This window comes from Paroedura picta, chromosome 5 (genome assembly GCF_049243985.1).
Source record: "Paroedura picta isolate Pp20150507F chromosome 5, Ppicta_v3.0, whole genome shotgun sequence".
Taxonomy (NCBI): domain Eukaryota; kingdom Metazoa; phylum Chordata; class Lepidosauria; order Squamata; family Gekkonidae; genus Paroedura; species Paroedura picta.
Genome location: NC_135373.1, coordinates 66975409 through 67047497, shown reverse-complemented (window position 1 = coordinate 67047497; position 72089 = coordinate 66975409). Strand labels below are relative to the sequence as shown.

Here is a 72089-nt window from a genome sequence, read left to right as displayed (position 1 = left end):
AACTTTGCTGCCTCCAATGGAAAACAGTAGTTCAATTTCACAAGAGGCACACATTAATATATCAAATTCTGAACCTGGCCTCCATGATAGTTCCAGGGAAGGGGACAGGTTCAGATAGTAGTTTTTCTTCTAGAAACTTAGGAGACCGTAGAATCATAGAGTTGGAAGGAACCTGCAGGGTCATCTAGTCCAATCCCCTGTAGAATGCAGGAAATTCACAACTACCTGACCACCCACAGTGACCCCAGTTCCATACCCAGATGATTCTATGCCCTCCCTAACCCCAGAATGCACAGCCAGTCTGACCTGGAGGAAATTCACCTCCCAACCAAAGTGGTGATCAACATTTCCCTGGGCCAAGAGCCAAGCATGGACACAATCCCTTTTGCCCAGTCACTTACAAACTGCCTAAATTAACAGAATCAGCATTTCTGTGCGGTGGCTATCTAGCCTCTGCTTAACAACCTCCAAAGGAGGAAAATCTGTCATCTCCAAAGGAAGCCAGTTTTGCAGAAAATGAGAAACCCCAAATTTGGGAGGGGGGCAGTGCCTATTTACTACAGTTTCTTCCAATGACAGAGATGGCAACACTACAGCTGGATAGCGGATGGACAGTGACAGTCAGACAGAAAGGAGAAGAGCCATTCAACCCCCCCTTCCATGCATGAGCTCGAAAGAGGGGAGCCCCCATGTTCCCCAATGTCTGAGACGGATGGGAATGAGAAGAGTTACCCCTGTCTCTGACTGGCAGGCAAATAGTTGGCCTGTTGAGTGCAGAGGATAGGTGGGTAGGAAGGATGGGGAGGCAGAGTGACTGGTAGCTTTGCATGCAACACAGGAAGAGACCAGCTTCGTTGATAGGGGGGAGAAGATGGGATTAACTCCTCTGAGTCTTGCAGGTTCGCTCTTGTATCTTTTAAAACTTTCCTATATCATCCCAATAGCACCATTCCATTTAACAGAAAGCAAATGAGCAAAGAGTGTGCCAGATCTTTTTCTTCTTTTTTTTTTAAAGCAAACAAACAATCAGAATTGTCAATCAGCAGTTCATGGAGTTAAACTAAATTTTCTACCAATTCATCCTTCTTGCTGCAGACCATTGATTCTCGCCCTCATGTCCTCTCTGGGTAACTCCTGTCTCCCAAGAATAGCATTTTGGGGAGATCAATGAGCAGCATCAGAAGCAGGGGAGGCAAGAACATTGTGTTCCACTGATGGAAATGTTTTCTGTTACTCGAAAGTAACAGACCACCTACAAACATCTCTTGCTTGCCTACCAGACAATCCTAGGATCTCCTGGCTACACAATTTATTTACACAGTACAATAACCTCTCCTTGTGGATATCATTATGAGAATATTTTTGGATGGTCCTTGGACAGCCTCTGCAACAGTATGCTGACCTCAGCTCAAAGCAAGTTCCTAAGAATTTTTTTCCCAAAGGACCAGCGTTTGCTTGGCACTTGCTTCACTTCCTAGGCACACAATTTCACAAGCAGCAGTACTGCAAATACTGTATCCACTAGTCATCAAAATCAATAGGGCTTATGAATAAATATGATGGAATGGTTGCATTTTGATTTTGTCCTCCCTTCAAGGACCTCAGGGCAGTGTACGTGGTTCATCTCTCCTCTACATTATTCTCAGAAGAGCCTTCTGAGCTAAGGTCATCCAGTGAGCTCCTCAAGTAAGTGTGGATTTGAACCCAGATGTCCGCTTGTCCTAGCCCAATTCTGAAAACTCACAGTGCCAGTCACACTCTCACTGTGTTTGGAATCAAAAGGAAATGATCCTAAATTACACAGAAATGTTATTGGATGGGCTTAACCATCAACCAATATTTCCAAGTTGCCAAGCTATTGGAAAAGGCGTTTTCTCAGATATGCTCTTTATTCATCATAATTAATAATTAACTAACTAGTTTGGTCATTGTATACGCTTGATAGAAGGGAACACGATTGCTTATGTAGCAGGGTAATTTCCATCTCATTTGTTCTTGCAGCTCAATGCATAACAATTTGGAGGAGGTGTCATCTGTGTTTGTATTATCTGCTTATTTAATGACATTTTATTGTTGCATTTTAAAATGGCCTAGAATCTTAACCCAGTCATTAAAAGAGCAATAAAGATTATAACTATTTCAGACCAGGGCTCAGGTTCATATGGATTGAAACAGATCAGAAGGCAAAACTAGCTGGAAAAATTGGGACTGTTTTGCTTTTAAATCACCAAGCTGTTCTCCCATACACACTGATGGAAGATGCTATCTACCCTCCAGACCTGGATGCCAGGGGTAGCTAGACCAGTTTTCTTCCTGTCCTTCCTAATGGAGTGTGATTTAATGCTTCCTGGATACAACCTACAAAGCTTCATGTTTATATGAGGCAGCAGATAAAGAAGCAAAGCAGTCACTGGAAACAGGAGATTCTAAATGATCATCAAACTCTAACCTGACCGCCATTCTCTACTCCGCTTTAGGACTGGATTATAGGAGCGGAATTTGAATCACTAGGTCATTTGGCTATCCCCCACACTGCAATCTAGATCTGTTTGATTGTATATGATCCTTACTTGCACTCTGGAACAGTCTGTGTTGAAGTCCATTGGTCCATGAGGCAACTGCCAGATGTAGGCCACTGTTGAATGGGAAAACATCAAAGTGGTTAGTCCTTTGAGAGTCAGCTTTACTGATTATTCTTCATTTTCATCACTCAGCACTGGTGAGAGGGGCCAGGACTGGGCCTAAAAAATTAAGCCTTTGGCTTTTCACTTGGCATGACTTATCCAATAAATCCTTGTAGGGTGCCTTGATACCAAACTGAAACAATAACAGAAAGAGATGGACACAGCAGGAGGATGGGGAATGAATGAGGCAGGGTGGGAGAGTACTAATTCAGGATAGTACTAATAAAGCAATCTTGTGTGAAAACTATGGGCTTAGACTGGAGTAACAGTACATAGGTTGGCATAGGTTGGGTGTCATTGGTAATATTTCTTGTTTTATAATTGATCCACCCATTATCCATGGCTGAATGTCAAATGAGTTTTCTATTTATTTGTTATCATATTTCAGTAGGGAGACTGGTTTGGATCCAGCTATTTCCAACCAGCATAAGAATATGGTATAGAACGGAGGAGGTTTTGTAGCATATTTAAACCCATCATTATTGACTGATATAAAACACTTAAGAGGGTATCAATGCAACATTTAAGACAAGTCAGCCTTTTCATTCAATCCTACTCGTTCCTGTTATACTACAGCTTCCTTCCCACATGGCTTTTGACCATGCATGAGCCATGAATCCCAGGAAAGCCATTTTTGGGTGGCTGGATCCCTGCAGCATTTTTTTTTTACCACAGGAAAAGCTGGTTGAATACAAACCATGGAACATAACACTAAGGTGTTTAATAATAATAGTAATAACAACAACAACAATAATAGTATTTGTTGGCTGCTGCTCTCAGTCCAGCTGGCTCATGGCAGTTTATATCAGTTTATATCAGATTAAAATACAGCAGCTGCAGAATACCCATCATCCCCTAAATCCTTAACCCCCCCCCCCCCCCGTCAGACTCAATGGACCCCTTCGGCCCAATGAAACAGGGGGGTGTTCAGAGGAAGGATCCAATAAATATTCCTTGTCCAACCTTAAACAAGTGCCTAGCAGAAGGGCATTTCTAAATTAAAATATTTCTAAATCCACCTTTTCTCCTAGTAACGGGGGCATAGGATGGATAACAACAAAATGCAAACTTAGAAGAATAAATAATCAATATACTACCTAGGCATAACGAATTGTAGAAAGTACAAGCAGTACCCTTTCAGAGTCAGAGTGTTCAAAACCACTTTATGAGCCAAAATCCTTCTAAAAAGTCCAGGTTTGCACCTCTTTCAGAATCACAGCAGGTCTTCCGGTGTCTTTCAGAAGACTGTTCCATGACACAGGAACACCTCTCCCCCAAAGTAGTGACCAAACTGGCAGTTATTATTTGTACTTCCAGAGGGGTTGAAATCACTAGAACAATACACCTAATTGAAAGATTGGGTTAATGAAAAACTTTCTAAGAGTTGGCAGAAAAGTGTTGATGAAGTCTTCTTAAGAAATTGGTTCTAGAATTAAAACTGAGAAGTCTTTGCAGTGCTCCTCATCTCGGTAACCACTTGAAGTTAAGGGTTGGTTCCCCCCACCTTGTTGGTGGCAGGTAGCTCTCTTATAGCAGAAATTGGTTTCTTGTGGGGTGTCCACAGGTAGAATGTCAGTCAGTCTGGGGAGGGGCTGAGCTCCACCTTCAAAATTAAACTATTCATGCCCCTCCCCTTTTCTGTTCTTAAGTTTGCTCCCCCCTTCCCCTTTACCAATGTAGCCATTTTTAATTAAAGACATCTGTATCTTTAGCATGTCGTTCTGGGAAAGACTGCAGTATTTATGCTGGAGAGATGGGGTTGACAAGATATGTGAAACAGTTCCAGAATAAATTTATAGCTGTCTTCATTTTCGAGCAGACAATTCAAAAGAAACGCCATAATTTAGTTCGATCTGCCTCAGGGTATGCATATATAAGGGTACCCACACATTTAAATTCCTAGGCACTGGTTCCAGGGCAGTCTTTTAGCTCTTGTACATACAGATATGGCCTTCTAAGGGCAGAAAAGTGAGATAAGTGTTGTTGACAACAACAGCATACCAAGGCTTAATGTAGCACCAGGAAAGAAACAAGAGGAAGACAAATACTTCAGAAAAGTGTAACTTTATTGTGTTGAATACAGTAGTGAGGAAGACAAAGTAAGTTGTCTTTTAAATCAAGACTACGTCTAGGCAGTAAAATGCGAATGACAGCTCAAAGCTGAGTAGCAATAGCAATTTATGTAGAGCACTCAGAACATCTAATAAATAAAATTCATTTGCAAATTCCTTAAGTCTAATTTGAATTAGAGTTTACCCGAAACAAATACATTCCTATTACATGGCTAATCTAGAAAAATCCACCCCGGGTTTGAAGAAGGTATGTCCATAAAGGGTTACAGAAAACTTTTTTTGGGGGGGTGGGAAGTAAGAGGAAGGTTAGAAATAGGGAAGGAGTGAGGCAAGCTGTCAGGTGCTAGGGGAACAGGAATGTCAGAAAGGCAATTGTAGAGAGTTTTTGGAAAAGGGAGTAGAATGAAAAAAATTAGATCTTACTTTGCCTGTCCAGAAGAGGGATTGTTGTCTTGTGTCAAGGGTGGAAGAAGGTCCTTGGATGAAAACCAACTCAAAAAGGTAGAGCTAGTAAAGCCACCTTTATATCTATTCCCTGACTATTGTCAGGAGGTTGCAGTGGGGAGGTGTCAGGATCTTTTGTGAAGTGACTTGGGAGACTGATGTCATAGAAAGTGGGAGGTACAAAGGACCCTCGTGGGATGGCCCGTCTGACTAATGCTCTCTCTGAGGGCATGCTAATATGTCAGAAGGTGAGGCCGTCTTGGCTGCCTAATTAGTTGGTTAGGTTTCCTGGTATGTCTGCATTGTGAAGGATAGCTGTGAGTGGCATGAAATGTTGTGTTATTGTCTTGCAAACATCATGTAGGGTTGCCAACTCTGGGTTGAAAAGTCCCTGGAAATGTTGTCAGTTGAGTCTGGGGAGGGCATGGAGGGGAGGGACCTCAGCATGTATAATCTGCAAAGCAGCCACTTTATCTAAGAAAACTGATTGATGTTGCCTGAGGGAACAGTTGTAATTCCAGGATACCCCTCGGCCCTACCTGGAGGTTGGCAACCATCATAGCCTGAATATGGAGGGGCCCTAAGAGAGTCATAGAAAGGGATAACTGAGGCGTGGCAGCATCCCCATGGAAAACAGGCTACTTCCTCCTGCAATTGCATTTTATTGCACAGAGCCTGCTTATTCCTCTCTGAAATGAAATCTACTTACACCTCTGGCTGCACATGGCTCCTGAAACTAGGAGATCTTCATAGCATGATATCTGACAAAGAGGAGGGTATTGGAGTAACATGTGCGGTACAAATTACACCCATCTTCTCAAAGTGAGAAATTACAAACCTGACTTGCTTTACATCTACTGCCACTGTGGTCAGTTCAGAAACTTCAGGTCATTTGTAAGCTTGCCAGCTCTGGGTTAGGAAATACTGGAGACTCTGGGCATGAGGGGGAAGAGCCTCTTGTGGCGCAGAGTGGTAAGGCAGCCGTCTGAAAGCTTTGCCCATAAGGCTGTGAGTTCAATCCCAGCAGCCGGCTCAAGGTTGACTCAGCCTTCCATCCTTCCGAGGTCGGTAAAATGAGTACCCAGCTTGCTGGGGGGTAAACGGTCATGACTGGGGAAAGCACTGGCAAACCACCCCGTATTGAGTCTGCCATGAAAACGCTAGAGGGCGTCACCCCAAGGGTCAGACATGACTCGGTGCTTGCACAGGGGATACCTTTACCTTTACCTTTACCTGGGCATGAGGCTGTGAGTGGGCAAGATTTGGGTTGGAGAGGAACTCAATGGGGTATAAGGCTATGGAGGCCACTCTCCAAAGCAGCTGTTTTTTCCATGGGAACTGATCTCGTTAGTCTGGATAATTACAGGGGATCCCCAAGTCCCACTTGGGGCCTAGCATCCTTAAGTGATTTGTTAGCTCATTTGTTATTTGGGGGTAAGCCATTATACACATATTATGCCTGATTTACAATGACCACACTGTCTGTCTGTTTGTTTGCAATTTCATTTTGAGGTGTTGCTACTTACCCTGTCATGGTCTAAGACACTCCTGCCTGCAGGACTGCCATTGGGGAGAGAGGTAAAGTAAATATTTAAAAAACAAAACCTCAGCATGTGCCCCTGTAGTAACTTTGCTTTTGGATCAGGATCTACTAGAAATTTCTGTTACCCTGTACATTTGGACCATCACAAACCATTCTTTGGGATTCTTTGAGGTAGTCCCCACTGGATGGAATGGTGTCCTGGAGAGCATTACAGGACAATGATGATGATGTCATCCATTCGGTCATGTCCGACCCTCGGCGATTCCACAGGAAAGCTTCCACTATGCGTCTCTGTCAATGACCGCTTCTTTTAGTTGGTTCATGGTCATCCCTGTGTCGGCTTTGTTTGTGTCGAGCCAGCAGATCCTTTGGCAACCACGTTTCCTTTTGCTGCTGACCATGGTTATAAATGTTATAAATAAATGGTTTTGCACTATGGACATTCCACAGTCAAGTCAGAGACAGCCTTTAACACAGTGTTGTGAAACCCAGTGTCATGTCCTGTCCGTATCCTCTGGGAAAGCCCCTCATGCTCTGGTTCTGCTCATGGTGGCTCACAGCAATAAAGCAGAACTAGGCTGACAGACCAAGAATCTGTCAAGACAGACCAAGAATCTGTCATGACAGACCAATAAAAACATATCGGTAAAACAATCCAAGGCCAATAACATCAGTAAATATAATCAACTACTTCCCAAGAAAGTTTTAGCTCTGTTCCAGAGGGTGGTGACAGTCAGTAAATATATTTAAATTCTCCAAAACTAGCTTCGAAGCCCGTTCCTAAGAATGGGCCTTGAAAGGGTCCCCTCCCCTGGCCTTCGGCCAGGCAGCTTAAGGTGGCTTTGGGCCGCAGCTTGCAGCCAGATCAAGTGGGGCGGGCAGGGGCTGCCCAGCTTGTTAGCAGGCCCAGGACAGAGCTCCTTAGCAGGCAGTCAGCAGGCTGGGAGGCCATCATTAGCAGGCCCTCCACCACAACCTTACCTGCTGCTGGCTCTCCCCTTACCTGCTTCTGGCTCCAGGCACTGGGGCGTGTCTGAAAGCAAATGGGCTGGAGTACAGGGACAGAGGGTGGGAGCTGCAGGGGCAGGGCCAATCAGGGTGCAGCCAGCTTTGCTGGCTGCATCCTGATTGGCCCTATTCCAACTTGGACAGCCAGACATGTTCCACCCCCTAGGCTATTTCACAAATATATAGAGGAACCATGGATATGCACATTAATAATGACCTTTATTTTGATTATGGGGTTGCAATGGGTCGGACACGACTTCGCACCTAACAACAACAAATTTTGATTGGCCATGGCTGGCAAATATATTTTTAAAAAGCTAACAAATTAACTCCCAATTTTGTTTAAGTTATATTATTTAGGTATTCCAAAATGTTTGCTTAACTAATGTATTCTAAGTTCCTGCATAACGATGGAGTGGTTTTAATGAGAACATGATGTCATCTTAGCATGCGAGCTGTCTAATATTGCAATGTGGTATGAGGGCTGAGTTTAGGTGTTGTGTCACTGCTAAATTTTCCTCCTAGGATTTTCTGTTCTTTGGCAGATAATAGTAAATAAAAATAGAATGTGTATGCCATTTGGAAGTAACCCAGGGTTGATTAGGATTAAATTTCATTTCCATGGGGGGAGGGGGAATCAGCATTTCTGTAATACACGACAAAGTTATGGTAAGAATTAATTCAGTGTGTCTTGTACATGATTCAATATGGGAGTAGTTCTTGGTGACTGAGTCCTTTCCAGCCAATTCTCCTAATTTCAGTCTTCTTCTCATATGATCCCAGGGTAGGTTTGTCTGCTGGCCTCTTTTTTCCAAGCAACAAAGACCAGCTGGTTCCACAAAGAGACCCTCTCAGAATTATAGCAGTTGTGCTGGGATTCTTCACTATAGTTTAGAGCTTGCAGCCAATTTAATACTTTGAACAAAAATATTCTGAAGAATTCTTATGAATACTGCATGTACCGGAACTGTTGTATTCAGTTTCAAATTAGAGGAGCAACACTACTGATGAAATCGTGTGCATTGAAAACGAGTGTAACAGTGCACTTTGTTGTAGCTGGGAATAAAGAATCTGAGACGATTATTTCAGAGACTCTGGCATTGCAGAATTTTATTACACAGCTATGTACTGGCCTCTTTTTTTCAAGCAGGAGCAAAATGGGAGATAGGCTGACAATATGTGATGACACTTCTGGTTGTACCTAGTGTCACAACACTCTAGGAATTACCAGTTCTATGTGCTCAAAAAGGTAAAGATTTGGGGAATTCCTAGAATGTTGTGACATTCTGAGTACAACTAGAAGAGATCTTGTGGCATTGTTTGAAATTGCTTTCTCCCTACATCTGCTCCAAATGGAGTAAAGAGACGGAGTGAGGGCTGATATACATTTAGAGCTGATGAGGGGAATATTAGGAAATCCATAACAACCTTCATCTGCTGCTCTGTCCTGCTATTTTGACTACTGCCACACAAGAACGTATTCATTTATCTTTGGCATTAATTTGTCCTGGCTGAGTACCATTGTCTAGTTATAGCCAGCTCTAATGTCTCTGTGGAGAAAGTAGCCTTTTTAAAAAAGGGAAGGATATTTGGAAACATTTTAATTGCAACTAGTTTCTAGCTGTAATTGCCAGGATTGAATCTTAACTAAGACAGAAATGCCATACAAGAAACCTGATTGTGTCAGCATTTTCAGATTACTCTTTTGTGAAAAGTGTTGACAGGAAATCACATGAGAATGGGTTTGGGGGGAAGTTTCCTTTTGGGCAAGGAATGCCTCAACAGTAGTCTTGATTTTTTTGTGTTTGTTTTTTTTAAGCACCAGGAAAGACTTAACTCCTCACCAACTTGGATGGTGTATTATAAATCAACAGGACTTGCAAGTAGGTTTGCCAATTCTAGTTTGGGAAATTACTACAGCTTGGGGGGGGGCTATGTTTGGAGAGGATCAGCAGCAATGTGGTGGCCTTCTAGGACTTTTGTTCAGGGGAACTGAGTTTTGTGATCTGGAGGTAGTTATCATTCTGGGAGATCTCCAGGCCCTAACAGGGTTGCCCGTTTTGCAAATATCACAAGAGAACCTGATCCAGGTATAGTTGAAGGTCTAAGCTCTGGTGCTTGAGGGACCACATGGCTTCACTGAGGTATGTACTCAGATCATCCAAATTCTGTATCAAGTGAGTGTCTTACAATGCAAATCTATGGAGAGTTATATCCCTGTAACCCAACTGACTTCAATATACTTTAAAGGTTGGGTTTAGGGTTGTACTACTAATGATTTTATCTTCTTTTTTGTTATTTATAGTAGGAATGCCAATTTCCAGGTGGGATCACTAGAATTCCTAGAATTACAGTTTATCTCCAAAGTACAGAGATTACTTCCCTTGGAGAACATTGCTGCTTTGGAGGCTAGAGTCTATGACATTGTACCCCACTGAGTTTCCTGTCCAAATATACAGGAGTTTCCCAATCTGGCTCTGGCAATCCTACCCCCATCTTCCATCAGTGGCTAGAAGTGACCTGGCTCTCCTAATTTAGAGGGAGAAACATCAAGCTATGTAAACCCAGTCAAGACCAGTTGAAATTCTAAAGCTGGTTTCTCAATTTTTATCAAAAATGACTGTTTTGAAGCCTCAGCTACAAGTTAGTAGAACATCCCTCTATTGTGGGTCATCCAGGACTTGGCAATGTTGAGAACTCCTCAACGGCCAGCATGGCCAGACCACAGGCAGCAGAAACCGACAAACAAGAGGAAGAGGTGCAAACATGCCAAGACTTATTGCGGAGAGTTTGTACAGAGTCACCTCTACTCCCCACCTGATCCAGCAGATGAAATCCAGCTGCCTGTTTCCAGCCCTCCAGGATCATCTGTACCATTAGAGAGGTGAAGGCTGAGGCTTAGAGTAGAGCGTCAGGCTAAAAGGAGAAGCAGCTACTGGCTGAGAGTGATGATGAGTTGTTGCAGAGTCTGAACAACTGGTGTTTAAAACCTCTTGAAGGACTTTTTGGGGTGTGGATGAAATGTAAGCTATATGCTGACAACTCCTTGCTTGAATCTTGAAAGCCTTGACTTCTTAGACTGGACTATTGTGCTTGCCTGACCTGTGGAATCCTGAACCTCAACCTGAAAAGACTTTGTATCTCATCTCTTCCCTTGGCTTTGGTGATTTGAAAGAAATGTGAAGCTCACTGCAATCTGATACCACCACCTGGCCGGAGTATTGTACCCCTTCTTTTTAAAAAAATGTCAAATTATTCAGTTCTTCAACAACAAAAATCTTTCTGTATTTTTATTGCATTTGTGTATAATTATGTCATACACAAATTCCTTGATTTCTTGGATCACATTTCTTTTGTATCCATTTCATGTAATTTGAAGAAAATTCTTATACTGTTATAAGATAGAGAACAGCATACTTTGAAATACACACACATGCACACTCACACACACGTACCTGCACACAAAACCTGTTCACAAATAATAAACCATAATGACTGTGAAAAAGAGCTGACACTATTATTTCAGGCTTTGCTTTAAAATGAAAACCATGACACAAGTGTCTAAGGAGCTCCTCTGTAATGGAGAAATGTTACAGAGGGTTGGCTTGCATCTATGAGGGAATTTTGAAGAGAGAAGCAGTGAGGGGAGAGGCTTAATCCTTTCTTTGCCAGCTATCTGTCTTTTTTCACTTGCCTCCCTTTCATGAGATATCAAATGTGTTTCCTAAACATATGATTGGAACACCATGGGGAAAGTAGAGGGGGAACAGAAGTGGCATTTAGGGAAAATGTTAAGCATTCCTGCCAGTTTTCTGCTCTAAATTCCTTCCTTCCCTCCTTCCTTCTCCTTCCTTCCTTCCTTCCTCCCTCCCTCCCTCATGGTCGTGCATGTTGTGTGCAATATGCAGCTAGCCCTTTAATATTCTCTTGAGAAGAGAAGTAAATACTTTATTGCTGAGTCATTTTTACCAGTTAGTGATAATAATTGTCACTATCTGCATTCCATTTTTACAGCTACTTAAAATGTATGTATCAGAACTTAGAAGAATTTGATAATGTCTTGGAACCCTGGGGACTACAAAATCACTTATTTAATCAGTTCACTGCACACATGACCACAACTCAGTGCACTGAGTTTACCTATTGAAATCAGTAGATTTAAGTGTGCTCAGCTTGCACTGGATTGTGGCTCATGTAGTTTTCAAAGATGTTCTTTATTCATTGATCCTATTCATACCATAATGGGCAAGTCCCCATGGCACAGATCTATAGCATGATAATAATTTATTTTTATTGCTAATCACCTGTTTAGAGGGAGAGGGAAGATCAAGTCTAGATGGAGTTGAAGGAAGATTTGAAGGGCTCGGGGCTCGGCCCGGTACTTTTTAACATATTTATTAATGATCTAGATGAGGGGGTGGAGGGACTACTCATCAAGTTTGCAGATGACACCAAATTGGGAGGACTGGCAAATACTCAGGAAGATAGAGACAGAGTTCAACGAGATCTGAACACAATGGAAAAATGGGCAAATGAGAACAAGATGCAATTTAATAAAGGTAAGTGTAAAGTTCTGCATCTGGGTCAGAAAAATCAAAAGCATGCCTACTGGATGGGGGATACGCTTCTAGGTAACACTGTGTGTGAATGAGACCTTGGGGTACTTGTGGATTGTAAACTAAACATGAGCAGGCAGTGTGATGCAGCGGTAAAAAAGGCAAATGCCATTTTGGGCTGTATCAACAGGGGCATCACATCAAAATCACAAGATGTCATAGTCCCATTGTATACGGCACTGGTCAGACCACACCTGGAGTACTGTGTGCAGTTCTGGAGGCCTCACTTCAAGAAGGACATAGATAAAATTGAAAGGGTACAGAGGAGAGCAACGAAGATGATCTGGGGCCAAGGGACCAAGCCCTATGAAGATAGGTTGAGGGACTTGGGAATGTTCAGCCTGGAGAAAAGGAGGTTGAGAGGGGACATGATAGCCCTCTAAGTATTTGAAAGGTTGTCCCTTGGAGGAGGGCAGGATGCTGTTTCCGTTGGCTGCAGAGGAAAGGACATGCAGTAATGGGTTTAAACTTCAAGTACAACGATATAGGCTGGATATCAGGAAAAAAATTTTCATAGTCAGAGTAGTTCAGCAGTGGAATAGGCTGCCTAAGGAGGTGGTGAGCTCCCCCTCACTGGCAGTCTTCAAGCAAAGTTTGGATAAACACGTTTCTTGGATGCTTTAGGATGCTTAGGGCTGATATTGCGTAGAGCAGGGGGTTGGACTAGATGGCCTGAATGGCCCCTTCCAACTCTATGATTCTATGATTCTGTGATTTTAAGATATTAAGCAAGCAAACTTTCTTTTAAAAAGTATATAGCATGTGTTAATGATCAAGGTATTCTGAACATTTACTGCTCTTGAACATAGCAAACCAACCAGAAGTGCATCAGGGCCCAGTGTTGATTTAGCAATGAAAAAGCCGCCAATACCAACCAGCTGATGTCCCTGGCCCCAAAGAAGTCCGCCTGGCCTTGACCAGGGCCAGAGCCTTCTCTGTCTTGTCCCCACCTGGTGGAATAGGCTCCCAGATGAGATCTGGGCCCTGAAGGAGCTAAAGCAGTTCTGCAGGGCCTGTAAAAGGGTGCTCTTCCACCAGGCATTTGGCTGAGGCCAGGCACAATCAATCAATAACACCAGCAGGGCCCCTGCCTCCCTCTCCCTCTCCTCCCCCTCAGAAATCCCCCAAGACCCCTGGACCTGTTGTATTATTATTGTTTAATGTTATACAGTTACTTTGTTATTATCAGTTAACTAGGAGAAAAGCCCATTTATAAAAATGGGCGTAAAAACGGGCATAGGGCAAGTGTGTCCTACCTTGTAGCTTGGCCGGAAGCTGCTGGGGGCAGGCGGGTAAGCGGCGCGGCTTGGAGGGGGGGTGGGGCGGGTGTTGGGGAAGGGAAGGACGCATGCTCGGGAGTCCGGGCATGCATGCTGGAGCGGGGGGGGGGGCGGGGTGTTGGGGGGGTCCGTGCATGCCTGGTTCATTTGGCTGGTGTGCCGGGCTGCGCGCAGGGTGCGCAGGCCAGCAGCATCTGTGCGAGGCCAAAGGGAAGAGAGGGACAGGGAGCAGGAGGGCCGGCGGAAGGTGAGCGTGGTGTCTGGGAGCGGGGCTCGGGCGGGGGAAGGGTGAGTTGGTGTGTGGGTGGGAAGCGTGGGGACAGGGGATGAGGGAGAGGTGGCGAGTGGTCGGCAGGGCGTTGTGCTGGGTCGCAAAAGGGTCTTGGGAGGGGGGGTTAGCAGGCGGCGGGTGGCTGGTGGAACGTGTGGCTGGGTGGGTTTCTGTGTCACGGGGACTGGCGGCGGGTCGGGAAGGGGTCTGGGGAGGGTTGGGGGTATGAGCGGGCGGCAGGTGGGTGCTGGAGTGTGTGTGTGTGGGGTGTTTGTGTCGGAGGCAGGCGGCGCGGGGTGGGAAGGGGGCTGGGATGGCGGGGGGTAGTCGGATGTAGCCAGCAGCGTGTTGTTTGGGGGTGGCGGGAAAGGAGCAGGGACGCCGTGTCTTCGACGTGGCGTCCCTGCTCCTTTCCCTAGGGCGATGGTAAGGAGTTCTATGCCGGGCAAGGCCGGGGCAAGTGGGCAATGGGGAGGTACGCTTCGCAGCTCCTGATTCGCCCCTTCGAGTTTTTATCACGGACAGAGTCCACCCTAACTCCTCCCCAATAGCCCTTAGGGCTTTATTTAATCCGCTCCACAGGAGCAGTTAAAGATAATATTAATGTTATAATTAGTTATATGTAATCTTTCATGTATAGTTTCTTCAGTTCCTTGTAAACTGCCCTGAGCCTTTGGGGAGGGTGGTATATAAATGGTAAAAATAAATAAATAAGGTTGCCAACTTCCAGGTGGGGCCTGGAGATTTCCCAGGATTACTGTTAATCTCCAGACTACAGAGATCAGTTTCTCTGGAGTGTGGGTTCTATTTATTTATTTATTTATTTGTTTGTTTGTTTGTTTATTTATATTTCTATGCCACCCATTTCTTTGCAGCTCTGGGCAGTTTACATTGAACATTATATAATACAAATTACATGGAACGATATATAGTAACAACAATATGTAACATCAACTTTCAAATATGGCAGTCTACCTGGCTGAGGTGCTCTCTCCCCCAAACCTGGCCATCCCCTGCTCCACCTCAAATTTCCAGAACTTTTACAATCAGAGTTAGCAAGCCAAACCTCTGTTGACAATTCAAACAACTGCTATTTTCTTGTGGTTAAAGTTCATAACAAATCAAGAAGCAGTACTGAACTCATGCCAGTTTTGTTTCATTGAGATTTATTTTAGAGTTGGGCCAGTCCTGTTTTCTAGTCAATGGCCAGAAAGACATAGTAAGCACTGCAATCACTAGGTGTCATTGGGTGCCAGACAAGGGTGCACTAGGAATGCAAAAGTCTTGAGAGTCTAGTCATCTTGGGGCCCCACACAAGTCCTGTAATTTGTTTCCATTAGGTTGAATTTGAGTGGTGGTGGTGGGGACCAGGGAATCTTTTGTCTGAGGTTCATGGTGGGTCTCAGCAAGGCAGAAAATCCCCCCTCCCAGTGTTGTTAGAAAACTGTTTTCCAAGTGCACACATAGGCTTTGTCCAGGAAGACTGGGATCACTTTGGCAGTTCTCAAATGGAAGAGGCTTAGTGCCTTCTCCCGGTGTTCTGCTGCTGCAGAGACTAATACAGGGTGCTTGGACAGACAACCCCCAAACATAGGGTGATGCATATATTTTCCCACTTTAGTATGCACATTTAGAAAGCTAGATTTCTTCAGGGTGCATATTTGCATGCACCAAAGCTGGAAAATGCATTGCCTTACCCAAACAAAATGGTGACCACACATATTGTGAGGATGACTGGTAGCCCTCCCTCTTGTTATGTGAAGCTGGATCACTAAAAAATTTAACAACTGAAGAGGCCTCAATCTGAAGTATATCATGAAGGAGGGTGAAAAAGAAAAAAGACAGGATGTTTTTATTGTCAGCCACCAGATGGTGCCACTTTCACAGTTTTCTCTTTGTAGAAGGAACTTGAATTTGTTTTTTTCAGTTTAAGTGTCCCCTCTGGAGGTAAATCCTAACTGCTTCAGTACCATGTAAACTTCCAAAAACGGAACAGCAATAGGTGATTTCATTTATGCCATTAAATGCAATCTATATCTAGGCAATTTCACCAGTGATACTGCACTGGAATAAATGTTTTATATTTACTGACACATTTAATTATCTTCTTATGTGCAAAACAGGCAGTATTCTCCATATACAAGCTTTGTCATTTTTATATAATAAATGTAAATATATCTGATTGGTTCCTCTTGAGAAACTTTGTTAGGCTTTTGTCAACATATATGAAAGTGATTTGGGGCTACTTTAAATAACCCAGGACTGCTTTAGAAGGCAGACATCTGGGGCTGATGCTGCATATTTTATACTAGAATTAAGGCATTGTGGAAAGTGGTGTTGTATATGGATCCTGAACACCTGAGTTTAAATTCCCACTCATTCAGTCTGTCAGTCACACCTTATTACAGTCATTCAAACCACATTATATATAGACAGAAGCATAAGAGACCAAAACAATATGGACATTAAATGTAATACAATTTAAAATAGATCATAAAATAAAACTTAAAACTCTATTACTTTGGAGCATAACGGCAGTGGCGCAAAACTTAGCCAGCAGAATTGTCATGGGGGGGGGGCAGGGGATCTCATCACTTAGTAGCCTCTTTGATCGATCTAGGTCCTAGGTTTCAGTTCTGCTATTACAAACTAAACTAAGGTGTAAACTGCACGGAGTTTTTATTCCAACCCCAGATCGATTCAGTCCCTGCCCTCTACACAGAATGCAATTTCCGTTTGGATTTTGGGCGATTTAAATTTTCCTTCTGCAGCAAGAAGGATTGATCCGGAGTGACCCTACCTTTATTGTGCAATATCTTGGAGTGCTTTTAATACTCAATATATTTTAAAATCTGGATTGGGAAACCAAGCTCCGTGGTAGAGAATCTCTGATAGGCCATACCTGGTCTTGTGACATGCTTGCCTTAAAGGAGAAGCCCCTAATTTCTCTCAACTTCTGTCGGTCCTGGATTTTTCTTCCCTCCTCTGCCTTTTTCAATCTTCTCCCCCACCCCCTCCAAGAAAAGAAAGAGGCTATCTGCTTGGCTTCTCCCCCCCCCCCCTTCAAGTAAAGAAAGAAAAAGGCTTGGCTCCCTCCCCTTCAGAACTAACCTAACCACATGCAGAACACTTTCCTGTTTCAATGGGGAGGGGGGGGGAAAGAGGAAGATCCGAGTTCAAAGCGATCTGAATTCCACAGGATTGACAATGGAATAAACAAAGCAAGTGTAGACTCTGCCCTGAAGACCTGTTTTCCATATGTTGAGGATATGTGAAACCAAATCCTATGTGGTTCATTCACATCTGTGCACCACCTGAAGAAAAGCTCTCTTCCAAGGATGATCTATAGCCATATTTTGTATGTAAAACCTGCCAGGATCCTAGGAAAGAGACTCACTGAAGACTCCCCATCTGAGACAGATCCAAGACCATGCATGAGGTCCAAAACAGATTCAGTCTTTATTGACTTTACTGATTACAGCAGAGCAGGAAACACACAGTACAGAGATATTGGTGAAGACGGGGAACAATAGGGGAACAGGGCTTATATCTACTTGGGGTCCTACCCCTAACTAAATGCGTGAAAACTAGTTCTCACAAACTGCCCCTTTGATCTATAAGGGCGCAAAACCCAGAGACTCTATGTCTACTTCCTAGGTTCTTACACAGCTATGAGGTTGATTGAAGCTGTGAGCATTCACACTCTTCAAGGTTATATATAAAACTAGCTTTAAAGTCCATTGCTAAGAACGGGCCTTGAAAGGGTCCCCTCCCTTGGCCAGGCAGCTTAAGGTGGCTTTGGGCCGCAGCTCATTAGTGGGGCAGGCCGGAGCTGGGCAGCTCATTATCAGGGCCGGGACAGAGCTCCTTAGCAGGCAGTCAGCAGGCCGGGAGGCCCTCGTTAGCAAGCCCTCCACCATGACCCTTTGCCCAGGGCCCTCTCACTTTACCTGCTGCTGGCTCTAGGCACTGAGGCATGAGTAAAAGGCTAGAGTCCTGGGATAGAGGGTGGGAACTGCAGAGGCAGGGCCAATCAGGGCAAAGCTGGCTGCACCCTGATTGGCCCTATTCCAACTTGGACAGCCAGACATGTCCCACCCCTAGACTGTCTCAGAATCCCATCAATAAGCCCTGGACCTGTTTGTAGTACTATATTGTTATACCGTTATATTGTGCTGTTATTTTGGTTACAATTATTAGTTATCAGTTATACATGTTACAGACTGTTTTATGTATTGTTCTCTGTTATGATGTAAACCGCCCTGAGCCTCCGGGGAGGGCGGTATATAAGTATGATAAATAAATAAATAAATAAAATAAATAAATAAATATAGAGGAACAACAATGGATAAGGATAGGCATAAAACTAGCTGGGAGCTTCAAAGTAATGCCTAGAGGCACTGATGGAAAACATGAATCAAAGGACCAGGTTAGAAGGATGGTTTTCACACAATAGTCTGAGCTCCTGGGGAAAATGGGAGAATGCATGACAAAACCTTACTTTTAATTGCTTCGTACGCTAAGGCTATTTGGTGTAGTGGTTAAAGAGCTGTGGACTCTTATCTGGAGAATGAGGTTCGATTCCCCATTCCTCCAAATGCAGCCATTTGGATCTTGTGTCAGCGACAATTCTCTCAGAGCTCTCTTAGCCCCACCTGCCTCACAGTGTGTCTGTTGTGGTGGGAGGAAGGCAAGATGATTGTAAGCTGCTTTGAGACTCCTTCAGGTAGTGAGAAGTGGCTTATAAAAACGAACTCTTCTTTCAGGATAGGCTGTTGGGCATCGTATGCCCCCTCCCCTCCCCAAACCCTGCCTTCCACAGACATTTCCCAGTCCAGAGTTGGCAACCCTATGAGGTGAGAAATTCATATTCTTCAAGAAGTCCTCCCTCCCACAGAAAATCTGTGGACTGAAGCCAAACATTCATTGACTATGAGCACTAAGATGTCATCCTCCTTGATGCTGTCATAAAGCATAACAACATTCTCAATTCAAATGAGTAGCTGTGTTGGTCTGCATTAGCACAATAAAATCAGAGTCCAGTGGCACCTTTAAGACCAACAAAGATTTTTTCAAGGCATGAGCTTTCGAGTGCAAGCACTGACTAAGAGTGCTTGCACTCGAAAGCTCACGCCTTGAATAAATCTTTGTTGGTCTTAAAGGTGCTGCTGGGCTCTGATTTTATTGAACATTCTCAGTTGTTGAGTAAGGAGAACGGTTCTACTTAACAATGAGATTTTCCTCTGTGTAAACTGGAGTGTTATAGTCTATTTTTTAAAAAAAGTTGTATCCAATTACTCCATGCCAAAATGAAGAAAGATACCAGTGACATTGTTACACCGTGTACCTAGGAAGGCTGACACTTATGAAACTCTTTCATCTCTAAGACATCTCATTCTCAGTTAATGCACCTGAGTACTTCCTGTTCTGAGAATTGCAACACAGCCTGTATAACTTTGCAGCCAACACATGTCACCAAGGATCATACTGTACCTGTCTATGTGGAAAGGAAAGCATTCCTCCCTATCGTGGAAAACATAACCGCAACTGCTAGAACAGTTTAAGTGACTTGTTGGAATATAATAGATTCCTGCAGACTTCATTTAGCATAGCAAATATTAAAAATACATTTTTACATTCAAAGCATTTAAGCTGCCATTATCGCCTCATTTTAGTCCTCACAGGAAACTCCTGTGGTTTAAGTCTATGGGCCAGATCCTATTGTATATTTAGGTGCTTGAGATGAATCATTAGACCTTTTCTAAAGTTGAGAAGCATAGATTCTAAGTATATAACATTTCCTTTAGAAGTAAAAGAAATATACAACATGCATAGCAAACACAATTGCAGTAGTTCTCTTCAAATATACTAAGGTCCAAACTGAATGTTACTTTCTTTAGGTAAATGATGTCTGGGGGGCAGTTATTTCCCGCATTTTGGCTGTTCCCAACACAATTTCTGATTGGGAAAAGGGCCAGAGGGAAGAAAACAGCCACTCAGCCCCACTTCTCCCAGTTTCCAGAACAATTGGGCTCTTCTTTATTTTTAAACAATCCCTACAGCTGTGGGTATGTGGAGAGAGCGAGAGAGTCAAGTCTAGAGAACTCAAAAAGTAAAAAAAAAAAAAAAATGGAATGTTTAGTTTGGTTCTAAGTCAAGGGGCTCCTGTGGAACCTGTGGCCCTTCCTGGAATTTTGACCACTGTTTGCAGGCACCACAACAAAATATTTGCCAGAGACTGGTAGTGGGACCATTCACAATATGTTGGGATGTTTAACAAAATGTTAACATGTTCCAGGCCATGTATCTTTCTTTGATGGAGGCAGCTGTTTCCAAATGGATGCTCCCTACAGACACAAAGATGATGCCTCCCGAGCTCTTCCGAAGCACTGTCTGAAATGAAGGATAGCTAAGACTGTCTCTTTTCTGTGGGGAAAGATACTGTGTGGAAGGAGCAAGTCGGTGACAGGAAACATGTCAGTGAGTCCCATTGTATCCATGGGTACTACACTGGGAATTGCTATTCTTAAATGCTTTAGGATTCTTAGGGCTGATCCTGCATAGAGCAGGGGGTTGGACTAGATGGCCTGTATGGCTCCTTCCAACTCTATGATTATATGATTCTATAATTCTATGATTCTAACATCTATAATCAATGCACACAGGAACAGGGAAGCATAGCAACAAGTTCTATGGCCAAACTACACATACATGCATAGAGTGTGCAGAGAAATGTACGTGCAAAGGGCTGTCTCAGGTCCATTCCACACGACTTTAATATAGCGCTAGTCATGCATTTTGTTTTCGGCACTAAAACTATGTTCCGCATGACGTCATCAGCAATCTGCAACACTCCTGTAACACTAGTGCAAAAATCGCTTAGTTGTAGCGATTTTTTGGAGAATCCAGAAAAGTGGATTCACCATCAGAAAATCGCTACACTCCTGCCAACAACCTGCAACACTTGCGAAAAAGACCTGTGCGTTCTCTCAGAGCTCTCTTAACCCCATTCAATGTAGCAGTTTCAACAAAGTCCCTCCCCCTGGCTCTCTCCTCCGAACTTCCGGCGAAGCGATCGCCATTTTTCCCCCCTCGTAGCGAGCGGGAAAAGCAACAAACCAGTGAGGCTTGATTCACCCAGCGAGGCTTCTCTGGCTACAGTCCCTCCACAGAAGTGCTTTAAAGCTCCCCTAAGTCCCCAAGCACAACACAGCCCCCTTTAATTTCAGCCAAAAATCGCACCCATGCGGGGGGGGGGGTGTTCCATTCGGGGGAGCGTGGTAATGATGACTCACCAGCTCACACGCCAGCTAGATGGGTCTCTACATTAGGAAAAATCAAGGCATATTCATTGAAACGTGTGTGTGTGTGTGTTTTTAACTGCTTAAAGGGAAAGGGGCTTTTTGGGAGCATGATAACAACCGCCCATTGGCTGTTCATTTGATTGATGGCCAGGGGCAGGAACAAGCACAGAAAAAATCGCTTCCTTTCTAGCGATTCCTGCGAGACCGGAAACCTGTGGGGAACAAATGAAACGCTACTGGATTCCACTACAAATGAAGGTATGTGGAACACCAAGATTCCACTATTTAAAATACTGTTGTTGCTTTGTGAAACCAATTGGCAACATTGGTCCTTGTGTGGAATGGGCCTCAGTGTTGTCAGGTTTCCTCATGGGAAGAAGTCGGGAAAGATGCCTGACAGGGAACAACAAAAAGGTTGACGGGTGGAAGAAAGCTGAGGTGCTATCAGAGGAGGTGCTATCTTAATGAGAAGATTAAAATAATTTAAGTAAATTAAATTAAAGTAATTTTAAAAATTACAAAATTACAATTGATAGTATAATACACTCTATTCAAATGTATTCAACTACTCTCAAGGGAGGGTGGTATAAAAATGTAATAAAATAAAATAAATTGTCCTTTTCCCTTTTGTAATCCTTCCTAGCATCTGTCTTAGTATCCTAATCCAATTATTTCACCCAGGTCAGTACTTCATCTTTTTACTGATTCCATGAGGCACTTCTTATTCCAAAAATCAGTTTTAAAAATCTATTCCTGTGCAAAATGTCTCTGTGCACAATTCTTATGATAAGCATTCTAGTTGTTACCAGAATATGTAAAACTAAATACCATAGACTCTTAGGCAACTGTTCTGTGTTGGAACCCAAAAGACAACAATGGCATAAAATATGATTTTTTTCTATAATGTCTTTTGTCTCTTTTTGTATCATATTTCAGTAATTATTTATATACTCTGATTTCATTTCAAGTATACGCACCATCTCATGTAAGTGATTAATCTGCTGGGATATTTTTTACTTACCTTTATAATGAGACTGTATCTGGACCATTTCTGGCATTATAGAGTCAAAAGAGACATATATTTCAAGAGACCTATGAACTTTCCCTGTATGTTGTGGCCATTGTCCCCTAGCCAGGGAATATTGTTATAGGCATCAGATGACTCTTTTTTAGAAGTCATTGGCTATTGTTTTAGTAACTGCTGAGAGCCACAATACACAGTACATATTACAACCCACCCTGACTAGAGAAAATTGGGTTAAAAACTCTAAATACATTTTGAAGAATTTTGATGGCCAACACTAACCTCTCTTAATCATGCTATACAATTATTCAAAACTAGCTTCAAAGCCCGTTGCTAAGAACGGGCCTTGAAAGGGTCCCCTCCCCTGGCCCCTGGCCAGGCAGCTTAAGGTGGCTTTGGGCCGCAGCTTGCAACCGGATCAAGTGGGGTGGGCAGGGGCTGGTCAGCTCGTTAGCAGGGCCGACAGAGCTCCTTAGCAGTCCTTAATGAGCAATCAGCAGGCTGGGAAGCCCTCATCAGCAGGCCCATCCTAGCAAGCCCTCTACCACGATCCTTTGCCCAGGGCCTCTCCCCTTACCAGCTGCTGGCTCCAGGCACTGAGGCATCTGAAAGCAAAGAGGCTAGAGTCCAGGAATGGAGGGCGGGAGCTGCAGGGGCAGGGCCAATCAGGGCAAAGCTGGCTGCACCTTGATTGGCCCTATTCCAACTTGGACAGCCGGAAACATCCCACCCCCTAGGCTGTTTCATAAATATATAGAGGAACAACAATGGATAAGGATATGAATTGGCACATATGATCTCTCAACATCTTTCCAGTGGCATCTCTAAATATTGTATGAAAACTCAACAAGACATTTGCCTTTCAGACCAGTAGCTATTTTGGCATAGGCAGTGATGACCTGCCGAAAATGGAGGCCACTCGATAACAGCTACATGGATGTGATCCAGCAGACAGAATTCCATAGAGTGCAAAGGCTTTGTACAACAGGCTAAGCCAAGGTGACAGAATATAGCAAAGGTTAAGACAGGGGTGAATAAACAGCATGAAGAATATTGTAGGTGGTCTGTGATGTTATAGAAAGATCATTATAGAAAAAGTGGACTTCACATAGGTTGTCAGGTCCTGTTGATCAGTGGCAGTGGATGAGAGGTAGAATTGCCAGCTCCAGGCTGCAAAACTCCTGGAGCCTGGGGAGGACAGGGACCACTGTGGGGCACACCATAAAGTCCACTCTCCAAAGCATCCATTTTGTCCAGGGGAACTGATCTCTGTAGTCTGGAGATGAGCTGTAAATTCAAGGAGATCCCCAGGTCCCACCTTGAGGTTGGCATCCTTAACTTTACAATAGCAGTTCAAACAGGAAATAGTTGACTTGTATGTTTGTTGGTTTTAGAACAATAAAAGAATTCATCACAAGGTTTCCAACTCCAGGCTCAGAAATTCCTGAAGGTTTGGTGGTAGTGCTTGAGCAGAAGGGAAGTATTTGGAGGTATACCATAGAGTCTGCCCTCTGAAGCTGCCATTTTCTCCAAGGGAACTGATCTATGCTCATGACAAATTCAGGCCCCACCACCGCACTTGGAGGGTGATAACCCTAATTAGTAGACTTGACATAAAATCACATAGCCTTGGCTTGTTTTAGAGCTAGACTTAGAGATGGCAGTAGAGAATGCTTAAATCAGTTAGACCTTATCTGTGAACCCAGAAATATGACATGACCTTATAAATTCCTTGTTTTGGGCACATTCCGTAAGACAAAAAAGAAAAAAAGTATATGAACCATTAATGAGTTAGTTATTTGCTTTCTAGAATGGAATGTTCTGAACCGAGAAACAAACGGTTCAGGCAAAAGAACTCTTTAAAATAACAGTGCTCAATAAACTGCCTACTCATTGAGCACTACAAAAACAGGAGTGTATTTATTTATGCAGAGTTTAAATTTATTCACTGCTTTTCTACTGTTGGGAGAATACCATTGAGCCTTGCAAGAGAATAAATAAAGCAATAACAACAATGCAGTTATTAAAAGGAATACTAAACAACAGAACCAGGGCCCATTCCTCACATGTTGGATAATGCACTTCCAATGCACTTTTGCAGCTGGATTTTCCTGTGCAGAACAGGAGAATCTACTTCTAAAGTTCCTTGAAAATGAGTCATCCAACATTAAGGTGACCAGATTGTCCTACTTTTGGAGGGACATTTGGAAGTACCTGGCAAATTGTACTTACGTTGAAATTTAAATATATATATTACAATACTATTTTTTCATTCTATGTGTTCTATGAAACTTTTTGTTGCTCCATATAGACCAAATTTTTAATCAAGACCCCCCCCCCGGTCAATGGTGACCCGCTTTACCAATGTTAAAATCTGGTGCCCCAGTTGATAGATACTTGAAAGCTACAGTAGGCTTGGCAAAACATAAATGTGCACAATAAGTGTGTTTAAAAATCTATGGAAGGATCCCATTGGGATTTCTAGGAAAAGAAGCTGCAGGACACAACCGCCATAACAGAAAAGACCCTGTTTCTGGTAAATGACAGTCTTATCGCCAATACTAAATTTACCTAAATATTTTTCTACTGCAGGGGGAAGGATTTTTATAGTGAAAGTCATTCCCTGAATGATCCAGGACTATGATTTTTAGTCCTTAAAAACCACTTATGGGACCTACAGGACATCAGAAAGATATGGAGTTGATGATTAGATAGGAGCCATCAACACACAAACACACAAACCGCCCCCCCCCCACACACACACTCAACTTGCGGTTTTGGAGGGAATGATCACCCAGATCACAAAAAAAAACCCTCAAACAAGACGGTGAAGGAATGTAAGCAAAAAAATTGAATAACCTTGACCTGAATTAACAAATCTGACAATTTCTTTTGTATTATTTCCTTTCAACATTCAATGCACTATAAGTCAAACTACTTAAGTACACTGAGAGTGCAATCCTTAACAGCTGTACATGAAAGTAAGTCCTGTTTTACTCCCAGGATTACACTTGTAGGATTTCAGCCTGAAGTACTTGTTATCAATGTTACACTTTGTTCTGAATCCAGATAGAAATCCTTTAATGAAATTTTAATGGAAAGCCTTAATGGATAGCCATGCTAATGCTGGGTTTTGATCCTAAAACTGCATCCATGGTGGCGATCATCAAACTTAAAAAGAGACACAAATAATTAGCAAACAGATGTTTCTGTTCAAGTGTCACTTCTATATGGGAAATATTCAATGGATACCCCAGTATTATCTACATCTGGGTTAGACATCACACAAAAAGAATCAAGGAATAGGTCTGGATAAACATAATTTTTACAAAATAATTTTATTCCCTCATACTGGAGATGCTGGTCAGTAGTCTTTCATTGTCCCTGATTCTGTGGAAAGCAACATTAGTAATGAGTATATACATAATTCCTTTAGTCTCACAGTCTTTATTGTCACAGTAGGAGCTCCTGACACAGAGAAACTAGGTTTCATTGATCACTTTTTGAATCTACCTTTATAGTATTTTCTCTATTTCTTCAGTATTCACCTGAACCGATTGCTTTATACATGACTTCAGCTTCACTATCAGCGCTATCTGAAGTCCACTGAATTATGTTTAAGATTGCATTGTCAATCACTAAGTCCTGTAATTTGTTTTGACAGTAAGGTGACTGTACTTCTCTTGCAAAAGTACTGGCTCTTACAACCTACTGCCTTGAGCAACTGTCTAGGGATGTCAAGTGGCAAGCTTAGTCATGATGTTTTATAGTCATTCCTTGACATGGGAAGTCAGGACTGGTAGTCTAGAGAAGATGAAACAATGTCAACAGGTGAGTTGGCAAACCGTCAGGCTGGTGAAGGGGCAAAAGGGTATGCCTGAGTTGCTGAGAGGTAGAAGGGCTGAGAAGTAGGAAATGTAGTCAAATGATAGCTTGGCCTTTATATCTGAATACATATTGCTTAGGTATAAAGAGCCATACAGAATCAGGCTTTATATAAGGCAAGGGAAACCTTTTGACACAATGTGTATTTGAGCCTTGAAGATATGCTATTAGAAGTTCCATATGCTGACTATTAAGACAGGTGATGCTAAAGTGCAACAGAGAACAAACTCTTGTCTTCCACTAAACCACTACAGTAGCTACTCCATTGAAGTCAATGAGTACTTAGGCCTGCAAAGTTATAGACATGTGGTTAGAGTCATTTCAGCCGAGAAACATGGCCACCAGTTTCCCAGCATTCAAATATGTATACAACCAATGTGGGGAGGTTTGGGGGGGGCATTTTTGTAATATCATGAGAGTATCCAGGATGCATTTCCCTTTAGGGATCATCTGGGGGTGAGGAATTTCTTCCACAGACGGCAACTTTCTTCCTTATCCCCTTATGCAGCAGTCTGAAATGGCCAGGGGAGATTGGGGATGTCCAAGAACAGGATTTGGGAGTATTTCTGCACTTCTAAAAATTTAGCGTTAAGCAACCACAATTGCTTAACACTATTAAAAAATGTGCCCCCACCATTTCTCACCTCCTCGCTCTCCTCCCGCTTTCTCACGCTTCATGGCACTCCGCACAGCTGATTACAATGTCTGCAATACCAGTGAGTCTCCCCCTACCTGCCAGTCATGGCAGCCAGCTTATCAGCTTTCTCCTAGTTTTAAAGGGAAAGTGATCTTTTTTTGGTAAAGTAAAACTTCTCCATTGCTATGCCTATGCATATATTCATAGACACATAGTGCATAGTTTAGCCAGCCCATTTTGGAAGTCTGACACTTGCAGATTAAAATAAGTGATTTTTTTCTAGATTTTTTTTTTAGAGGGATTTGAGAGGCATGCTTTGTGCGCCAACTGGTTGATGGGAATTTTTTTTTGTTCTGCCTCTATGGACCAACACATATTCGTTAGTCTAGGTAGCTTGCTCCTCCCCCCCCCCAAAAAAAGCCCCTTTTGGATTGAAGGGAGAGGGAGGTGGGCTCGAGGGAGGGCACTGCAGATGGAAATTTTACTACTTTGCCCATGTTGGTTATGCACATGTCCTTGGTGTGTGGCTTGCTGCTTACTCTTCTCCTGCTAGTGCTAGATAGTTGGGGGAATCCATTCTTTGGGATTCCCCAACTATCGCTTTAAAATGGAGGAGCTAGCTGCTGGTTTGCTGCTGGGACACTGGATGCAGACGATATTGTGTAAAATGTAGAACCCCGCCCCCCCCCATCTGCATAGGGTTAATATTTCACATTATTACTTGGGTGTGGAATGGCCCGTAGGCTGCCATGAGAAAAGGGAGTGAGAAAGTCACACTTTGTGAGCAGAAATATTTGCACTCATGGGAAAATTCTGGTGGATCCAAGCTGTAGTTTTGATTTTCAGTATTTATTCCATCTGCTGAATGTGCGTGTCAAATGCATTCTTATTTTCTGTACTTCATTGTTATAGTTGTCAGGTGCAAAGTCGTGTCTGACCCATTATGACCCCATGGACAATGATCCTCCAGGCCTTCCCCAGAGTCCATTTAAGTTCACACTGACTGCTTCAGTGACTCCATCCAGCCACCTCATTCTCTTTCGTACCCTTCTTATTTTGCCCTCAATCACTCCCAGCATTACACCCTTCTCCAGGGAGTCCTTCCGTCTCATGAAGTGGCTAAAGTTTTTGAGTTTCATCTTCAGGATCTGGCCCTCTAAGGAGCATTCAGGGCTGATATTCTCTAGGACTGACCGGTTTGTTCGCCTTGCAGTCCAAGGGACTCGCAAGAGTCTTCTCCAGCACCAGAGTTCAAAAGCCTAATTTCTTTGACACTCGGCATTCCTTATGGTCCAACTTTCACAGCCATATATTGTAACTGGGAAGACCATAGCCTGGACTAGACACGCTTTTGTTAACAGGGTGATGTCTCTGCTTTTCAGGATGCTGTCTAGATTTGCCATAGCTTTCCTCCCCAGGAGCAAGTCTTTTAATTTCTTTGCTGCAGTCCCCATCTGCAGTGATCTGGGAGCCCAGGAAAATAAAATCTATCACTACCTCCATTTCTTCCCCATCTATTTGCCAGGAATTGAGAGGGCCAGATGCCATGATGTTCATTTTCTTGATGTTCAGTTTCAAGCCAACTTTTGCACTCTCCTCCTTCACCCACATCAACAGGCTCTTTAGTTCCTCTTCACTTTCTTCCATTAGAGTGGTATCATCTGCATATCTGAGGTTGTTATTTCTCCCTGCAATCTTGTTCCCAATTTGTGACTCACCTAACCCCACCTTTCTCATGATGTGCTCCGCATACAAGTTACATAGGCAACAGTATTACAGGCTTGCCGAACTCCTTTTTGTACTTCATAACCTGCAGTAAAAAAAAAAAAAAGACAGCAAGGACCACATCAGTTGAGAACATTTTATTTTGTTTAGTTATACAAGGAAGGACTGGTCAGTGAAATACCCCATCCTCACCAGATTGTGTCAGTATCACATTAGTTAGTACACCCAATAGGAGGGGCAGACTCTAATACAAATACTGGAGTTACTGTACTTCGTTTTGCCAAGTTTTTGTCTCCTGATTGGTTCCATTCAGGTAAGTTCCATTACTATCTTTATCAATAGAGAAATATAAACAAAACCAAACTTGGAGTTTGCTTAGGGTGACAGTTTTAAAAAATTGTTCATTAATAGAATTTCACTTCTTAATTACTGTTTCACAGCAATGCCAGTTTTGCTGGTTCATGAGTCTACTGATCTGTCTTTTAATATTAGTCATAAAGTGCTACATCAGAGAAACCTGACCAGGCATAAACTTCACAGTTTCAGAGTCTCCAGTAGATGACAATTTAACAATTTTCAGATGAATAAGTGCATGGAAACACTATTATATATATTGAATTTTAAACACTGCAGAAGAGAAATAGGATTTATTTGGCTGTTTTGATTCTGTTTTGCTCATGTTATAAAGGCTAGAATAGTAGATTTCTTCCCCCACATCCAGTTTTTAAAAGCAGTTATTGCATTTATGGGAAGAAATGGCATAAACACTATAGGTATCACATGCTACAAAACGTTCTCAATGATTCTTCCTATCAGACATGTAGGAAAATGGCATACACTCCAATTCAAATGTGTATGGGGGGGGAACTTGGGGGGGGGGTTGAACTAGTAAGGAAAATGTCCAGTTTACTAGATTTTGAATATTTTTCTTCTTAACATTTGGATTAAAGCATTATTTAAAACAATATTCAAAATTTATGGAGAACTTCTTTCAGTGGGAATGAATAGGAAAAGTTCTTTTCACTGAGGCTTTATTTCTAAGAATTATTTCTAAATATTGAACCTACTCACTTAGTATTGAGCAAACACAGTTATGAAAGGAGAACAATTTAAAAACCCAGGAGAGTGGTTACAACCAGTGTTGTGTAGTGGACAGATGGTTGGACTAAGATCTGGGAGATTCAGATTTGAATCCCCACTTTGCCATTCATGACATCCATATCCCTTACTGGATAGTGCCTGTAACGTCACCAGTGATGAGATGACAAAGCAGTCCTCACAGCCATTTCCAGGCACCACACATTTTGTTATGTTTAAAGGCTCAGTGTTTTGGAAAATTAGCAAATGTTATAAAATAATTTCCTACAGAGATAATTAGATTCATATAGTTTTTATAATATTGATACAATATAATCCAATTACATTACATGCCATCAAATATTATTACACTAATCTATACAAAGCCACAAGCTGACTCAGAGTTCCACTCTCCCCCTATTTAACATCTAGCTATAAAGGAATTCTAAATGTGTGTGTGTTTTAAAAAACCCAAACCAAACAAATGCTTTTAGTCCTTCAATATAAATACATGTACTAAGACTGATTGCTTATATTGATCCTTGTATGCTTCTTTCTATGTTTTTGTGTTCAGTGCTCATATAACCCATTAAAAAGTGACTCCTTTTCCCCAATTTCCTGATGACTAGGTTTGCTAACCTCCAGATGATGGTGATCCATCCTTTTGGAGAAAATAACTGGTCTGGAGAGTATATTTCATAACATTGTACCATACTGAGCTCCCCCTCCTCCTCATCCACCCTCCCCATGCTCTAGCCCCCCCCCCCCAAATATCCAGGGATTTCCCAGCCAGGAATTCGCAACCCTACCTGATGACAGCTCCATGACTTTCAGGTTGCTCAGTGGCTTCCCTATCCCCTCCACCAAGAAGAGATAGGACAAACAATGACGCTTCTTGCCTTCCCTGATGCTTTGAGAAAGGTGAGAATATCAGGATGTTGACTCCTTTGCCTGGTCTCACTATCCTCTCCTTCCTTTCTTCCTTCTCTGCCTGCCTGTGTCCATCTGCCCACCTCTCTGGTTTTTTTTTTTTTGAAACTGTCCTTCAAAACTTGGACATACAACTCTCAAGAGGACCTAACAACTGGATTTGACTTCTGCCCTCAACAAGTTCATCCCTTCTGCAAGCACCATACCATAAACACTAGAAAGGATCAAAAAGTTCCCTTTCATTTAATAAAATTATCCCTCTGTGTTAGAATGAGTTGTAAAACACAAATCCTTACAACATTATGCGTTGTGTTTACAAAATCTTTATCATGTTCTCACTAGGAAAGAAATATTTAAAAGACTATTTTCAAATTCTTTCAAGATTTTTTTTTTTTTTTTTAGTGTTTGGCTTACCAGACTGAAAACCAAAGTAGACCTTTTTCTTTATTCACCAAGGAATTGAGGGGGAAAGTTAGAAATGTTGTACTAGACCACATTAATTTGCAAGTTTGTTTTGTGAATGAAGGGTCCCTTCAAATGTGCTCCCATTGGGCCCCATCTTTGTAACTCTTTCATTTGTAAGAGACCTTTTTTGTATTTAGAATATGGAGCAGAAACATTTATGCATGATTTTCCTTTCGGGACAGTTCTATGAAAAAGATGCCCATCCTTTGGCTGTTTAACTAACCATGACAATGTGGTATTGATAGAGAAATGTTGGAAAATTTGTTACTGAGTTGATAATGAGGTGCCAAACTGAATCATTAGTGCATATGCTCATTACAGAGTTTAGGATTTAGCCCTTCAGAAGATTCATGATGTCCAACTAAAAGGAAAAGAAACCAGCGATGATAGTAACAAAAGATACTTTTGTTGTTCTTTTGGAGTGATTCATGATAATAAGCAATTTATTTTTCATATGATTTCAAACCAGCTGATTATTTTTACTGGTTTAACTTTTTAAAATTGCCTTTACTGTCTTTGTAATATGACATGGAATGGTAAAAAATTGTATATTTAGAAAAATCAGTGTTCATTTTTATATACAAAATATCTTTGGGTTCAAATATTGCAATGAACTTATAGAGCATAATTTTGATGCACAACAGTGCCTGTTTTAAGGTATATTCCTGGGCCACTAAAATCAGTGGAACAAAACAAATATAATAACTAGAAGAAATAAATGTAATAGTAAAGGTAATGAAAATAAAAAAGACTTTTAAAATGAAGAAGGCTGCATATCCCTAGGCTGGATGGGACTTAGAAATAAATACTGGGCTGGGCTCAAGTTTACCCAGCCAAGAGTAGGGCTTTGAACTCAGTTCTTTCAGAGAGTTGCCTGCCACTCTAGTCGCTATACCATGCCAACTCTCTCTGAGGGCAAAGACCATGAACAACATCAATGGTTGTCTGGACAGGCCACCTCTCCCAGACCCTCCCAGTAATGCCCTCCCCATAGCACTTGACTACCACAACACTTTCTGGGTATGGTCCCTGTATTCAGGTCTCATACCAACTCCTGTAGGATGAGGTGGTCATTGCTTTGCAGTTGCACAAATAGCCTTGCCTTCCCACAGCTTTGGCAGAAGTCAGTCCTTGCTAGTAGAGTTTGATTGATTAAAATACGGCTCCAAGCCAGCTACAAAACTCACACTATTTACAAAACCATAATCCAGCAAATCATGGTAGTGTACAATTGTCCAGCAATAAAAACACATTAAATGTCCTTGGCTAGTAGGAATCAGAGCTGCAATAGTATTCCTCATGCCCAGTTGCTTAGGGTTATGTCATGTTGACTGACCATTGGCTGAAGGTCCCCACCCTCTTTTCACAGCAATTATCTGCCTAGCTGTTTTGTTCCTACCATTGACTGTCATTGTGGGTGGAAGCTCTACCTCTTCATGGCCCCAAATGTGACAGGATTTCATGGCATTTAGGTAGAACTGACCAACAAGGAACAGGTCTCATGGGTGGTTAGGGAGTAGCAGAAGAAAGACACTTTCTTGTACCCTCAGTGAACTTGTGTGTGGGCTTCTGGAGCTTTCCCATTCTGATGTAGGGATGCTGTGAATTTTGCCTCAAATGTGAGCTGATTGCCAGGCTGAATATCCACTGAACAGGTTTGTGCTGGATCTTTTCTAAGCAAGGATACTGGCCATGAAAAAGGGGGCTGGCAGCCATTAATACAGGTATGACTGATTTATGTGATTTGAGATTGATTTAATTCTTTTTAACAATTGCCTGCTGAGGAGGGATGGGGAAGAAGAGCTATTAGATTATGTGTGATTATACATATAGACACTCAAAAGATTATTGTGCTGTACTGTACTGCTAGGAAGGAAGTGGGGGAAGTGATCTACCCAGCATCTATAAACAGGTCATGGAACAAACATTCCATTAAAAAAATGGCTCCTTGTATATGGTTGGCAAACTGGACATAAGCTGAAACTGCAAGTTTGGAAGGGGCACCATGTGTGAATCAAATAATTTTATTAGTACTCTAGAATGGAGTGTGTATGTGGATGCACTGGGTCACATGACATACTGCCCTTTGGTCATTTGTTGTTTGTGGGAGCGATGCTGCCACTGGCCATTGACTGTGAGGTAGCATGTAGTTTCCCACTTGCTGGCTGTATCTCGTGGGTGGCATGCACCTGTTTAATCAATGGAAGAGGAATGGAATGAACCTTCCAACAAATGCTGTTCCATAAGCATTATTACAGGCTTCTCATTATTACAGGCTTCTCTCTCTCTCAGTCCAAGCTGATGTCCATGGGATCTTCTGGTCAGTGAGGCAAAGCAGGGACAGCAAGAGAAGCAAAATTTAGCTAACTAAGCAAGGTCAACCAGGGTGAAGTGAGGCACAACAAAGCCATTAGTCATTAGCCTGGAGCTAAAAAATACTTCTGGTTGTCCTGCAGATCACTTTGTCATAGGCACTATCCAACCAGGGGGGGGGCAGGGACTATTTAGGACATTTTAATCACTCTGTTGCACTGCACTAGAGATCGCCTAAGGATACTCCCCTGTTGTTCTAGGATTTGGGAGGAGGGGGGGTTCAAGTGTCACAAATTACAAAGCAGGCCTTTTAAAAGACACAGTTTCCTGGTAAAGGCTGTTGTTTTGTGTTACTTCTCTAATTTGAGTTTTCACGTGTGTCTTGTTTGCTAGGAAGAGGAAAAGGGGTCAAGACAAAACAAAGAAACAATTGGTGGAGCAGAAAAATAATCTTTAATAATTGAACAGACCCTACGCATTTCATCTGCAGCTTCATCAGGGGGGATTTACTTACAGATTCGTTTGGTTTTACAGTGTAAGTGTATATGTGGGAACAAAACCAAAAAGATTTGTTTCCTTCTGTACCACTGTTTTTTGTTTCTTGGGAAGCAAAATGCTATTGATCTTCTTGCCTTGTCATTCTTTAGATTCAGGGCTTGCCAGACTCTGCTTTTAAGTTCATAGAATACCCAAAAAAGAAGACTAACAGGCTTGCCAGAGTGAGCTTGTCAACTGGCAAGAGGGAAGGGGCGGCGACAAGAGTGCAATGCTGTTACTTCTGAGTGCTCAGAAGTGGCAATGGGCCATAGAAATTCTATGGTGATTCCTAGAGCTACCCATCATCATACTTGTGCGGCCAGTAAGGTTTTTAATTTTTTAAAAACCGTAGTGTATCCTTTACTATTGCTCTAAAGCACGGTAGGCAGTGGGAACTCAGAGAAGGGGATCCCACCTTCCAAATGACTTTGGCAGGCCTACTTGTGTTTATTCGATATTAACAAGGGTTATTGGCAGAGTGGTGGTTACATAGCAGATCAAACCAAGGCAAAAGTAAGTTTACAAGTATGTGGATCCCCGGTAGTTCTCTTGAGCTGCCATGCCCTGGGGGTTAATTGCTGGCCATGTACCTGCACAGTTCTCCATCCCCATCAACCAGTGAGATCCATCAACCTGTGAGATGCAAAGACCTTGAGGCTTGCCTGACTTTTTAAACGATGCTACAGCCTAATTACAAGCCAATGGCAGCACTTATCCATGGGATGATTTCCCACATGCAGGCTGTGTATTGCCTTCAGTTTATATCCAACTGCAACATATAATTTGTGGTTTTTAAGTTCTAAATATTGGGTATTTATGCCAATTAGTTAATCATTCCAATGTACAATTATAAGTTGAAATGGTGTTTGAAATATAGGAGTTTAAGAAAATTTCCAGAGAATCCAAATGAGAAGGCTTAACCATGAGAGAGTTCTAAAGAAAATCACAATTAACATGGTGTCATTGAGGTTTCAGGACTAACTTAGTGGGTTCACCAAAACCACAAAGCAGATTTTGAGGTTTTTGACACATATCACTTATATTGCCAGAATGCTATAAATGTTGTTGCTCATAAATATTCAGTGTTGTCAGAAACTTTATGTTAAGATCTGAACTCCACTGCTTGTGGAAGGAGATATTAATGACACTGATATATATGTAACCATAAAATGACACAAGTAAAATAATCAAAAAGTTCTGCCAGTTCTAATTGTCACATTTTGGCTAAAGTCTCTCTCTCTCTCTCTCTCTCACTCACTCTCTCTCTGCACTGATGAAGTTATCCTCGAATTATCAGAAAAGCAGCCTACTATGCGCCATCTGTGGATCAAATGGATAGCAATCAAGGTGTGGCTCATTATGGCTGATGACGAACCCATGTTGCCAACAAAAGCACCAATATTTATCAACAAACCTTTTGTAGTTCTCTGGAATGCACCGACTGAAAGATGCCGGCTACGCCACAATGTGGATTTACATCTTGATGTTTTTGGCATCATGTCAAATGCCAATGAGACTCTGAGTGGGTCCCGTGTGACAATATATTATCATAATCGCCTTGGGTACTATCCCTATTTTTCGGACACTGGGAACCCCATCAATGGAGGCTTACCGCAAAATGAGAATCTTACCAGGCACCTCACCAAAGCCAAGACTGATATTAGTCAGTCCATACCTCTGAGGAAATTTGCTGGACTTGCAGTCATTGACTGGGAGGGCTGGAGGCCTCAGTGGGCAAGAAACTGGGGCAATAAAAAAATTTACCGAAATAAGTCTCTTGAACTTGTCAGAAAGCACCATCCAAAATGGTCAGAGCGCAAAATCAAAACAGTTGCTAAGAGTGAATTTGAAATAGCCGGAATAACATTTATGAATAGTACCCTTGCTCTGGGTAAACATACAAGACCGCATGGGTTGTGGGGTTACTATCTATTCCCGGACTGTTATAATTATGATTACCGGACTAACCCATTGACCTACACAGGAGAATGTCCAGCTATTGAAAAATCACGTAATGATGACCTGCTTTGGTTATGGTCGAAAAGTACTGCCCTGTACCCTTCCATATACCTGGCTTCTGAACTAAAATCAAGCTCAAATGCTTTGAAATTTGTTCGCTATCGCGTTAAAGAAGCATTACGTATTGCGGCAAGTGCTAGAACAGACTACACCTTACCTGTTTATGTTTACTCTAGGCCATTTTATGCCTATACGCTTGATGCTTTGACAGAGGTAAGAGCACATTGTAAATTGGAATCACACCACTTCCTAGGACCTGTCCTTAAGTTTTTTTTTCCTGGCTATCTTGCAAGGCCTATAGCCATATGTGGCATAGAGGGCCATGCCAACTTAGAAATATCCCATGCCACTTCTCTAAATTCTCAGCTATTGTTTTTAAGAAGTAATGTCTCTAGTTCTTTTCCTTAAGGAAATATAAGGGAAAATATGCAAGCAATTTCCCAGCAAAATGTCTGGGAAGGAATGGGGATGGGGAAGTCACATAGGAGCTCTGAGGCTCAATGGAATTGGAAGTTTGTAATTCTGCATAGGATTGTACTGCATAATACCAGGGCTTCCCAATGAAACACTGAGGTTAAAAATCTCAGGTAGCTACTGTAGTGGTTTAGTGGAAGAGTTTGTTCTCCTTGCTGTCTGAATTCATTCTCAAATGCTCAGTTTGGTTATGTTTTCTCCCTGGGCCCTATGCTTGTTTCATCTTTTGAGAGTCAAAGTTTCATATCCAACAAAGGGAGTTTTGACTCTCAAAAGCTTTGACCCCAAAAATCTTGTTGCTACTGGATTGTATCTAGCTCATATTATTTTGGAGATGCTTCTTCTATCTGCAATGAGAAGTTTGCCTTAACAATAGGTGTGGTGATGGGGAAGGGAGCAGGAAGAAATCTGAATGCCCACTTTTACTTCACCTGGTATCCATTTTAATCAATAATTTCCAGCCACACTGCCACAACATGCTTGTCTGAAAGCATGAATGCCTCTGAGCATATATAGAGTGTTTTTGACTCACCAATAAGTAACCTTTATCAAGATTATATCCTTGCCTCCCTCCAAATCTGTGATTAGAGCTATAAAACTTGAAGATGCATAATCCTCAGACAGGTTTAAACTCTGAAACATCTCACTATAGAAAATGAATATTTTCATACAGATGGCTGAAGGAATGAGAGGTCATAACATGCAGGCAACCTCCAGTAATTTCACATTTCACTGCAGAAAATCAGCTCTATGAGGTGTCTTAATAAAACTGAGCCAAGAATAAAAGCAACTTTAAATACCCACAGGGAAAATGCTTTATGCAGTGCTTTCCCACGACTGCATAGTAACCATACATCCAAATACCTTACCAGTTAGGGGAAGAAATTTGTGTTGGAAGAGAGTGATTTGTGGGCAAATGTTAATCTGGAGTCTCTCATTTTTGTCATTAAGGCACTGCATAATAATATCTACCTTCTATATCACCAGACTTTTCCAGCACAGTTTTTAGGACTGGTCTGGGAAGTTAAAACGGCCTGGTGCCTGAAAAGATAGCTCAGCAAAAACATGGGCTGATTCTGCACTTGTTTATTCCATTGCGGATCCTGCTGAATTCAGGTCAATTTGAACTTGGGTCTTCCTCTATTCACCCCCCCCCCATTGAAACAGAAAAGGGAAGCCCAGAAGGGGGGGGGGGAGCCAAGGGCAGCAGGAGCCTCTTTCTTTTTTTGATGGTGGTGGTGGTGGGGAGAGGATTGGAGACAGCAGAGGAGGGATAATAAATCCAAGAGGAAAATCTCTGCCAAGAGAAGTTAGGGCTTCCCCTTTAAGGGAAGCCTTGCAACCTGTGAATGAGGAAGCCTTTGAACTGATGCCCTGGCCAATTAAGGGCTTTTCTACAGTGTTGGAGGCTTGAGGCAGCAAGTTAGTTTGGGAAAAGCAGAGAGCTGGACCTTTAGTCATGCTGATCTTTCAAATATCAAGGGTTATATCCACTCCAGAATATTGTGGGGGAAAAGTAGGGTAACTCTGGATCAATCATGCTTGTTGCAGATGAAAAATTTAAATCACGCAAAATCAAAATGGAAATCACATTCAGTGTAGATGGCAGGGACTGAATTGACATGGGACTGGAATAAAAGCTCTGTGCAGATTCAGCCCTGGTCAGTGGTACCAACAATGGTTACTGGCTCACATATTACCTGCTTTTTTTGGTGGTAAGGCAGCCAGGTAGAGGAACATGCCATCTCCCAAATGATTTATGGTGACCCTGTAGGATTGTCAAGGCAACAGACATCTAGAGATGGTTTGCCATTGCCTGCCTCTGCAAAGACCCTTTGCAGTCTCTCATCCAGAAACTAAATAAGACTGACCCTGCTTAGTTTCTGAATCTGACAATATCACCTAACTCGGTCTGGATAGCCTAGTACAGAGGAACAATTATATAGCATGATATTACATATGTTTGGTATTGAACATCAAGAATGCTTTCAGTGGACCCATCCTGTGTGTGAAAGTGTGAATGGGAGCACATGGAACTGCATTCATGCCACATTCTGGCATATATCTAAAATATGGCCCTTCCCATTAAATACAAAACTTCCTAGATTTTAGCCTTATCATCATGTTAGCTACATGCCAGCTGCTCTAGTGGATATCCTATTTTGAGATAATCAATGGCAAGGGTACCTTCTCTGTAAAGCAATAAGCACATTTGTTCATATCTTTATTTTGTAATAATGTGATCATTTGAGTTTATACTCTTTTGCTTTGGTTGGAGAAAAAAAGATTATATTTTAGATAGTTGAAGGTGGTATGAATGAGGCATCACTGATGTGCAAGTATGTGCACTGATCCTACTGATATCTATGCTTCAGAGAGGAGGGCAAGAAAATGAATGGATGTGTGAATTATAGACATACACAACAGCTCTGGCTTTTTGTTCGCTGTGTGCGATGCTGTACTATATCATGCATGTTCTTTAACTTTCAGGAAGACATGATACATACTATTGGTGAATGCGCTGCACAGGGAGCAGCAGGAGTTATCCTTTGGGGAAATAACCAGTATTCTAACTCCAAAGTAAGTCAATGTGGGTTAAAGTTAAAAAATCTCCATCTGCTAAATGACACATGAGTTCTTTGATCATCCAAGACCCTTTCCATTGTATTACTTGGTTGAGATTAAAGCATGAGAAGTTAGGGTTCCTTCTGGGAATGATTAAATGCCATGATATTAACAGATATAGAAACCATCTTCTTGCATAGTAAAATCTCACGCACTTATACAGTATATTCAGAAAGCAGATACAGTATTTGTGGGTCTGATGACGATGTTGCCTTTTGGTAAAAAGCACTCTTCCATCCGAATCAGAGATGATGTTGCATAGAGTTTGCTTAAAGTTATGCATGTTCAAAGATGCTGTCAATTCAATCTGATCATCAGCCATTATTGTTGCTAAGGATTACTCAGCTGACCACCAAAATACAACACTGATTGATGGTTTACATGATTTGTTAGTGATCTTGTCTATTTAAGCAATGGCCTGCTGGGTAGTCCAGTTTCTCAGCAAGGATTGGAGAGAGGGGAGGATAACTAATTGTAATGGAGCAATGTAGCGGGCCAGGCGTTTTTCCACCTTCGCCAGGCCCGACTATTAGCGCCCTACCTGTCCCCCGAACACTTAGCCACAGTGATCCATGCAACGGTCACCTCCAGAATAGATTTCTGTAACTCGCTCTACGCAGGCCTTCCCTTGTCCTTGATCTGGAAACTTCAGCTAGTGCAAAACGCAGCTGCTAGGGTCCTCACTGGCACATCTTGGAGGGCTCACATCCAGCCAGTGCTGAGGCAGCTGCACTGGTTGCCAATTGCTGCCCGGATCCGGTTCAAGGTTCTGGTTCTAACCTTCAAGGCTTTACGCGAGTTGGGACCCACATACCTGAGGGACCGCCTATCGCCCTATGCCCCTCACAGGGCCTTGCGCTCTGCGGGTGAAAACCTGTTGGTCGTTCCCGGCCCTAGGGAAGCACGCCTGGCCTCGATCAGGGCCTGGGCTTTTTCGGTCCTGGCCCCGACCTGGTGGAATGAGCTCCCGGGAGAGCTGCGGGCCCTGCGGGATCTTTCAACGTTCCGCAGGGCCTGCAAGACGGAGCTCTTCCGCCAGGTTTATGGTTGAGGCCGGGGCTGATAATAGATCTATGCCCCCCCTATTTCGTACAGCATAGGAAATATATACTAAAGCATTTAGGTTGGGAAATTCTTGGGGGGTATAGTCTGGGGAAGGTGAGTTTTTGAAGGAGACTTCAGCCAGAATGCCATAAATTCTCTGTTGTCTGGAGATCTGAGGAGATCTCCAGCTGAAATCTGGAGGCTGATACATGTATGTACCCAAATTCAGTCCCAACAAACTGCTCTGCCTTTCTTAAAACTGGGAAGAATGAAGGGTATTGGTTTCAAGCTTAGGCATGCCATCTCTGGATAGACGAATGTCTAATACCTAGAAACCAAGTCTGGTGGGTTCAAGCAATGGAAAAAACACAAAGATTTGAGCATGAGAATATATGTTTGTAGGAGATCAGCTCACAGAGAACAATCCATTTGACTGATAAAGAGAAGAGCTGGGTTTTTATACCCTGATTTTCACTACTCAAAGGTGTCCCAAAGCAGTTTACAAATACCCTTTCCTTCCTGTTCTTACAACAGGCACCCTGTGTGGTAGGTGGGGCTGAGAGAATCTAAAAAAACAACTCTGCAAGAACTGCCCTAAGAGAATTGTGATGGGCCCAAGGTCACTCAGCTGGCTGCATGTGTAGAAGTGGGAAATCAAACCCGATTCTCCAGATTAGAGGGTGCCATTCTTAGCGACTTTACCATATTTGCTCTGTATGCAAACAAACATATAGAACAGTTGTACAAATCTCCAGCCTTGAAACAATACATTTACAAATGAAATGCATGGTTGTACTATTTTAGTACAATATTTGACAATTTGATGACCTGCCCAGTGTGATGTAGTTGCAGCCCAGCTGATTTCTTGACCCTTCTGATCAATTGTTTTGATAGCCATTGAGACACAGTGCCAACTACTTAACAACTCATTTGTCATCTTTGTTTTATTTTAGCATAGCTGTGCCGTTGTGAAAAATAACATAGATGGCTCCTTGGGATATTACATCCTTAATGTGACCTCTGCAGCCAAGCTCTGCAGTAAAGTTCTCTGCAAGAAGAATGGGAGATGCATTCGTAAAGCAGACAAATCAGATGCCTTTCTGCACTTGCCCTCTCGTAGTTTTAAGATGAGCATCAAAACCACTCGCCGTAGGATGAAAATGCGAGTGATTGGGAAACTGACACGAAAAGACAAAAAGAGACTGAGAGAGCAGTTCAGGTGCCAGTGTTACAAAGGATGGATGGGTGATAGGTGTGAGCTGCACGTTGCCCATCAAACTGACAAATATTTTGACAAGGAAAACAAAGCAGACCAATACCCATATTCAAAATTATACTACCAAAACCTTGTTGAGAAATGGTTTTCCAATAAAAAAGAAACCAAAACCCATAAAAATATTTATTAAATATGGACGTGTTCTTGGAATGTTAGTTTGATTTATACTAGGGTACTAATCAGCCACATTACTGTAATATCAGCAAGCTGAGATTTCCTTACCATTACCAGAGCTGTGGAATAGTTCTGAACACCCTTAGATGTCTCAAGAGCCACAGGGTAGTTGGTAGAGGCCCCTTGGCCATCCTAAGAGGGGACTTTTGATCACTTTAGGCCCCTTATCCAGACAGGTTACTAGCTTCAATGAGTCCCACCACCTTTCTCTCGCCCCCTGCCCCTCCTGGCTCCTTAAAACGAGTGACAAGGGGGTAGGAGGACCTCTCTGGGAGATAATAAACTTGTCTCTGACTATGGGGACCTTGGGAGGGGGGTTCTGAAGGCAGTGATAGTTTATTTTCTGTTGAAGAAATCTTCACTAAACCCATGTGACTCAGCCAGCCACCCTGAATTGCATCTTGTGTTCCTGGGGAAGGTCATTGAGTGAGTGGCTGCAGACCAGATGCTAGCATACCTGGAAGAAGCTTCAGTCCCTGACCCATTCCAGTTGGGCTTCTGCCCTGGCCACAAAGTGGAGACAGCTTCAATCACCCTTATGGATGATCTTCAGAGGCAACTGAACTCAGGAGGTCAGCACTGCTTGTATTGTTAGATTCAACATGGTAGACTATGGGACAACCTTTCAAATACTTAAAGAGGGCTATCATGTGCCCTCTCAACCTCCTTTTCTCCAGGCTGAACATTCCCAAGTCCCTCAACCTATCTTCATAGGGCTTGGTCCCTTGGCCCCAGATCATCTTCGTCGCTCTCCTCTGTACCCTTTCAATTTTATCGATGTCCTTCTTGAAGTGAGGCCTCCAGAACTGCACACAGTACTCCAGGTGTGGTCTGACCAGTGCCATATACAATGGGACTATGACATCTTTTGATTTTGATGTGATGCCCCTGTTGATACAGCCCAAAATGGCATTTGTCTTTTTTACCGCTGCATTACACTGCCTGCTCATGTTTAGTTTACAATCCACAAGTACTCCAAGGTCTTGTTCACACACAGTGTTACCTAGAAGCGTATCCCCCATCCAGTAGGCATGCTTTTGATTTTTCTGACCCAGATGCAGAACTTTACACTTATCTTTATTAAATTGCATCATGTTCTCATTTGCCCATTTTTCCATTGTGTTCAGATCTTGTTGAACTCTGTCTCTATCTTCCAGAGTATTTGCCAGTCCTCCAAATTTGGTGTCATCGGCAAACTTGATGAGTAGTCCATCCACCCCCTCATCTAGATCATTAATAAATATGTTAAAAAGTACCGGGCCGAGCACCGAGCCCTGAGGTACCCCGCTACTCACCTCTCTCCAGTCTGATGAAACACCATTGACAACAACTCTTTGAGTGCGGTTCTCTAACCAATGCCCTATCCACCTGACTATCTGAAAATCCAGATTGCAGTCCTTCAACTTGTCCATCAGAACATCATGGGGAACCTTGTCAAAAGCTTGACTAAAATCCAAGTAAATGACATCAACCGAATTTCCACGATCCAGCAAACTTGTTACTTGGTCAAAAAAGGAAACCAGGTTGGTCTGGCAAGACCTGTTGGAGACAAATCCATGCTGACTTCCTTGGATCACCAAATTGTCCTCCAGATGTTTGCAGATCGCTCCCTTTAATATCTGCTCCATTATCTTCCCCACAACAGAGGTCAGACTCACTGGTCTGTAGTTTCCTGGGTCATCCTTCCTCCCTTTTTTGAAGATTGGAATAACGTTTGCTCTCTTCCAGTCCTCTGGGACATCTCCAGTCCTTAACGAGGTCCCGAAGATGATGGACAAGGGCTGTGCAAGTTCTCTGGAAAGTTATTTGAGCACTCTCGGGTGCATTTCATCCGGCCCAGGGGATTTGAACTCATCCAGTGCAGCTCAATGCCTCTCGACAACCTCTCTATCCATGTTAACCTGCCACCCAGACACTATCCTTTGGCTACTGCCATCTCTAGATGTGCCTAAATCCTTTGACCTGTGGGAAAAAACAGGTTTAAAATAGGCACTAAGCCTTTCTGCTTTCTCTGCATCTTCCGTTAAGAGTATGTCCATCCGCACCCAACAGTGGGCCTATTGCCTCCTTTACTTTATGTTTGCTCCTCACATAACTGAAAAATCTTTTCTTGTTACAATGGGCTTCCCTGGCCAATCTTAGCTCACTCTCAGCTTTGGCCTTTCTGATGATTGATCTACAGTGCCTAGTAACCTGTAGGTACTCTTCTTTAGAGCTCTGTCCTTCCCTCCATTTCCTGAACATTTCCTTCCTTGATTAGAAGGAATATCAACTCTGTATTCTAATCCTACATTAACTGCTGGCTAACTAATGAAATCTGACTTAAAGATTATAATTTATGATTGTTGTACTGTTTTAACTGCATTTTAATTGTAACATATTATGGATGTAAACTGCTCTGAGGTGACTGGCTCAATATGGTGGTCTATAAATGTAAATATAAATAAAAATGAAATAAATTAATTATCTATTGTTGAAGCTGAGCCAGTAATTCTGGTACATTTTTGAGGATCATGTCTGTCTGTCTGTACATTTTCCCACTTTGCAATATTGACTTTGAAAAATATAAATTTGATCTTAGTCAAAGATATAGAAGGCTGTGGGTTGGGATCAAAGCTACATTTCCTATTGTACCACAGAAGATATAGGTTTTGACCACAACCCACATCTCATCAACTCCTCTTCAGTTATCTTATCTTAGAATATATAATTGGCCCATGGTTCAGAATTTATGTCTCATCAGAGGTAGCAGCAGCAGCCTCTCCATCTAGTGGCTGGCCCTGCTCAGGACCAGCTGCTGGTGATCAGGCTGACAGCTCTCTTGATAACATCAAAACAGCTGTGGTTCATTGTGGGGGGGGGGGAGAACTATAAGCACATAGAATAGCCATGTGTGGTCTCACCAGCACTTAGCAGAACAGGGAGAGTGTTGAGAGCTAGAATCTCTGGTGTCAGGCTTATTAGGAAAATTGAGAATTTGGGCTAACATGGACAACAATGTGAGCAACGCTGTAGCTAACAACCAGCTTGCCTGACCCCTACCTGAAATCTTGCCAGACTTTTTAGACATTCTGACCCTGGACCAGACCACTGACCATCCTTGTTGGAGCTTGTCTATCTGCTTTATTGAACCTCTGGCTTTCCAACCTTTCCTTGCTGACTAATCTACAAACTCTCTTTGTCTTGCTTCAAACACACTGATCAGCTGCTGAAAACTGACACCTCTGGTTAAGCCTGATAGCCAGAACAGCACCACAGCAAAGCCCTATCAGACAGCTGGTTATTGTGGGCTTTCTGGGCTGTGTGGCCATTGTCTGGTAGCTTTAGTCCCTGGGATTTCACAGTCATTGTGGCTGGCATTTTCAGAGGTAGGACATGGCAAGATGGGAATCTGTCTGTGTCAAACCCTACACTGGATGGGTTAAGGATAAAAATGTGTCGACAGTTTCAGTATACAAAGAGAAGAGCAGCAGCAGGCTGCTTAAAAGAAGAAAATAGTTTTATTAAGAAGAGAAACAACTTTATATAGAAAGAGAGGAGAGAAACTGTTGCCAGACTAACATGCTTCTGTTGTAGAACAGAACACGAGTCCAATAGCACCTTTAAGATTTATTCAAAGTGTGAGTTTTATGAGCAGCAGAGTATGATTAGCAAATTAGTAAACTCATTTACTTTCTCCTTATATTTGTACTTTTCATGATCCCTGTTCCATTGTGTGTTATCTGAGGAAGAGTGCATGCACTCAAAAGCTGACACTTTGAATAAATCTTTGTTAGTCTGAAAGGTGCTATTGGACTTGTATTTTGTTGTGCTGCTTCAGACCAGCACAGCTAACCATTTGAATCTATTCTTCTGTTGTGTCTGTTCTGGAAATAAGCAGGGAAGAAGTATGCTAAAAAAAGCAGGAAGTTTCCAAAGAGGCAATCAGGACACTGGCAGAAATTATTTGAAAACTTCCAGGAAGTTCCTAATCTAACTATGCTAAATAACATCTCCTCCAATGCCCCTTGCAGGACACTCTTCGCATGTTTCTGAATCATGCACACTAGGGGCCATTCCGCACCAGGATCTATGTGGCAAATTGGTTGCGGGATGAAAAAATGCCATTTTAAATTGTGGAATTCGTCGTTATTCAGACCTGGCTTTGTAGTGTAATCCATTTGCGTTTCGATCGTTTCCCACAGGTTTCCAATCTTGGTAAAAATTGCTAGCCAGGAAGCGATATTGCCGAGCTTGTCCCGCCCCTGGCCATCAAGCAGCCAATGGGCAGCCGTTATCATGATCCCAAAAAACCCCTTTCCCTTTAAGGAAGTTTAAAAAAACACACACGTTGCAACGAATCTGCGTTGATTCGTTGCAATGGAGAGACCCATCTTGGTAGCAGGTGGTGTTTGAGCTGCTGTTTCATCATTGCCACGCTCCTCCCGAGTGAAAAAAAAATTAACCCCCCCCCCCCGGCACGGGTGCGATTTTTGGCCGAAAATACAGTGAAAAATAAAGGGAAAATAACCCAGCAAATGGGGCTGTGTGTTGTTTCGTGCTTGGTGACTTAAAACAGCTCTGCAGCCAGGGAAGCCTCGCTGGGTAAATGAAGGCTCACTGGTGCGTTGATCTCCGCTCACTTGGAGAAAAAAAATGGCGATCGCTTCGCCGGAAGATCAGAGGAGAGAGCTAGGGGGAGGGACTTTGCAGAAACCACAACAATGGTAATGCACAGAACTTTCCCGCTAGTGTTGCAGATTGGTTGCAAGAGTGTAGCGCTTTCCAGAGGGTGAATCCACTTTTTGGGATTTCCCTGAAAGCGCTATAACAAACAGCTTTTTGCGGATCGGTTTCAGGAGTGTTGCAGATTGTCGACGACATTGTGCATAACAGCAAAACAGTAGCGATTTCAATTTGTAACCATTGTGCTATTTTGGATGAGTGCGGAATGGCCCTAGATTTGGCATATATCAACTGAATGTAGTCAATTGAGACTGAACAGCAGTAAAAGCAAGCCAATACCATGATTTGACACAAGAGCATTCAGTGCCTCTGTCTTGTCTTCACTGGCTGCGGCAGTCCAGTCATGGAAGTCGGGGAGATCCCAGAAAGGAACTCTAGAGATTCAGGAAAAAACCCAGATAAAGGGTGTGAAGAAATAAGCTACCAATCTGGCAGTTCAGTTTGCACAGCCCAGAAGGTATAATATGGGCTTTGGTTTCTCAGCAAAACAGTTCCAGGAAAAAAATATATTTTCTGGTTCAGCTTGCAACACTGGTATTTTTACTGGCTCATTTCATGAAATAGGTAATGCAGACTTGATTTGTACAAGATGTCATGGGAGACCAACTTAAATGCTTATATAAGAGTAGACAAATAACCAAAGGATAGGCCTATAAATGTCTAGCAGAGCTAAATGGAACTTTCCTATAAAGAACTAGTACACCTCAAGTAGCAGATTCTGAGAAGCATTCAAAGTATTCAAGCCCTATTTGTGAGTTAATACAGATTTTTGACTGACTACTCCTAGGAGCAAACATTTTATATTCTTCTGGTTCTAGTACTGGTGAATTACACCTGATCAATGTAGCTGACTCAGGTTGGGGGGGGGGTCCTCATTTTCCCTTCCCCCATTATTTCTGCTTTACCCTTCCTGCTTCCTTCCCCCCTTCTCCCTCCCCCAGCCAGCCAACCTTTATTTGTCTCCTTTTCATTTTATCTTTGTCCTCCCTGTAGTCTGGTAGCCACTCTTTAAGAAAAGTCTGCCATGGGGAAAGTTCCTTGGTGCCAGCCAGACTGCATCCAATTGTGTAGTACTGAATTGGCCAGGTCCTGTTTTGTGGGTTTGTGTTGTTGGCATTGGGCCTGTCCCAGGTGAATCCTCCTTCATCAAGGGAAATGACAGAGAGGAGGACAGGACATTTTAAGGGCAGTTTTGACCTCCTAGTGTACTTAAAAAAAAGATTTCAGATTTCTCTGCAAACCTGAGATTTCCTTTGTAGAAAAAGCCCCCCCCCCATCTGTCTGTCGCTCCATTTTTCAAGTATATTAATCCACATTCTTTGGCCCATTTTTGAATTAGATATACAATTATTCCCCATTATCAACCAACATACTTTTATCATTATGTCTCTGTTTCCCTTTCTACATTAAAAAAAAAGATCAGTGGCATCTGAGTTTAATTCAATAGCTAGTTGCTTGCTTGTAGGAGAGACACAATGACTCCAGGCTTTTGACCCATAAACTGAAGCTCCAAGACTGGCTCCACTGGGATTTCTCCAAAAGAAGTATTCCAAGCTACTTCATTGCTTTGAACCTCATGTTGAATGAGGAATTCATAATGCTCAAGTCAACATCCCAACTATCTCTTGAAAATTGTGACCCAGGGGATACTCCTGAAAACTGAGAATGCTCCTGAAAATGAAGAAACTCTGTCCTACTGACAGTATTCATAACAGAGTGGGAACAAACATTTCAAGGCAGTAATGGCTAGCTGAAGCCAAGACACCAAAGTTAAATAGAGATTCAGCAGTAGCCTTCCATTTTACTCTTTGCCCTGAGTCACCCTTGTAATGACATGTTTTGAGGAACGCAAACAAAAAAAACCCAGGCTTGACATTCCACTTCTCTTCGGCATGAGATAGCCTGGCACGACTGATGGCAAACCTAAAGGTACTCAGACTTGTCTTTCCATTGAAATTTTTGAAAATTGGGGCTTGTTCTTTTTAGAGCTGAATAGGAAGTCTTGCTTAATATGTGATTTATTTCTACTGCCTAGAGCTGACTTTGAAGAACCCTGGGTTGTAAAAAAAAATAAAATAAAATTAGCACAGGGCTAGTTTTGCTCAATTTTTTTGTTATCTGAATTCATTTGTTCTTTCAATGCATAACATGGCATGGACTGTAACAAGATGAGCTACAAAAATTCTCTTGTGTGCTATATGTGCCCCGCAATCTGTATATTGCCTGAAATGAATGAGAGATTGCATGATTGGTAGTGACTAAAACTGGCCTTGATAAGTAACCCTTATGCTTTTCATAGATGTTTTGCCAACTACTTCATCAAGTGTTTTGTGTAATCAAAAAAGTTTGCATGTTGTATTATCGGAAAGTCAATGCTTTTCCAAACTGTCTTATAGTCCATCATGAGAATATAATCATCAGTATGATGGTAATGTCACAGCATCTGTTGTTACCCTGGACAGTGTGCTTCTAGGAATGAAATGTTTACTAGCAGAACTCATACTCTATGCAAATACAAATGGAACCCAATGCACAATGCAAATTTGTTTGCGATTCACCTCCACATGCAATCTGCAGGTCAACTCCCCTGATTTATTTAATTACTTTGTAACCCCACCCTTCCTTCAAGAGGTCCAGAGGGTTGCACATTTTCTACCTTTTACCCATAACAGCTCATGAAAGTCGACGAGGCTAAGAAATATTGATTGCCCCGGAAGCTTCATAGCAGAGTAAGGACCTGAATTCTGGTCCCCTTGGTTGTAGAGTGACATTCTAGCTCTTGTATCACAAGGACTCCATTTATCCATCTGCATCCCTGACCTTAAAAGGCGAGTCACCTGAAATGAGTGGCATCCCATTTGCTTATTTAAATCAATGAATGACTGGAAATAGTCATTGAGATAAGTAGCTTGTTTACTAATCAAGTCTGTATGTAACCCTTCCTCAGAAGAGTGCAGTGTGGCATGTATTGGATTGTCCTAATTAAATCTCAGGACATCCCTGTGATATAGGCTAGCTCAGCCTCAGATTGGGACATTAAAATGGCCTGGGAGTAAATTGAGCTGAACATTGCAGCACCTATGTGGCTTGTTGATCAACAAGAACTACTCAGCTAGGATTTGGGTGACATAGGGTGCTGCTCTACTACCACATGCTCTTGTGCCACTTCCAAACAGGTCTAAGTCTGAGTGTTCCTTTGTTTGCCCCAGGCTGCCTGTGGTCCCACAGAGCTGTGGCCCATCAGGAGCTTTCTCAGGAAATGAAAGGACCAGTTCACACCTGGGTTAGGCTAAGAGACAGTGGTTTTCTAAATAAGTTTGTGACAGTATGGGTAGAGACTCCAGGTCTCTCCTTCCAGGCACAACATCCTACGCACTATACCAAATCAACCACACAATGGATGCATAAGCATGCCTATACAGGAGCATATGGATTATATTGGTTTATTTATTCAAACATTTATACCCTGCTTTTCTCCCCAATGAGGATCAAAGGTCGCCTACAACATTATTCTCTCCTTCTCCAAAAAAACACAACAAAAAGCTCAGAGTCTTTGTCACTGAGGTGTGTCAAGTGGGTGTTGTAAAGGAAAGTTAGTATAACATTGTTACCTAAATAGGAAGTCTCCTAATTTAGTTGGGGAAATCAGCTTTTAATTGGTAACTTAGTGATAGAAGGTAACTTCAGAATTTCTGACAATGTTCATGGGGATGATGCCCTCAGAGAAACTTAGAATTACCAGTCTGGTGTACCAATCACACAAAAATACAGTAAAATATGCAAACAAGTCTGGCCAAGGAAATAAGGGGTGAAATGGGAGAGAGTATTCGGTCCATGGATTCAGCAGTGAAACAACCAGCATTTCTTGGAGACAGAAGTAGGTCCTACATGCAAGTAGGTGTATATAAAACAGATCCAAAGATACGCACACACCTGGGGCTGGATGTCCATATTTGATAGGAAAAATGTTCCCTGGGGCAATGCTTATATGTGAGCACAAGAAGAAGAAGAAGAGTTGGTTCTTATATGTCACTTTTCTCAACCCAAAGGAGGCTCAAAGCGGCTCACAGACACCCTGTGAGGTGGGTGAGGCTGAGAGAGCCCTGATATCACTTGGTCAGAACTGTTTTATCAGTGCCGTGGTGAGCCCAAGGTCACCCAGCTGGCTGCATGTGGGGGAGTGCAGAATTGAACCCGGCATGCCACATGTTGATGAAATCTTCTATGTCTGGCTTTCTCAACCAGGGGTTCATGAAACCCTGCGGTTCCTTGATGCCCCTGGAAGGGTTTCCTGAATTGGTGGGAGTTAATTAATTTTTATATAGTAGATTTATGAAGTTGTGAACAATGTGAGCTATGGAATCCCCAGTTCAAAACTCACCTCACGAACAAGCCTGTAATTTTAATATCTTGTCCCTCCACAGGAGAATCAGAAAAAGTACTTTGACAATGCATACAAAATACTTGCAGATACTCTAAAGCCCCATAAAAAGATCAAGTATTAACATGATTAATTCAGGTGCAATCCTATACAGTTTATTCCTCTAAAAGTTATAGGCTTAAACCAGAGCAAATCTACATAGGATTGCACTGAAAGTGTTCTCTGCAAAACTTTACTTAAATCTGGAGAACCACCTGTGCCTTCCTTTTGAAATAGTAGGTTAAACACTTAGGGGTGTATTCACAAAACTGGCTACTTAATAGTTATGGAATCCTGAGACCTGTATAGAGATGGCCAGACTTTAGCAACCAACTCTCTTCCCTCAATGATCATTCCCAGGACTCATCTAAAATTTGTATCAAAATTATATTAATTTCTGTTCCGAAAGAGCTTTAGTTCAGCCTCCCTATTTTTAGTGAGAGGCCAGTCTAAGGAAGAAGTCCTACAAGCTCAGGAGAAAGGAGGGCATATATATTCTTTAAATAACAAATAAGGTCTGAATAAGGATTTTTAGAGTTAGGCAGATACCAATCACTCAGCACATTATGCTGCATTGCTTAGCTGTTGGGAAATTCACTTGAAGTAACTGTTATACTGCTGCAATAGTGAAATACTTATTTAGTAAGACTTTTGGAGGCCAATCCACGGGAATGTTACTGGTGGGGGGCATTACTTTAAAAAAATGGCTATGGCTGCTTTATGAGCTTCAATGAGCTCTTGGTAGCTACAGCCAAAGTACATTCCTCTACTTTTTTTTTTTTGGGGGGGGGGGTCATTTCCTGTCAATCTGTACCAAGTTTGGATAGTGGGAGTATTGGCAAATACAGGTTATGCTAAAAATACCATTGAAATGATAGTTTAGCACATGGAGAATGAAAGTCTGGAAACAATTTGGGGTTTTGAAGGAAAAACAATTCCCTCTCACACCAAAATCCCACAAGTAAGGCTGTCCACTCTCAGAAGGAGGGTTTTTGCATGTAGCAGTTGCTTGACCAGGGAATAGGTGTCGAATGAGCATACATTCAGATGCATGTTCAAATGCCGTCCATATTCAGTGGATGGTATCCTACTTTAGGCTAAAGGAAATTCCTTGAGCCTTCCACCAGGCTAAGAAGACCTCCTCACATTTGAGGAAGGATTCAGATTTTGTTTAATGAAGTAGTAGGATACGAGGCATTGAATTTATGGATGCATTTTTAGACATACCCCTATCCACTTTCTGGTTCAGTTAGTCACATATGGAATTGTACAATCTTAATTTGAATGTGATTATAATCTGGATGTTTTTTTTTTTAAATAAACTAAAAAACAATTTATCTTTTCACTGAAATAAATAGAAACACTAATTTTTGGCTACCCAATAGAACCTGTCTGCAAGAAGATTTGGAGGAAATTGTTTTCCTTGTTCATGTCCACAATTAGTGAGGAAGGGGCATGATTTCTTTTCAGAACTGTTTCAGCTACCCCTGCTATTAGTCCATGACAGCTCACCATGTGTGGTGAACCAGTCCTTTGGCTTATCCATCCTGAACCCATGTGACCACAGTTCTCAGTAATCTACCATTCCTTGCTTTTGAGTTTCTCAGAGCAGCTGGATCTGTAGATGTTCACAGTTCTCTATGACGAGAAAAGCTTCACCAAATCATTTTTGCAGAATTAACTGATGGTACACGACAGGAGCAGGCCTAAGGTATTTTTTTTCTTGATTCTTCCCTTGTAGTTTTGCAAACTAGTGGAGAGAGACGTACAAAATAGATAAGTTCTCCTTAGTGTGTAATGTGCAGGACTGCTTGCTAGCCAAGAGCTGCAACATTTAGAAAAGGGTAGAGGAGCATCCTGCATAAACACAAAGATCACATGAATCAGTCATCAGTTAACCAAGTTTTTTAGTAACTAGAGGCAAAGCCCAGGAATACAACGGGTGCTAGCACATACACCTGCTCTGTGACCTTCTTGAGTTCTGGACCTCCCCACCCCCCTTGCTCTCCACTCAGTCTTGAGATCCAATACAGTGAAATGGTTAAAAAGTAGCAGATTTTAATCTCAAGAGTTGAGTTTGATTCCTGACTCCACTTTCATATGCAGGCAGCTGGGTTGTCAACTTCCAGGTGGGGGCCTGGAAACCTCCAGGAAGATGAAAAAGAGAAAGACAGGATGAAAGAGAAAGAGAGAGAGAAAGAAAGAGGGGGGGGGGAGGAAAGGAAGGGTTCAGTTCTCCTGGAGGTTTGATGCCGGGCTGCAGGCTGGAGTTTTAGTTGTGGCAGGTTGGCTCACGTCTTCCTGCGCCCACATGGGGGAGCATTTAGCCTGGCGCATCTCATTTGCCCCCGATTTGTGCTCCTGCATGGGGTAGTGAAGTTCCCAGTGCATAAATGGTCAGTGTGTCTTACAATCACCTTCCATTCCTCTCTCCACAGCAGATACCTGTGAGGTAGGTGGGGCTGAGAGAGTTCTGAGAGAACTGACCCAAGGTCAACCAATTGGCTGCATGTGGAGGAATGGGGAATCAAACCTGGTTGTCCAGATTAGAGGCTAATGCTCTTAATCTTTCCAGGGAAAGGGAATTGTCTGGAAAGAACCATGGAAGCTTAAGAAACAAATTCTTTAGAATGATTGTTTTTGTGTAATTCTGCCTCCTTTATTATTGCATCGATAGTGGTGACTGGAGTTACAAAGAAATATAAGTCTCTGTACTTATAATACAACCATTCCTTCACAGTCCTTTTTTGTCTCTGTCCTGCCCGAAGAGGTTTACAGTGGGGTGAACTTTCATGCCCATCTGTGGGTGGGGAAGATTAAACTGATTGCTGCAGGAGAATGTTCTCTTCCTAGTGTATTCTTTTTGTCTTTCCATACCACATCTTCAAAGGTATCTGCACTGACTGTGCTGTTCCTTACCTTTGGCTCCATTGATCATGTGACAGCAGTCTGCTTTTTATTTTGAGAAAGAAAGCTACAGACAGGTACTTAAATTTTTACCATCTGACATTTAGCTGGTTCAGATGATGAACATTACGTTGCACATATTTTGTACAGAAGACTAAATGTACCTAACTAGGCAGACATGGATAACATGCTTCTTTGATAAGCTTTTGAGGTTGCTAATATTAGTTAATATGACTTATCAGACTTAATAAACACACATGTAAGCAAGCAATTAAGGGGGGGCAGAAAAGCCCTACAGTGACCTGCAGGCCCTATTTCACCTTGCACTCCAAGATGTAGCCCCCAGTGGCCATCCGTGTGCCACCTATCTGGCTTTCTCTATTGGTTTCAACCTCTATTCCTTGCTAAACACCTGTTTAGCTAGAGAGGTGTATGTGTGATGTGACCATCTCATTGTGTCACATCAGGTCTACCATCCTTATCCATGGTTCCTCTATATATTTGAGAAACAGCCTGGGGGGGGGGGGGTTGGACTATGTCTGCCTATCGAAGTTGGAATAGGGCCAGTCAATGAGCTCCCACCCTCTGTCCCTGGACTTTAGCCTCTTTGCTCTAAGACGCACCTCAGTGCCTGGAGCCAACAGCAGGTTAGGGGAGAGGGCCCTGGGCAAAGGGTCGTGGTGGAGGTTCTGCTAACAAGGGCCTCTTGGTCTGCTAGGCTGGGCCTGCTAACAAGCTGCCCAGCCCCCACCCGCCCCACTTGATCTGGCTGCAAGCTGAGGCCCAAAGCCACCTTAAGCTGCCTGGCCGGGGCGGGGGGGGGGACCCTTTCAAGGCCTGTTCTTTGGAAAGGGCTTTGAAGCTAGTTTACATATATAACGTTGTGATAGTGACACTAGTGAGAAACTGACTCTCCCTTCCACAGAGTATCACTGCTGAAGACATAAGGCCATTCCACACAGATTCTTTGTAGCAGCAGTGTGGCAAATTGAAATCGCTACAAAAATGCGGTTATGCACAACGTCGTTGACAATCTGCCATACTCCTGAAACCGATCCGCAAAAAGCGCTTCGTTGTAGCACTTTCAGGAAAATCCACAAAAGTGGATTCACCCTCTGGAAAGCGCTACACTCTTGCAACCAATCTGCAACACTAGCGGGAAAGTTCTGTGCGTTACCATTGTTGCAGTTTCTGCAAAGTCCCACCCCCTGGCTCTCTCTGATCTTCCGGCGAAGTGATCGCCATTTTTTTTCTCGGAGCGAGCGGAGATCAACGCACCAGTGAGCCTTCGTTTACCCAGCGAGGCTTCCCCGGCTGCAGTCCCTCCCCAGAGCTGTTTTAAGTCACCAAGCACCACACAGCCCCGTTTGCTGGTTTATTGTCCCTTTATTTTTCACTTTATTTTCGGCTGAAAATCGCGCCTGTGCAGGGGGGGGGTCACTCGGGGGGAGTGTGGCAATGATGAAACGGCAGCTCAAACACCACCTGCTAGCTGGATGGGTCTCTCCGTTGCAACGAAACAACGCAGATTCGTTGCAACGTATGTGTGTGTGTTTTTAAACCTACCTTAAAGGGAAAGGGGCTTTTCGGGGGCATGACAATGGCCGCCCATTGGCTGCTCGTTTGATTGACGGCCAGGAGCGGTACAAAGCTCGGCAATATCGCTTCCTAGCTAGCGATTTTTGCCGAGACCGGAAACCTGTGGGAAATGATAGAAACACAACTGGATTCCACTACAAAGGCAGGCATGCATAACGACAAATTCCACTATTTAAAATGGCGTTTTTTCATTCTGCAACCAATTTGCAACATAGATCCTGGTGCAGAATGGCCCATAGTGTTCCATTTATACCTTGTGGCTAATAGCCATTCATGGACCTCTGCTCCATATGTCCATTCAATCCCCTCTTGAAGCTGTTTATTCTTGTAGTCACCATCATGTCCTGAGTCAGTGAATTCCATGAGTTAATTGCACTCTGGGTGAAGAAGTACTTCCTTTTACCTGTTCTAAGCCAATTGCTGATTAGTTTAACTGAGTATCCATGAGTTCTTGTGAGAAAGGGAGAAAAGTACTGCTTTTTCTGTCTTCTCTATCCCATGCATAATTTTATAAACTTCTGTCATGTCATCCCTCAGTTGTCATTTCTTCAACCTCAAAAGCCCTAACCTCTTTGACTTTCCCATCCCCTTAATCATTTTAGTTGCCCTTTCCTGCACTTTGGCCAAGGCTTTATCTTTTTTGAGATGTGGTGACCAGAACTGTATACAATATTCCAAATGAGGCCACACCATATATTTATACAGGGACATTATGATACTGCCTTATTCATTTTCAATCACCTTCCTAATAATCCCCAGCATAACATTTGCCTTTTTAATTGCAGTTGTACACTGAGTCAACATCTTCAGTGAGTTATCTGCCATGACTCCAAGGTCTCTCTCCTGTTCAGCCACCATCAGTTCAGACCCCATCAATATATATTGATAGTTAGGATAGGAATTTTGGCTCTAATGTGCATTACTTTGCACTTGTCCATGTGGAACCCCATTTGTCATGTGAACACTGACTCACCCAGCCTTGACTGATCCCTCTGGTGTTACTCACTGTCCTCCTTGTTTTCACTGTCTCCTGAATAACTTCCTGTCATTTGCAAACTTAGCCACACTGTTAACTTCCAACTCCAGATCATTAATGAACAAGTTTGGGTATAGGATGGATAAGTCAAAGGACTGATTCACCAGACTCTCTGGCTGGTTTTCTACATCTCATGTATTTAAAGATATTCTCATTGACCCATTATGCACGGGGGGAATAACGCACATTCGGAGTGGAATGGTGGTGACTAAAATCACCGATAACGCACGGAGCTGGCTGCAACCGGCCGCAGATTCGGTGCATGATGCCGAAAAAGCCGCGTTAGTGAAATGCGGAAGAAAGTGCAGCATCCAGGTGACCAGGGCACAACCAGAAGCGGCGCTGGGATCGCCGTGTGCATAATCGGTTACTCTGGGTTTTGCTGCCGTCGCGCCCCGTTCCGTGCATAACTGGTGTGCTTCGCGTCTTCCCCCTCCATGTTTTCAATGTGACTCGAAATCGCCGTTTCAGCGGCTGTGCATAATGGGCCATTGTTGGTCTTGATGTCTCCATGGCCTTGATGTCAAACATTTCTCACCATACATCCATAGCAATGATTTTTGCATCCAGAATGGTTTTTGATTCAGGAAGCCTGATCTACAGTGGAAAAAACAATTTGTGGTCTTTTTGGAATGTAGTTTTTTGATACACTTGTGGAAGGAAGTTCCCAGAAACTAATGTTCTGATCTAATCCCAAGGCCAGGAAGAAGAACAAGAACAGAGGAAGGATTTCTCACTACTGCTTATGTAAACATTGGAGGCTGGGGGCAGTGGGTTGGAAGGTATGAAAACAGCTTTTTTTAACTTGTCAGCAGCTTATGGGGACTGGCTTGGAAGCTGCAGGGTGGCCCTGTGAGATGACATAGGCAGGTGAAGACCCCAAGTTATTGGCGTGACCCATAATAACATTGTCTCTCCCAGCCTCAAAGGGGAAGGTATTTAACACTATGTAATTGTATTATTCTCCACACAGGTTCTTTTGAGGACTTGTATTTCCTGTGTCCATTTACATTTCTATTCTACTTCAGTTGAATACAAATTATAGAAAGACATTCCAGCCTAGTGGTCATTCCAGTTGGGCCCTGCACGCTAGGCAAGCAGTCCTAAAAGGCCCAGTTAGGCCCTGGGCCATTAATCTCATCACCTAGCAAAAGATTTTTCATTCTTCTGCTTTCCTACTATTGTTGGAACTCCCTATGAAACCCCTGATAATGTAAGCCTGAGATTGTTTTTGAGCAGTTTATGTCCAAATTGTATTGGTGATGTAGCCAACTTCTGTTTTACTGTCTTTTTAAGCTGTCGAATCAATAGGTGTGTAGCCTATGGACTATTAAATCTTTAGAAACTGGATACCAAACTGAATTCCCTACAAGCCACACTGAACCGTTTGCCTCAGAAAATCCATTTCTAATTTCATTTGCCAGCCAGTTTATCTTTGTGGGAACATTTCTGACACCTGCCTTTATTTTATGCACCAGCAACAATTAACATATTTCATACACATGTTATTTCTTATTTTCATCATGTGCACTGCATAACAGCAGCATTTTTAAGAAGATACTTTTGATTTGCGCCGATGTTTGAGAGCTCTATAGCAGTGGTCCCCAACCCGCGGGCCGTGGCCCGGTGCTGGGCCGCGAAGGCCTTGGTGCTGGGCCGCGGCTCCTTCTTCCCTGCCCCCCCCCCGCAGTGAGAAGCCAGGCCGAAGCGGCTCATTCACTTCCGGCCTGGTGAGCTTCTCGCTGGAATAGCGCTCAGGAGGGGGAGGAGAGGGGGAAGGGCTGGGGGTTGGCTGGCAAGCGGGGAGGGGATGCGAGTGAGCGAGGAGTTCCCTGGGGCTCGGCTAGGCGTTGCGCTCCCCTCTCGCCCGCACCGTTCTTGCTCTCTGTGATCTGCCTTGCCTGGGCTCCGGGAGCCGCCGCTGTCCTGGCCCCACTGCCAATCGCTATGCAGGTTTGGAATGCGCGCCGGGCCAGGAAACAGCCGCCGAGCCAGGCTGCCCTCCTCCCGTGGGCTCGCTGCAGGGGTCGGCAGGGAGAGCGAGGCGCGGCCGTGGCGGGTGCAAAGGCACCTGCCACACTTGGGCCGCGCAGACAGAAGCAGGACAGGGCCTTGGCCCTGGAGCGGAGCCCACGGCGTACCTCCCAATTGTGGGAGGAGGGCAGCCTGGCTCGGCGACTGTTTCCTGGCCGGCTGTGCGTTCCAAACCTGCGTAGCGATCGGCAGCAGGGCCAGGACACAACGCAGGCTCTTCTTTTGGTGGCGGCGGCTCCCAGAGCCCAGGCAAGGCAGATCGCAGGCAGATCGCAGAGAGCAAGAACAGCGCGGGCGAGAGGGGAACGCAACGAGCCCCCGGGAACTCCTCGCTCACTCACGCCCCCTGCCCTTCCCGCTCTCCTCCCCTTCCCGAGCACTGCCCTCTCTGATGCTTCCGAGCCGGCTTCTATGCAGTGGGTAACCCCCTCCCCTAAAACCCGAGGGGAAGATAATCTGTGCAAAGTTATACATCGAGCGGGAAGGGAATTCTTTTTAAAGCCCAGCTGAAAAAAGGGCGACTGGAAGAATAGTTGCCTGTTCTTATGGTTTCCTTTTGAGAGCTGCTTCTCATCCTCAGAGAAAACTGCAAGGTTTCAGGGAGATCCACTGGTTGAAGCTTTACTGAATCGCTGCTTCTTAAAGACCGAATATTATCGTCCTTTGTCTCTGCCGGTTGGTGGCAGAGGGCTCCCGGCTCCTCCTCACCCCCCACGCCTGTCTGCTCTGCTCCGGAGAGAGGGAGAGTGTGTGGGAAGGTAGGAGCAACACCCCCCCACCACCCCATCGGATGCTTCTCCTGCGCCTCCCTCCTTGCCCAGGCCTGGGGAAGCCACTTATACCGAAGACAAAGTCACACAGGGGCTGAGCAAGGGGGGAAAGTGAGCCAGGCTTTGAGGGAGAGGCGTCCAGGGACCCCTTCCCAAGATCGGCTCTCCTTTAAATGGAGACAGGCAGGTTTGAACCAGCAACTTCTGCATTCAGCTCTGGCCTCCTGAGTTCAGCAAGCACGGATACCCCCAAATTCCCCAAGCATTTATGGAGCCACCCTGTAGGAAACCCAGAGCTGTAGAGCTGGAGGGGTTCCACGAGGGTCATCTAGTCCAGCCCCATGCACAGGATGATCTGAGCCATCTCAGGGAAGAGTGCATCTGATTCCCAGGGGCTGTCATTTCACTCTTTTTTTAAAATTCCAATCCCAAGGCAGTGTGTATGATCCCAGTGACTGCCATTTCTCTCTGAAAGCTGTCATTCCAATCTGAGATCTGTTTATCTGGTACCAGGGAATGTCATTTCACTCTGGAAACTATTATTCCAATCCCCCGGACAGGATTGTCAAAATTGACATTTGAACCACCAGCATTGAGATTTCATGTATCAGAAGTAAATTAAAAAGGAATCTAAATCCCAGATGAGCTACTAGGAGAGATTTCAAGTTATTCATAACGGGAAGTTGCTTTTACATAAAACACACCTGCTTCCCTTTGGCTAAGTCCGTCTGGCCAGTTAAAATTTCAACATAAATTTTAGAAGAAGGGATAGTTTGTGGATGTGCTTATTTTGAGTTGGACTATCGTTAAACCGCCCGTGGCGCCACGGGCGCCACGGACTAAATAATTCGGTAAGGGGTGTAGAGGTGGGATTAGTCCGTGATGAGGAAGGGTCCGGATTGGGCCTGCCGATTGGTCCCTCCGATTCCCAGCTCCAGGAACTGTGAGCCGCGCGCAGCACGGCTCGCAGTTCCTCCCAGCCTGACGCGGCGAGAGGCGAAGCGCCTCTCGCCACGTCAGGCCGCCGCCCGAGAGAGCCCCCGGCAGTCGCGCGAAGCGCGGCTGCCGGGGGTTCCCTGCCTGGCGGGCTGACACGGTGAGAGTCGCGAAGCGCCTCTCGCCACGTCAGCCCGCCGCCAACAAAAGAAGCTCGCCACCGCCAACCAGCCCGCCGCCGCCGACCAGCCCGCCGCCGCCGCCGCCCAGCGCGCCGACGACTACAGTAAGGACCTAGCGCCCGCTGCATTCCCCTGCAGCGGGCTTGATTACTAGTTAAACATATTAGTCTTATTGTACATGCCAGCCCCCCTCCAAAGACCCCCCTCAAAAGACCCCTTTCCTCAAACTGAATCTTATACCAGAACATTTCTCAAAAACTATATTAGTTTTTGTGGCAATCTTATTTTGAAGGGATGTTTAGACATAACCATAGCAACCAGAGTCAGAGAGCGTTAGGGCAGTGGTCACCCCCCCTCCCCCCGCGGGCCTCAGTAAAATTGTCAAGCATTGACCGGTCCTCGGTGATAAAATGGTTGGGGACCACTGCTCTATAGTCCAGTCCTAAACACAGTTATGCCCTTCTAAGTCCACTAAAGTTCACAAGCTTTGAAGGGTATAACCCTGCTTAGGATCTCACTGCTGGAAACTTCCCCTACCCACATGTTGAAATGGTCCCCCAAACCCAGCGGACTGGCATGGTGTTTCTTTTTTCAGTGCCAAGATATTATTTTCAAAGGACGACTTGCCATTTCCCTCCTCTGCGTTACCATGAAATATGAAAGCTAAGACAAATGTGACCCATCCAGTTTCCCAGCCTGTTGCAATTATTTGCAGCGGTGAATAATGCATAAGGATTCTAGGAGCCTCATGCATGCATTGATGTTCTGGGAGACAATAGCAAAAGAACCTCATGACATAGGAGTTCTGTTGAATGTTCCCAGTTCATGGTGCCGCTCCAAATGAGACAATGAGAAAATTCAGTTCCTAAATGTTTTGCTTTCCTAACACCTAATGCATGATGGTTCTGAAATAGCATCATTTCAAGGAAATAATAGGAATGCTTTGAAGGAAATTGGTATATGAGATTTCTGTAGGCTGGATGCTGCAGGCATTCTTTCAGGCAGCTCCCATTTTTTTCCACTTCCTTGTCTGGAAATTCTTAAGAGTCCTCATTCTATCATAGCAGAATCCGTTTATTTCCAGGGCTGTCAACTTCCAAAGCAGCAGTTGCAGTTTGCCATTTGTGGGGAAAAAATCATGGAAATGGACAAAGGGAACTGAGAGCAGATGGGCTTGCACTTGTAGCCCAAGAGGAAGAAAACCTTTCTTCGAACACCCCCCAACCTGAGTTGTACTGAGTGAATTTCCCAGATGAATCAAATTCCACATTGCAATGCCATCATCAATTCAAAATGCTGGATTTCTTCCCTTTGAGGTAAGGTGACCAGATTGTCCCACTTTTGGAGGGACACCTGGGGGCACCTGGAAAATTGTACTTATGTTGAAATTATATATTTTTAATTTTTTTAAATCAAGAACACCCCCGCCCGGTCAATGGAGTCCCGCTTTACTAATGTTAAAATCTGGTCACCTTACTTTGAGGCCAACTTACCTTTATAGCTGGAGCTTAATCTATTTATAGCTCTGCTGATGTCACTGCTTGATTGTAGCTCTCCACCCTCACACTGTAACACAGGTAATCGTCTCTAACTACTATGGCAGTTCTGAAAATTGTTGTTTTCTATTTCAGAAAGCAAGCATTTCAAACCATCTATATTTAAATAATGGCATTCCCTTGCCAATTTGGCATATGTTTGCTATGCAGGAACCCAAATTAAGACAAAGCCATTCATCTAAGTTAAAATACTCTCTGTAACTTACCTTAAATAGCTTTTTGTTTTCGTTTTAAATGGGCATAGACCTGACTGCTGGTGACACTTGGTGGTGAAGGAGAGCACCTACACCTATTCTGAGTTAGGTTGTTTCAAAAGAGGCTATGTTACCAAAGGGAAAATCCAGAAAAAGTTAAAGGACTGATCAGGAAACAGATTTTTGAGGACATGTCAAAATTGTGACTCAAACTGGGAAGTTAAATTGTGGAAATGTAATTGTAGCCTCAATAGTCTTATTATTAGAGCTTTTGCCATCTCCATTATGTTTCCAAGTATCTTTTCATAACTATAAGGACTGGAGATATATTTTCTTTATAAAATTAAATATTTTATTTAGTTTATAAATGAAGTAACATTATTTGGGGGGCTTCATGCAGCTGGAAATACATACAATGAACATTGTCATCATCTGGGCATGGAATTGGGGTCAGTGTGGGTAGGGAGGTAGTTGTGAGTTTCCTGCATTGTGCAGGTGATTGAACTAGATGACCCAGGAGGTCCCTTCATGAGTCATGATCCTATGATTCTACATTGCTTTTCTGCTCAATGTGGATCCAAATGGCTTACACTTCCCCTCCCCCATCTTATCATCCTAACCACATACATAGCAGGTGAGGCTATTTCCTTGGCAGAGTGGGAGGGCTAACCATGGGACAGCATAGGTCTTAGTTAATCATAACAGAAATACCTCTTTTCTTTGAAGATATAGAAAAATTACAGTTTGCATGTGTGTGAGAGAAAAATTGAGACACGACGTGAGCTTTTCACATGGTCATGTTACAAACTGAAATGTTTTCATTTATTACCCAGCAGATCCACCTTTCAGCCTGGTTACAGATGTCATTTATCTGGTCTTCTGCCTTGAAGCCCACTCAGCTACCAGTGATCCAAAGGAAGCCTTTCATAGCTGCCTGGAATGCACCAACTGATCATTGTTCCATAAGATATAACATTACCATTGACCTCAGAATGTTCCATGTGATTGGTAGTCCATTTGCTAGAGCAAGAAGACAGAACGTGACTATCTTTTATGTCGACAGGCTGGGATATTATCCTTGGTACACTTCTCAGGATATGCCTGTTAATGGTGGCCTACCTCAGAATTTCAGTCTGCAAGTCCATCTGGAGAAAGCCAGCCATGACATCAACTACTACATTCCTGATAAAGATTTCACTGGATTAGCCGTCATCGACTGGGAACACTGGAGGCCGCAATGGGTTCGCAACTGGAGCAGAAAAGATATTTACCGGCGACAGTCCAGAAAACTAATTTCAGAAATGCAAGTGAACATTTCTGCGAACACCGTTGAATATTTGGCAAAACTTTCCTTTGAGCAAAGTGCTAAGGCTTTCATGAAGGAGACCATTGAGCTTGGGATTAAGAGGAGGCCTAAGGGCCTGTGGGGGTACTACTTGTACCCTGACTGCCACAATTATAATTTCTATGACCAGAACTATACTGGCTCCTGTCCAGAGAGTGAGGTTTTGAGGAATAATGAACTCTCATGGCTCTGGAACAGCAGTGCTGCTCTGTATCCTTCCATTGGTGTGAAGAAATCCTTCGGCAACAGTGAAAATATACTGCGCTTTTCACAGTTTAGGGTGAATGAGTCAATGAGGATTGCCTCCATGACATCTCATGATTATACTCTCCCAGTCTTTGTATATACCCGACTGGGCTATAAAGATGAGCCTTTATTATTTCTTTCAGAGGTAAGCCATTTTGGGTTGCTGCTTTAGAATTGGAGCCAGGAAGATCTCAGTTCAAATCTCACTTCAGCCAAGAGCTCATCAGATTTAGTAGCCTATATTAATACTGCAGGGCCACTGGGAGAATCACTGGGAGTGTCACTGGGAGAATTTCCTAAGCCTACCAGGAAGAATGTCACATAAACTCACAAATATATAAAATTTTGAAAATTCAGAAAAATATGTACTTGTACACAACAATCTATATATGGAATATGGCATATAGCCTGCCCGTCAATCCCTCCCAAGCCTTGCTTAAGTCATGCCTGGTATCATGGGAACCATGTGGGTTGGGGGAGGAATGGAGTGAGGAAGGGCAAAGCTCTGGAATTCTTCCTCCCTTTTCTGAAAGTGTACCAGTCCTGAGGTAGCACTGTGTGTGAACGAGACCTTGGGGTACTTGTGGATTGTAAACTAAACATGAGCAGGCAGTGTGATGCAGTGGTAAAAAAGGCAAATGCCATTTTGGGCTGTATCAACAGAGGCATCACATCAAAATCACAAGATGTCATAGTCCCATTGTATACGGCACTGGTCAGACCACACCTGGAGTACTGTGTGCAGTTCTGGAGGCCTCACTTCAAGAAGGACGTCGATAAAATTGAAAGGGTACAGAGGAGAGCGATGAAGATGATCTGGGGCCAAGGGACCAAGCCCTATGAAGATAGGTTGAGGGACTTGGGAATGTTCAGCCTGGAGAAAAGGAGGTTGAGAGGGGACATGATAGCCCTCTTTAAGTATTTGAAAGGTTGTCACTTGGAGGAGGACAGGTTGCTGTTTCTGCTGCCTGCAGAGGAGAGGACACGCAGTAATGGGTTTAAACTTCAAGTACAACGATTTAGGCTAGATATCAGGAAAAAGTTTTTCACAGTCAGAGTAGTTCAGCAGTGGAATAGGTTGCCTAAGGAGGTGGTGAGCTCCCCCTCACTGGAAGTCTTCAAGCAAAGGTTGGAAACACACTTTTCTTGGATGCTTTAGGATGCTTAGGGCTAATCCTGCGTTGAGCAGGGGGTTGGACTAGATGGCCTGTATGGCCCCTTCCAACTCTATGATTCTATGATTCTATGATTCTATGAGGGTAGCGGGCATTCTAATCCCCTTGTTCCTCCACTTGGGGCAGCATGGCTCTTCTTCTGCAACTGTCCCATGACCCTAGGGAGGAAGTTCAGAAGGCACAGAAAGGATTGTGGGAAAACTGCATACTTTTCATGTACAGGGAAGTTTAATTCAAGCCACTGATTAACATTTTTTATCATTGCCTTGTACATTTGTGAAGGAAAATAGGCTGTGGTATGCACAGTAATTTGTTTTAGTTGACTTTTAGTTTCTGTCATGAACGTATGTTAACTTTGCACTCCATAAAGAGTGTTCCGAATAAAGAGCACTCATGTTACATGAAAGTGACTGCATCATTCACTGCTTCTGAAGAAGTGAGCTCTCGTTCCTGAAAGCTGATGTGGGAATAAAATTGTGTTAAGTCTTTAAGATGCTACTCAAGTCTTATCTATTTTTAATGCAGTTCCCCCTTGGGAACAAATCAGAAAGATATTTTTACTGTACTTGAATACCTGATTACAACACCATATCAAAAGCTTTGGACTGTTCCATTCACAAGGCTGCCTCAGGGGAAAAAACACAATTTGTGTGAAATTTTGCTGAAAGAATGTTCAATTGCCTATTTCCACATAGCATCTATAAAGGGGCAGGATATTTTTTCGTGGCCAGCTGGCAATCTTATTTGTCATTTCCAGAATTCTAGATAATTCTAGTCTCATCAATGCCAGAGGTGTACTAGCTAATATCTGGTTTTATCAGCCAAAACCACCATTTCCCATATTATAGCTTTTGGCTGAGGCAAGTTAGTCAGAAAATACATATAACAACTAACTGGGCCTCCTTCCCCCTCTCTAGATTTTCACCTCTTTACCTTATACTGTGCCAGCAGTGATTTATATAGGTGCTGATACTGTTTTAATTATAACAGTATGTCAATTTTGTTATATTAATCATATTGTTATGTTATTAACTGTAAATTGACTAGACTTACAGATGGCAAGTCTGAAAGGGGTGGTAGATAAATCAATTCACAAATAAAATTTTTAAAACCATTTATATCCACCTCTTTTGGCAACCCTTCATGTGGGAGAGTTTCTCTTAGGAAAACTATGTAGAGCAGAACATGTGGGTCTCCTCCCCATACTGCCTTGTCCTGATTCAAATGTTATATTATATAGATAGAGGATGACTGCACTAAAGGGTAAATAGAACACAGCTAAGTTCTTTATTATCAATAAAATTACCATAGATATGCTAACTTAGTTCCCTCAGGAGTCGTCCCTCCTAATCTATTTGGCTCTTCAAATTCTTGCCTAGCTATTTACCTCCTGATTTTAATGGAATCTGTGGCAAAAACTCCATAACAAAGGAATGTTTTTTCTTTTTTCCTTATAGCAAGATCTTGTTAGTACCATTGGAGAAAGTGCTGCATTGGGAGCAGCAGGGATTGTTATCTGGGGAGACATGAATTTAACTTCATCAGAGGTAAGCCAATGCTTTCATTCAAACTTGGGATGTTATTTACAAAACTAGGGCAGAATTTATATTACATGCTCTTCCATTTTAATTTCTTCACATTTTTACTTGCAGCTTAATTCATTCTCATCCAGTTTATTAAGGCAGACCATTGTCTCTGGAAGTTTTAAAGAGAGAAGAAGAGCTGATTTTTTTCTACCCTACCTTTTACTACCCAAAGGAGCCCCAAAGTGGTTTGCAATCACCTATCCTTCCTCTCTCCACAACAGACACCCTGTGAGGTAGGTGAGGCTGAGAGAACTCTGTGAGAACTGTGACTTGCCCAAGGCCACCTAGCTGGCTGCATGTAGAAAAGTGGGGAATCAAAGTTAGTTCTCCAGATTAGAGGCCACTGCTCTTAACCACAACACCGACCACAACACCAACACAGATCACTGTGCCCAGCAAGTTAGATCTACATGCAATCAGATGAATCTTAACATCTTCTTGAGGTCAAGATTGTTGCTGCTCACTTGGAATTGACACATCATAAATTTACTAGTTATTCTCTTCTGAAACATACTTCTCTGTGAGGAGCAAAGGCTTTCTGAAAGAACTCTCAGCATCTTTAAGAAGTTAGAAGAATCAAGACTGAAGCCACAACTGACAAAAGTGGAATACAAGTCCATTGTGTAACATTGACCATAACTGTCAGAGAACTTCCAGCTAAAATGAGGAAGGGTATAGGAGAAACTGCCCTCTAAATGGTAGGCTCTTATGGCTGCCTTTCTAAATATACTTTCCTGGGTTTAAGCCCCATTAAATAACATGAGGTTCATTTCTGAATACTCGTGTTGAGGATTGCTCCTCACCTCTTTAATTTTAAGTAGGATTTCAAGTTTTTAATGAGATTGACTAATAATCAAATAGAGATTAGGCCTAAATTGTACATTTCTTCTAATCTGCCAGAACTCCCCTGTCACAAACCTACTTTTTTTGTCAAGAGCTCCCCTAACAGTGCTTTCTAAGCAGTTGTATATGCCTAAATCTATTGATTTCAACTGATTTAGAATAATGTAATTTTTACATTGTTAATCACTACTGCTTTGCAAGACCAAACAGTCTCCACAGAACATCCCTTTGCTCCCCCTAACTGGCTTTTCTTATCCTTGCCCATTTTAACTTTCCTCCTGTCTATATTATTTCTCTACAGTCAAGACACACTTTTAGCATTTTGCCTTGTTTACTTTGACTGCTCCCATCTCATTTACTACTTCAGCTTTTGCTCCTCTTCCCCAGCTATTATACCTGCCATTATCTGATTTGTTTAGATTACCTTCCTGCAATTGGCTTAAGTCCCTGAAAAGATTTAGATACTTCCTCATGTCTTGAAATTTTAAAGATTTATCTGCTGAAAGATATTGGTTTCCTTTCCACATCTAGTAGAGTACAGCATAATGCCAACTACTGTTAAACATATGCATCAATATATCAATATTGTCCTTAGAAGCCTATCCTTGTTTCCTCACTAGCTCTATTCCATTTTGCCCACCCAACAAGCCTGCGAGGAAGGTTAGGTAGTATGTGTGTATGAGACTGGGCCAAGGCCACCTAGTGAAGACTGTGAGAGACTGGGGATTTGAAATCTCCTGAGGAAGAGAGTTTCACAGGTGCGGTACCACAGCAACACTCCTCTGGCTATCTTCTACTTTCGGTCAAGCCACAGGAAAGGCCAGAAAAGGGCCTGTGGGATATATCTTAATACCCAAGCAAGAACATTTTAACAGCAATTTTACAGATGGCATTTACTATTATTTTATTTATTTAACATTTGCCTGATAGTTCTCCAGATTTGCTTGAGGCAGATCACAACAAAATATAGACCAAGCGAATAAATACAGGTTATGCCAATTAATAAAATAAAAACAATTCAGGGCATAAATGAACATAAAATAAACTGAATAGTCTACAATTATATAGATAAAATTAGTCCTTTAGCTAGGAGTATTCCCTAAAATAAGTTAAAAAGTTGTAATGTCTCAGTCTGGGGAGAATGTTTGGCCTTCATGCCAAGTAGAGACCCTATTTGGGTGGAAAGGTGGCATACAAATGTTTTAAATGAATCAAAACAAAGAAAATACATTATTACAAGGGCATTCCAAATTTAAGGTGTCACCACTGAGAAAGCCCTGGCTCTGCTCACCACTCCCTGCAGGTGGGGGCACAGAGAGGCAGAGTTTGAGAAGAGGTCTTAATGGTCTGGTTGGACATATGAACAAAGATGGTTGGTTGTTCATGTATACTGTGTTTCCATACAATGGAATGTCTTATTGTATCTTCTTTTTGAAAGGTCAACTGTACAAAGGTGAAACAATTTGTTGCTTCTGAATTGGGTTTCTACATCATCAATGTAACCAGAGCTGTGGAGGTGTGCAGCAGACATCTATGTCATAATAATGGGCGATGTGTACGAAGGAACTGGAAATCTTTGGACTACCTTCATTTAAACCCCAACAGCTTTCAAATCAAAGCCTCAGAAGATCAGGGATTTACTGTGAGAGGGAAAGCTTCACACTCAGACCTTCAAATCATGTCAGAAAAATTCACCTGCCATTGTTATCAAGGGTTTAAAGGAGCTGATTGCAGGGAAGGTGAAACTTCAGGCAAGCAACTGGAAAATTCAGCCACTTTGCTCTCATCTGGAATAATCATTCTGACAAAATTGTTTTCCCTGAACTATTTACTTTCTGAGGCCTTGGGTTTGACTTAATCACTTAGTGGTTTCAAGGCCTATCTTATCAGCAAACTTAGAGGCCAGAAGGAATTTCAGAACCATTAGATAAAACAGCCTGATCATTTGCCTCTTTACTGTGCAACTAAGGATGTGTAGGATAGAAGCTTCAGATAAGAACATCAATGCATAGAAGAACTTTGATCAAGGAAAATAATTGTCTGTTGATAGTAAACAGAAAGATTCTGAAAATGTATATGCTTCTGGGTGTGGCTTCCCATTGCTCTGTTAACACAGTGGTAGCATGAGAATGGCACATGCATTCTTTATTAAAAATAAACTTCCCACCCCCACCCCTGTGCTCCCTTGGTGGAGCAGTGGGAAGAAAAAAAAACGGGACTGGGTAATGTCATACCTGTGAGCCTCCCCAAATCTTGATGGTATTTACCAGATAATGGGGGAATTCCTAGAGTGTCTGGGACACTGTGATATTTATTTATTTTAAAAAAATTAACTGCTTTTCTTTATTGTGGAAATCAAGGAGGTGTTACATGTTCCCATTAGATGGCCCTGACCATTCTGCACTAACTGCGGCTTTCAAAACGTCTTCGGGGGAGGGGGGTAGCAATTGTGCAACAGATCAGACTAGATCTAACTCACTGTCACTAGATCTGACTGAACCAAGAACAGATGCAGTTGACACACCAGTGAGACAAAAGCACTCCGAGTCACTGCAGCCATTCTTTCAACATGAGCAGCTGGCACTGACCAAGTTAATGTCTAGTCCAGCCTTTTGTAACATTTTAACTGTAGATTCCCCCACCCCACCACTTCAGAACTCCTGGGGAATTCCTAGTCTAGTCAAACCAGACCCCCATGAGATTTTCCTTCAAAACTAACAGGGCTGGATTTTTGATAGTTAACTATAAGGTGTTCTTCCAAACAGATTCTATCAGACAGGCCAGTCCTAATGTTCTTGATAGGAAAACTGCATCATCAGTAAAATGTAGGACAGAAACTTTAATGATAGCAATGGATAGGCAGTTCAGTAGGACACTATTCTGCAGCAGAACTAGTAGGAGCATATTTTATTTATTTTAAATATTTATGAGCTGTCTTTCTCCCTTGCAAAACTCATGGCAACCTACTATACAAATATAAATAAAATAATCATAAAAATACATAGGTCACAATTTAAAAACCACAATTAGGGCTGCCAGTAAATAAAAAATTAAATCTGTCAGATGAAGTCCTGAGCCATATGGGAGGGCGGTATAAAAATCAAATAAACAAACAAACAAACAAATAGTACTGTCTTCAGCATTCCTCTTATCTTGTTCTCAGAGACCATAACTTCTGAGTGCTTGCCCATAGCATCACAGCATCAGAGCCACTCATAGACTCCTCCCACAGAAACTCCCAGGGGATATCATAGCAAGGCTGGAAACCCTAAATACTATCATTTGCTGTGTAGCCTTCAAGGACTTATCCTGCCCCAAGGCCAACAGTGCTTCTAACATACTAAGGAATTTTCAAACTACAGCGCTTCATGTAAAAACTATGATTTTTTTCTTCTTTTTTACATTTTGTAGGTCAGTTAAGCCCGTTCTGCTTTATCAGGCTGGGGACTGCTCTGCTACTTGACTATATTCATATGACAATTCCTTCTACTGAGTCAAACAATTGGTCTGTCAAGGAAAGCGTTACCTTATCTGATTGGCAATGGCTCTCCAGGTTTCAAGCAGAGGTCTTTAACATCATCTGTCACCTGATCCTTCTCATTGGGGAGGCCAGGGATTAAACCTAGGACCTTTTCAATGCAAAACAGATGCTCTTCCATTGAATCACAGCTGCTTCCCATAGCACAGCATCCATATGGAGGCCAGTTGAAATGGCTTCTGGATGGTAACTGTGATAGAACAGCTTGCCATGTGGGCTGGCTGCAGAGTCTCTACTAATGGCTGCTAAGTAATGTCAGAGAAACTCAAAGTGATCCATATAGAAGGCCATGCTACAATTTTTCACCATAAAGTAAACCAGGGCCCATAATAAAGCTGTTTTAAATGACTTCCATACGGTTGGAAACATAATTACCAGCCACCTGATCTGCAATTTATGGACCTGGGAGCTGAAGGTGGGATAGGAAAACAGGGAATCATAGTTCTTCTTTGCAGAGATCAGATAGTTGCAGTGGAGGGGCAAGGTAAGAATGTCCCATTCTGACTCTGGAAAGTTTAAGGTAAAGGTATCCCCTGTGCAAGCACCGGGTCATATCTGACCCTTGGGGTGACGTCCTCTAGCGTTTTCGTGGCAGACTCAATACGGGGTGGTTTGCCAGTGCCTTCCCCAGTCATTACCGTTTACCCCCCAGCAAGCTGGGTACTCATTTTACAGACCTCAGAAGGATGAAAGGCTGAGTCAACCCAACCTCGAACTCCCAACCTCATGGGCAGAGTTTTAGACTGCATAACTGCTGCCTTACCACTCTGCACCACAAGAGGCTCTCTGGAAAGTTTAGTATGGACCAAATCCAATGAAGACATTTGGCAGAGGAAAAAAAAAAGCATGGAGAGTTACATGTAGTAGATGAGGAACAATTTAATACAATGTTTATTAAGGTAATTTGTGCCTCACTTTTTCATTTAACAATACATTGACTTATTGTGAACAGAACTCAGCAGTAATCCTCCATGTGCTTATTTGGGAGTAAACACCATGGAACTCAATATTTATTTGTTTTAAATATCTTTGTGTGGTCTCTCTGTAGAAATACTGTGAACTGCTCTGCATGCATAATAAAACTGTTCTTAACAATAATTACAGGTATTCCAAAATTCAACAACCAGCAGAGCCCTAAATATCTAAAACCAAAAACTGAAAAAAATCAACTTGGACTTCAGTAACACCCCAGAACTACTAACAATATTAAACCATTGAATAAAAGACAGAAAAAGAATCAGTCAGCAATGAACAGTGATCACATATTTATCAAGAGATAAAAGCCTCCATGAAACCCAAGCCTCTGATTTACTGAGAGAAATACTTTAGCGGTCCATGTTTGCTTTGAAGTTTAAGTCCCTCTTCATTGACCTCATGCACTAAGCAATACACATCACTAAACATGATAAAGTTGAAGTTGCATGCAGCCAACTCACTCCCAACCTGATTGGCCCTCCCTGTGTTGCCAATGGGGAGAGTGCACTCAGCAAATTAGGGCCAATCAGTTTAAATTGCACTCTGCCAATGAGTGCCAATCAGTTAAGATAGGCAGAGCCACCAATAGGGAGAG

At 42.9% G+C, this 72089-nt stretch overlaps 2 protein-coding genes across 4 annotated transcripts; both read left to right on the top strand.

Moving 5' to 3' along the window:
• The first annotated feature begins 28503 nt into the window (after positions 1-28503).
• On the top strand, positions 28504-44123 carry LOC143837897 (hyaluronidase-1-like). Of its 3 annotated transcripts, XM_077338349.1 has the most exons (5): positions 28504-28806; positions 33672-33813; positions 35095-36047; positions 38799-38888; positions 40931-44123. In XM_077338349.1, the coding sequence occupies exons 3-5, from the start codon at positions 35127-35129 to the stop codon at positions 41381-41383; spliced, it is 1464 nt and encodes a 487-aa protein (XP_077194464.1). In that variant the 5' UTR covers positions 28504-28806; positions 33672-33813; positions 35095-35126; the 3' UTR covers positions 41384-44123. The 3 variants fall into 3 exon arrangements, with proteins under 3 accessions (XP_077194464.1, XP_077194463.1, XP_077194465.1); XM_077338348.1 differs by lacking the exon at positions 33672-33813 and having other exon boundaries at positions 40931-44122; XM_077338350.1 differs by lacking the exons at positions 28504-28806; positions 33672-33813 and adding an exon at positions 30446-30491.
• An 18475-nt stretch (positions 44124-62598) lies between these two features.
• Positions 62599-68933, top strand: LOC143839068 (hyaluronidase-4-like). Its single transcript, XM_077340927.1, has 3 exons — positions 62599-63522; positions 66010-66099; positions 68420-68933. The coding sequence occupies exons 1-3, from the start codon at positions 62599-62601 to the stop codon at positions 68837-68839; spliced, it is 1434 nt and encodes a 477-aa protein (XP_077197042.1). The 3' UTR covers positions 68840-68933.
• The last annotated feature ends 3156 nt before the right edge of the window (positions 68934-72089 follow it).

Bases quoted from the DNA above. Each gene is read 5' to 3' on its own strand.
- LOC143837897 (XM_077338349.1), top strand. From the start codon at position 35,127: ATGCGCCATCTGTGGATCAAATGGATAGCAATCAAGGTGTGGCTCATT. The intron at 36,048-38,798 runs GTAAGAGCACAT...TTTAACTTTCAG, and splicing joins CGCTTGATGCTTTGACAGAG to GAAGACATGATACATACTAT. The intron at 38,889-40,930 runs GTAAGTCAATGT...GTTTTATTTTAG, and splicing joins ACCAGTATTCTAACTCCAAA to CATAGCTGTGCCGTTGTGAA.
- LOC143839068 (XM_077340927.1), top strand. From the start codon at position 62,599: ATGTTTTCATTTATTACCCAGCAGATCCACCTTTCAGCCTGGTTACAG. The intron at 63,523-66,009 runs GTAAGCCATTTT...TTTTCCTTATAG, and splicing joins CTTTATTATTTCTTTCAGAG to CAAGATCTTGTTAGTACCAT. The intron at 66,100-68,419 runs GTAAGCCAATGC...TCTTTTTGAAAG, and splicing joins TGAATTTAACTTCATCAGAG to GTCAACTGTACAAAGGTGAA.